General features: G+C 36.3%; 1 protein-coding gene and 1 pseudogene across 1 annotated transcript in view; both read left to right on the top strand.

The window, feature by feature from the left end:
- The window catches only part of LOC117920527 (chorismate mutase 1, chloroplastic-like), a 19,245-nt gene extending 6,469 nt beyond the window's left edge, over nt 1-12,776 (top strand). Inside the window, exons 2-6 of the mRNA XM_034838126.1 lie at nt 220-442; nt 542-628; nt 12,031-12,174; nt 12,356-12,448; nt 12,537-12,776. Coding sequence (XP_034694017.1) covers nt 220-442; nt 542-628; nt 12,031-12,174; nt 12,356-12,448; nt 12,537-12,776 — 787 coding nt within the window. The remainder of the gene's footprint in view (nt 1-219; nt 443-541; nt 629-12,030; nt 12,175-12,355; nt 12,449-12,536) is intronic.
- Nucleotides 12,777-22,112: 9,336 nt separating this feature from the next.
- LOC117920536 lies at nt 22,113-50,079 on the top strand (annotated as a pseudogene).
- Nucleotides 50,080-72,089: the final 22,010 nt, after the last annotated feature.

Here is a 72,089-nt window from a genome sequence, read left to right on the forward strand (position 1 = left end):
TGCTTAAAACATGACAATAATTTGGTTGATAAACTGGAAAACCATCCCACAGTGCATGCAGGTAGCTAGGAATTCGTCCACATTTATTTGTTCCATTGCAAGGACATGGTTGCTCAAACTTAAAAACTCTACATTATGCACATTGTAACTATTTAGTAGGGAAAGGTTTATGTGGGCATCTTTCGACATTCAAGTGTTTTTTTTCCTATTTTGGTACAGCTATCCGCATAAGAAAAGGGTGGATGCCAGTGAGAGCTACACATTAGACAGTATAAGACACTTTTTAATCAGGCAAGAGGATAGCATCATATTTAGCCTCTTGGAGAGGGCTCAATATTGTTACAATGCAGACACATATGACCATCATGCCTTCTCCAAAGATGGGTTTCATGGCTCTTTGGTTGAGTTCATGGTCAAAGAAACTGAAAAACTTCATGCCCAGGTTTTTTAGTTTCTAGCTAATGTAAAAAGAGCTAAAAAAAATGTTGATATCTCAATTTTTATTTTTATTTTTTCTGATTGGCCTTTTTTTGCAAGTCAGATGGGTAGATACGATAGTCCAAATGAGCATCCTTTCTTCCCGGCTCAATTACCTAAGCCGATGCTTCCTCCTTTGAAATATCCTCAGGTAACTACTAATATAGGAAAAAGACGATAATCCTCATTTATGTAACTTCCCAATTACTTGTTGATGTTTCATGGAATTGATCTATTTTGTAGCATGCTTTCTCTTGAAATGATGTGAATATATTTTGTTTTCTCTGATAGTTTGGTATATTTTCTATTTCACGGGCCAAATAAGTATTTTGTGACTACATTTGAACAATGGTTTGGTGTTGTATTATGGAGAGTGGAGAAATTACCGTAGCAATAAATAAAGTGGAAATGAAAAGACTTCTTGTTTGTCAAACATGTTGACGTGTGCCAAAATTTTCAATATATATATAGATGTTGTAGATCAATAGATATATAATAGTGTTGGTTCAGTGCATGCAACTAGTTGGAAAATTGGAATCCTAGGTGAAATCTAAAGCATTTTGACAACTCAATTAAGAAAGGCTTAGTAACTTGTAATATGTGATTGAATCCTAAATTGAAGTTATAATCAGTTATCTCCGATTCATATCTCTTGCTTGGTGTTTTTTTTTTTTTTTTTAAGCAAATGAAACTTGCTTATATAATTGAAAACATAAATAAAATCCCATCTTGTTTGGTACAATAAGTTGGTATTTAACTCAAATTATTATTATTCTTATTATTATTATTATTATTATTATTATTATTATTATTATTATTTTTGGACAGTCAAAATATGTAACATTTGTATTTGAGTCTATTACATTATTTATTTTGACAATGATTAGGAAACTGTTAGTTTAGGTTTAACTCATAGAACTCTATACATATAAGGTTTTGCATAACATTTTAAAAGAAAGTATAAAAAAAGTGAGCAAAGGCTGAACAGGATAGATCAAAGGTGTATTGAATTTTGGATAGAGAGAGGTCGTGAGACTTTGAGTTTGGATATTTGAAATTTATTAATAAATTTGATTTCCCTCTCTAGTGAATTTAGGCAATTAGGATAAACCATGTAAATATTTTGCCTGGTATAATTTACTTTATTTTTCCTGTTGTGTTGGATTGTTGTGATTTTCCTAATAAGTAATATCAAAGCTTCCATTCCTAACACAAGTGGTATTAGAACTTTTATTTTTACAACAAATGATATTAAAGACATGGTGTAAAGATGTGGGAAAATTATTTTGAAGATGATGGTTGACATTAAATATGATATTGAGTCCTTTGATAGAAAGAATAATTTCATTATCTGACAAAAGTGTTGTTAAGGATGTTTTGTTACAACAAGAACTTCTCAAACATTACAAATCAAGAAACTAGAGATCATGACAGATGAAGAATATGAAGAATTAGAAGAGTGGTGAGTACTATTCATTTAAATCTAGCTCTTAAAATAAATTACAGTATTTTAAACAAGAAATCTCCTTTTGATTTATAAAAAGAGTTAGAAAAAATTTAAATGTCAAAATCCCTAACAAATAGACTACATTTGAAGAAACAACTATTTAAGTTGAAGATGGATAAAGGAACATGATATCCTTTTTGTCGCAGTCAATGAAATTTTTGTTAACTCTTAGATTTTGACTTTGGACATTCTTTTTATGGATGCCAATATAAGGAGTGATTTGATACACTTTGATGCTATTGTTATTCTAATGGAAAATGATTAAAGCTCCAAAGCCATTAAGATTAGTACTATGAAAGTGAAGATGTTTGATGGTATTGTAAAGACACTAAGTAATGGTAAGCATGTTCCTAACTTGAGAAAGAGTTTAATCTCTTTGGGAGATTTGGACATTTTTGGGCTATGATTTTTTTGTAAAGAACGATATTATGAATATTATCAAAGGTGTTTTGATAGCTATGAAAATTGGGAACATAATTTTAGCTAAGTGTCACAGGATGCTTCAAATGAGCCTCCCCATAGGTTTATATAGACTCTAGGAAGCTTCTAGAGACTTCTACACTTAGCCATTGGAGATAAGAGTGTGGAAGGTTTTAGAGATGCCTAGAGATGCCCACACATCTCTACACTATGGTGGAAGGCATGAGAGGAGTCCAAGGCTTTCTAGAGAATTCTAGAGATCTCTTGTATATTCTTGTACATAGGCTTATATATAGAATTCTGTAGGGTGTTCTAGAATATTCATGATTTGTAAGGAACCTTCCAAGATTCTAGAGAGTTCCATTGGTGCCTATAAATAGGTGAGGGCCTCATTTGGCCAAGGCACTAAGCAAGTGAGTTCAAAAGCACTTGTAAAAGCTTCATTTGAGCAATAAAAGCTTTCATTCTTTAAGAGTTTCCTACTAGGCCTTCTAAAGCTTCCAAGTCGTGAACATCTTAGCTTAGCAAGCTAAGCATTGGGAGTAAGGCTGATTAGCAAGATCAAGGGTTTGGCTTATCTAAGTGCTGCACGAGCTTAGGAAAAGACTAAGTCTGTGATAATTGGTATCAGAGTCAGGTTATGAAGCGGGCATAGTAAAGAAAGCATGTCGGGCTCCAACGTAAAGGAGACTAGTGAGCAAACCCATGGAAGGGAGATCGAGCCTACTACACAGAGCAGGGGCATGAAGGATAAATCTCGTGATGCTATAGCTAACATGGAGGCAAGGCTAGCCAAGATGGAGCTAGCCATGGTAGACACTCGGGAAGGGGTGGAATTGATTGAACAAGGCATGGAGAAAGGCTTAGAAGATCTAAGAGATTAGATCCAAGACCTTTGTGAGGGGGTGCTAGGCTCACAAGTTCAGCCGATATCACACGAGGAGTTCATGTCCTTCCGAGATAAGGTCATGAGCATGTTTGCTAGCATGGAGTCAAGAGTGGAGGCCTTGGATTCACACATGGAGGCCCTAGACCAAGAGGTTCAACAAGAGCTGGCCATCTATAAGATTGTTGTATCAGTACAAGTCATGGCCACTCATGAGGCACTAAGGGTGGAGGTGCCCAAGCCACACACGTTTAGTGGCAAGAGGGATACTAAGGAGTTGGACAACTTCTTGTGGCACATGGAGCGCTACTTTGAGGCTATTGCACTGACAGATGAAACCACTAAGGTACGCACCGCGACCCTCTACCTCACCGACAATGCTACTTTATGGTGGCGTCAGAGGTTTGCCGGTATAGAAAAAGGGACGTGCACCATAGACACATGGGATGCCTTTAAGCGAGAGATCAAAAGGCAATTCTACCCTAAGGATGTGGCTTACCTAGCAAGGAAAAATATGAAACGTCTCAAGCACACAAGCTCTGTCCGTGAGTATGTCAAAGAGTTCTCTACACTTATGCTTGAGATACCCAACATGTCTGAGGAGGAGCTACTATTCAACTTCATGGACAACTTGCAAAGCTGGACCGAGCAAGAGTTGAGGAAACGTGGTGTCTAAGACCTAGCCACGACTATGGTAGTAGTAGAGTCCTTGGTGGAATACAAAATGGGAGACTCCTCCAAGCCCAAGCCACAATCCAAGGGTAATCATGCCAAAGGTGGGGGAGATAAGGGATCAAGGGGGTACACTCCTAAGGAAGGATTAAACAAGACCTCTGGTGGCAAGATGGTAAGGACAAGGACAAACGAAAGGAGTTCACGCCCAGGACCAATTGCTTCCTATGTGATGGTCCACATTGGGCACGGGACTGCCCCAAAAGAAAAGCCCTAAATGCCATGATCGAGGAAAATATGAAAAAGGGTGATGCTCATATGGGATCATTACAACTCCTAAATTCCCTCAAGACCAAGCCGGTGCTTAAGACATCTCAAAGCAAGGGGCTAATGCATGTAAAGGCCCTTGTAAATGGGAGGGCACCAAGTCCCTGGTGGACACTGGTGCCACTCATAACTTTGTCTTAGAGGATGAGGAAAAAAGGCTAAAGCTTCAAGCATCCAAGGAAGAAGGTTGGCTCAAGGCAGTTAATTCAGCTTCCAAGCCATCACACAGAGTAGCTCGCTGGGTGGCTATGCACATTAGCTCATGAGAAGGAATGGTCGACTTCACAGTGGCACCCATGGACGACTTCAAGATGGTACTGGGGATGGACTTCCTACAGAAGGTCAAGGTCATGCCACTACCCTTCCAATGCTCAATCGTTATCGTAGAATATGAGAAGCCATGCATGGTCCCTATGGTTATCGAAGATTCTCCCAAGACCCCTATGTTATCGGCTATGCAAGTAAAGAAGGGGTTAAAGAGGAAAGAGGTGACCTACCTTGCCACCCTTAAGGAAGAAAAAGATGATGGGTCGAGGAAGCCTATGCCTATGGAAATCAAGTGAGTCCTTGATGAGTTCAAGAACGTGATGACACCCAAGTTGCCTAAGAGACTCCCTTTTATGAGGGAGGAAGATCATAAGATCAAGTTGGAGCTGGGAGCTAAGCCCCCTTCTATGGGGCCATATAGGATGGCAATGCCCGAGCTAGACGAGTTAAGAAGACAACTTAAGGAGTTATTGGATGCAAGGTTCATCCAACCATCCAAGGCTTCCTATGGCATGTCAGTCTTATTTCAAAAGAAGCATGATGAGTCCTTACGGATGTGCATCGACTACCGAGCACTCAATAAGGTAATGGTAAAGAAGAAGTACCATATTCCACTCATTGCTGACTTGTTCGATCAACTTGGTAGGGCGAGATACTTCACAAAGCTAGACTTGAGGTCAGGCTACTACCAAGTAAGGATTATAGAGGGGGACGAGTCGAAGACTACATGTGTGACTAGGTATGGCTTATACGAGTTTTTAGTGATGCCTTTCGACTTCACCAATGCTCCAGCAATGTTCTGCACACTCATGAATAAGATCTTCCACCCATATTTAGACAAGTTCGTGGTGGTGTACTTGGATGACATAGTCATCTACAGTAACACCCTAAAGGAGCACGTTGAGCATTTAAGGAAGGTCTTCAAGATCCTAAGGCAGAACAAGTTATATGTAAAGAAGGATAAGTGCTCCTTTGCTAAGGAAGAAGTGAGCTTCCTAAGGCATTGCATTAAAGATGGTAAGCTAATGATGGATGACAGCAAGGTGAAGGCCATCCAGGAATGGGATTCACCTACTAAAGTGCCTCAACTAAGGTCTTTCCTTGGCTTGGTTAACTATTACCGGAGGTTCATAAAGGGTTATTCTACGAGGGCAGCTTCACTCACTGATCTTCTCAAGAAGAACAGGGCATGAGAGTGGGAAAAAAAGTGCCAACAATCCTTTGAAGATCTAAAGAAGGCTATGACTCAGGAGCCGGTGTTGGCACTACCCAACCACACCAAGGTTTTTGAGACACACAAAGATGCCTCATACTTCACTATTGGGGGAGTTCTGATGCAAGATAAACATTTGATTGTCTTCAAGAGTCGCAAGCTAAAAGACACAAAGAGGCACTACACGGTATAAGAAAAGAAGATGAACGTCATCGTCCATTGCTTGCACACCTGGAGGCACTATCTTCTAGGGTCTCACTTCATAGTGAAGACCGACAATGTTGCCACTAGCTACTTCTAAACACAAAAAGCTAAGTCCTAAACAAGCTAGGTGGCAAGACTTCCTAGTCGAGTTCGACTATACACTGGAGTATAAGCCAAGAAGCGCTAATCATGTGGTTGACGCCCTAAGCGGCAAGGTAGAGCTAGCCTCCATAACGAGCCAACCCCACTGGGACATAATGGGTCTTCTAAGGGAGGGGCTGCAACATGATCCAATGGCTAAGAGCCTCATCGTCCTGGATCATGAAGGGAAAACTAAGCGATTTTGGGTGGAAAATGACTTACTCTACACTAAGGGGAGATGACTCTACATGCCTAAGTGGGGGAACATAAGGCGGAATCTGATTAACGAGTGCCATGACACCAAGAGGGTTGGGCACCTTGGGCAATGACACATGAGGGCACTACTCGAGTCAGCTTACTACTGGCCTCAACTATGGGATGAAGTTGAGGCCTATGTGAGAACTTGTCTTATGTGCCAACAAGATAAAGTGGAACAACAACAGCCTAGAGGCATGTTGGAGCCACTACCTATAGCGAAGCGTCCATACTTCCAAACACAAAAAGCTAAGACCTAAACAAGCTAGGTGGCAAGACTTCCTGGCCGAGTTCGACTATATGCTGGAGTATAAGCCAAGAAACGCTAATCATGTGGTCATCGCCCTAAGCCACAAGGCAAAGCTAGCCTCCATAACGAGCCAACCCTAATAGGACATAATGGGTCTTTTAAGAAAGGGGTTGCAACATGATCCAATAGTTAAGAGCCTCATCGACTTGGCTCATGAAGGGAAAACTAAGCAGTTTTGGGTGGAGGACGACTTACTCTATACTAAAGGGAGGCGACTCTACATGCCTAAGTGGGGGAACATAAGGTGGAATCTGATTAAAGAGTGCCATGACACCAAGTGGGTTGGGCACCTTAGGCAATGACACACGATGTCACTACTCGAGTCGGCTTACTACTGGCCTCAAATACGGGATGAAGTTGAGGCCTATGTAAGGACTTTTCTTGTGTGCCAACAAGACAAAATGGAACAATAACAACCTAGAGGCCTGTTGGAGCCACTACCTATAGCGAAGCGTCCATGGGAGAGTGTCACTATGGACTTCATCATCGGGCTACCTAAGTCGGAGGGCTATGGTTCGATCATAGTGGTAGTGGACAAGTTCTCTAAGTATGTGACCTTCATAGCAACCCCTACTGACTGTACTACAGAGGAGACAACAAGGCTATTCTTGAAACATGTGGCCAAATATTGGGGGTTGCCTAAGTACATTATCAGTGATCGCGATCCGCGTTTCACTGGAAAGTTTTGGACGAAGCTCTTCAAGCTTATGGGTTTGGAGCTTCACTTCTCCATAAGCTTTCACCCGCAGACATATGGGTAGATTGAGAGGGTGAACGCCTTACTAGAGCTATACTTAAGGCACTTCGTGAATGCCAACCAAAAGGATTGGGCTAAGTTGTTAGATATAGTCCAATTCTTATACAACTTGCAAAGAAGTGAGGCAACCAATAAGAGCCAGTTCGAGCTAGCCATGGGACAACAACCATTGACTCCTCACACACTAGCAATAGGCTATACAGGAAGAAGTCCAACGACTTTCAAGTTCGCTAAGGGATGGCATGAGCAAGTTGACATAGCACACTCATACTTGGACAGGGCCGCTAGGAAGAGGAAGAAGTGGGCTAACAAGAAGTGACATCACACAAAGTACAAGGTTAGAGACATGGTGTTTTTCAAGCTCCTTCCTTAACAATTCAAGTCGCTAAGGCCTTGTAAGGAGGTATGAAGGACTTTTGCCCATACTTGGGAAGGTCGGAAAGATGTCCTATAGAGTTAAGTTACCATCGAGGTTGAAGATTCATCTTGTCTTCCAAGTAAGTTACTTGAAACCATATCATGAAGACGAGGATGATCCAAGTCGAAGGTTTTCTAAGAGGGCACCTACAACGGTTGTGACTTCCTATGACAAGAAGGTAGAAAACATCATTACAGACCGAGTCATCAATAAATGTGGTGTGCCTCCTACTACAAAGAACTTAGTGAAATGGAAGGGACTACCAGAGAGTGAGGCTAGTTGGAGCTAGCAGATACACTATGGCAGTTCTAGGAAAAGATTGAGTGGTTATGGACGGAAGACGCGACAAGGACATTTGTAGCTTAGGTTGGGGAAAGTGTCACATGATGCTTCAAATGAGCCTCCTCATAGGTTTATATAGAGCCTAGGAAGCTTCTGGAGACTCCTACACTTAGCCATTAGAGAAAAGAGTGTGGAAGGTTCTAGAGATTCCTAGAGAAGCCCACACATCTCTACACTATGGTGGAAGACATGAGAAGATTCCAAGGCTTTCTAGAGATTTCTTGTATATTCTTGTTCATAGGCTTGTATATAGAATTGTGTAGGGTGTTCTAGAATATTCATGATTTTTAAGGAACCCTCCAAGGTTCCAGAGAGTTCCATTGGTGCCTAGAAATAGGTGAGGGCCTCATTTGGCCAAGGCACCAAGCAAGTGAATTCAAAAGCACTTGTAAAAGCTTCTATTCTTTAAGAGTTTCCTACTACGCCTTCTAAAGTTTCCAAGTCGTGAGCATCTTAGCCTAGCAAGCTAAGCATTGGAAGTAAGGCTAACTTAGCAAGATCAAGGGTTTGGCTTGTCTAAGTGTCGCATAAGCTTAGGAAAAGACTAAGTCCGTGACATAAAGCTATGAATGTGAAGTCATACTATGAGGAGTATTTTGCTAGTGTTAAGTAAGTTTTCGGAGTAGAAGAGCACACCAAGATAATCCAGATTCCCTTTTCAACTAAGAGTACTCATTAACATAAAGATAAAACTAATTGTAAAAGTGATGAAGTTATGAAAAAGACAAAAGATGATTTCTCCAATCAAGTTCGGTGAAAATTTGAACTTGACATGTGTTTATTCTTACTAATTGTTATGATTGAGAGAATTTGAGTCGATGTGAAGATTTTTGGTATTTGACTAAAATTATTTATTTTTTATTTTAGTAGTCAATATTTGTAAAGTTTGTATTGTAGTACATTACATTTTTTTGAGTTTGACTAGGATTAGGAAGCCATTTGTTAAGGGTTAGCTCAATATTGTTAAAATGCAGACACATATGACCATAATGCATTCTCTATGGGGTTTCATGGCTCTTTGGTTGAGTTCATGATCAAGAAAACTAAAAAGCTTCATGCCTAGGTTTTTTAGTTTCTAGCTAATGTAAAAAGAGCAGTAGAATGTTGATATCTCATTTTATTTTCTTTTTTTATTGCCTTTTCTTTGCACGAAAGGTGGGTAGATACAATAATCTAGATGAGCATCCTTTCTTCTCGGCTCAATTACTTGAGTCAATGCTTCCTTTTTTGCAATACCCTTAGGTAGTTACTAATATAGAAAAGACATTATAATCCTCATTTATGTAACGTCCCTATTACTTGTTTATGTTTCATGGAATTGACCTATTTTGTAGCATGTTCTCTCTTGAGATGAAGTGAATATTTTGGTTTTCTTTGACAGTTTGGTCTATTTTGTATTTCATTAGGTAAATAGGTATTTGATGATTGCCTTTGAGCAATAGATTGGTGTGTATTATGGAGAGTGGAGAAATCACCATAGCAATAAATAAAGTGGAAATGGAAATGAAACGCCTTTTTTGAAATCTTAAAATGCACATATTTGTTGAAGTACTGCGGAAAAAATGTTTGGAGTTACAAATGAAAATATGATAGGAGTTAGTTAAAGGCTCCAATGAAATAATATTATGTATAAGAATGTCATTATTCAAATTTCACTTCAGCATCAATGTCTGAAGTTGTTTGTTGAACATGTTGACAATTGATGTGTGCCAAAACTTTTAATATATATATGTTGTAGCTCAATAAAGTGTTGTTTCAGTTGCAACTAATTGGAAAATTGAAATAGTGGATGAAAACTGAAGCATTCCGACCACTCAATCAAGATAGGCTTAGAAACTTGCAATATGTGGTTGAATCCTAAATTGAACTTATGATCAATGATCTCTACTACATGTCTCTTCCTTGAGGCTTTTCTTTAAGCAAATGAATCTTGCCCTTTTTTCTTAATTGAAAATTGTAAATAAAAGTTCATCTTGTTTGGTATAATATATTGGTATTTGACTCAAATTATTTACTTCTTTATTTTTAGGAGAGTTAATATATGTCGAACTTGTATTTGAGTAAACTACATTCTTTATTTTGATTAGGATTAGGAAACTGCCAGTTTAGGGTTAGCTATAGAACTCTATAAAATGTAGGGGTTTTACATGGGATTTCTAGAGAAAAGCATAAAAAAGCGAGCAAAGACTACAAAGACAGACAAAGGTTATGAAGTTTTGAGTAGAGAAAGGTTAAGAGACTTAGAGTTTGGATTTTCGAAGTTTGTTAGTAAATTTTATTGACACACCAAAATTAGATGACTAAGCTTTTAATTGGAAAGGCAACATTGACTATGGATGAGAAGTCAAATGTTCATCTAAAAACAAAATATTAAGCACCCAAGTAGTTTGTCTTATATTGGTCAAACCCTTGTGACGAATTTTGAATCATGTCATGGTAAGAATAAGTCACAAAGGAAATATTGTGATAGCAAAGATGATCATTCCCAATCACACTTTTGGAGGGATGTGAAGCGTTACTATTGCCATAAAAAAGGACATACCAAAAGGTATTGTGAAGAATTGACAAAGTACCTATAAATAAGGAAAAATCTTGAATCCTAAGATACTTCAAATTTTACTAATATTATTGATGAAGAATTTGATAAGAAATAAGATTTTCTTTCTATTATAGTTGATGAAAATTTGGTTGACTCTTAGATTTAAACTTTAGATGTTCTTTTCATATGTGCCCATGTAAGGAGTGACTTGACACCTATAATGAATGTGATGCTAGTGTTGTTGTAATGGGTAATGATTCAAGCTCTAAAGCTATTGAGATTGGTACTATGAAGGTGAAGATGTTTGATGGTGTTGTAAGGGCATTGAGTAATGGTAAGCATGTTCCTAAATTGAGAAGTTTAATCTCTTTGGAAGCTTTGGACATTTTGAGTTATGATTTTTCTACAAAAAATGGTATTATGGATATTAATAAAGGTGTTTTGATAGCTATGAAGAGGAAAAAGGTGAAAATTTTATATACTTTGATTTGAAAAACAATTTTAGGTACAACTATGAAGGTGAAGACATGTCATGAAAAGTCTTCACGCCAAAATGATCAAAACTCCATTTTGAACTAAAAGCACTCATTGGCACAAAGATGAGACTAATTGTAAAAGTAATGAAAGTATAAAGAAAACAAAGATGATTTTTCGAGTCAAGTTTGACAAGAGTTTATATTTGACATATGTTTATTCTTATTAATTATGCAGAATTGAAAGAGTATGAGTCAATATGAAAGTTGTTCGTATTTAACTCAATCTATTTGTTTTTTTTTTTTAGTATTTGTAGAGTTTGTGTTTGAGTACATTACTTTTTTTAGTTTGATTAGGATTAGGAAACTATTGGTTAAGGGTTATTAGCTCATAGAACTCTAGAAATATATGGTTTTACATAGAATTTTTAGAGAAAAAAAGTGTGAAAAATGAGCAAAGAGTAACGAGAGATACGTAAAGGGTATTGAGTTTTGTGTAGAGAAAGGTTGAGGAAATTTTAGTCCGTATTTTTTAAGTTTATTAATTAGTAAATTTTATGTGGGGCATAGGCAGTTAGACCAAACCACATGAATCTTGTTTTATTCAATCTATTTTATTTTTCTTTGTATACTTGGGTATTGTAATTTTTCCAACAAGTGATAGGAGAGCTTCGTTTTTCTCAACAAGTGGTATGTCAGCTTTCGTTTCCAAACACAATAAACCTTCCTATCTCGGAAGAGCTTAAGATGACAATATTTATTGACATTTGTGCCGAGTTATTGGTTCATTAACTGATTCCAATTTTTCTGATTTGCAAATAGGTCCTGCATCCTTGTGCTGATTCAGTCAATCTAAACAATAAGGTTTGGAATATATATTTCAAAAATCTCCTTCCAAGGTTGGTTAAAGCCGGTGATGATGGTAATCATGGATCAGCTGCTGTGTGCGACACAAACTGCTTGCAAGTATACGGTTCAACTAATTCTATCCCATTACATAAAACCATTCACATGTGCATTTGCTGTGAGGCTATGCCTTCAGTGAACTAATTTATTTGTACTAGTTTTTTTAACACATGGAAGGTTTTTGTGCCCTTTACCGTTTATACATGTCAGACTTCCATTTCTTCCTCATTTTTGTCTGTAGGCTCTCTCAAAGAGGATCCATTACGGAAAATTTGTAGCAGAGACTAAATTTCTAGAATCCTCGGATGTGTATGAGGCTGCCATTAGAGAGCAAGTATAACTCCGATGTGCCTTTTATGGTTCATTTATCTTTCTCTCTGCCATGGCACCACTGGAATATCCATTTGTTCTTGGTGTGACAGGATAGGGATAAGCTCATGGCATTGCTGACCTATGAGGCAGTGGAAGCAGCAATCAAGAAGAGAGTAGAAGCGAAGGCCAAAGCATTTGGGCAGGAGGTGAGAAACATGGGAGAGGGAGATGATGGGGATGATCCAGCATATAAGATCAAGCCAAGGTTAGTTGCCAATCTGTACGGAGACTGGATCATGCCACTTACCAAGGAAGTTCAGGTTGAATACCTGTTGAGAAGGTTGGATTAAACAAAATTAAGAGAAGAAAAAAGTTTGGCTGTTCGGATGTTAATGAACGTGATGAAACATTTTAATTCAATATGTAGCAGCTTTGGAACATATTTAAAAGTCTTCCCATCCCAACATGTGCATGTTGCCTCCTGATGCATGGGGCATCTCAAATTTCAGGCATAATTGGCACGCTGATTGCAAGCTGACTTACCAGGTCTCAAATCACTGCAAAGTCCAAGTCATGTTTTTCACTGATCAAATTTTTATTAGGAGGTCCAATTTTTTTCTTCTTATTAGTTCCTTGTAATAAAATTAAAATTATAGAAAAAAAAACCCCATTTAGGTGATTTATTGGAATTACATTCAATCAAATTCTGTTTTTAATTCATTTATATTGAAGTTGAATTTATTTTAAAATAAAATCCTTTAGTTTAAATTATAATAATATAATAAAATTAGAGTTCTAAATAAACTCTATTTAATTGGTTAATAAAAATTAAAAATTAAAAATTTATTTATTTAAGTAATTTTGATAAAAAAAAATTAAAAATCATGATGAAATACACTATTCCTATTTAGGTTATATAATATTTTTTTTTCTCTTTTATTTCAATATTTTACTCCATAATTTATCTTCATTGATTTTATTATTACATATTATTTTATAAAAACTAAATTTAGATACTATAGAGTTTGATAAAAGAAAAATCAATAAGAAAAAAAAATAGAAGGAAAGAAAATGATGAAAAATCTTCCATATACAAATACACTTTCTCAAACTTCCCTTATTCCTTTTATAAATATATATATATATATATATATATATATATATATATTCAAGCTAATATTTAAAAAAATTTCATAGTTTCTTAACTTATTCTCCATGTTATATATCCAAATAGAAAAGAATGATTTTTCTTAGTTTTTCCCTTTTCTAGCATTTCACTTAACATACCATAAATAGTTTTCATTAACTAATTATGAGATATTTAATGAGTAAAGTATTTTTTACCAATGAAATAATTTAAATTAAATTTAGGAGGTGTTTATATATATATATATATATATATATATATATATATATATATATATATATATATATATATATATATATATATATATATATATATATTTATTATTTAAAAATAGTAGTATAACAATAAATTATTTGTTTTAAATAAGCTATAAATAACTTAAAATTAATTAAAATAACATATAAAATGATAAATTAAAAATATTGATATTAATTAATATACAATATTTATAAATAGATAAATCAAATTTATTATATTTATAGATAATATATTGAATATATTATAATAATATAAGATTATCCTTTATGTTTCTTTAAATTATTAATATTTTTGTAATTACGTGATTAACTTAGTTTTTATATTTATATTATAAGTCATATTTTTTTTTTTTTAAATCATCTTAGTTTTTATCACTATTTTATTTAAAGAATTAAAATTAAAATTATTATAATAATTCTAGAGATGCAGATGATCAATAATTTAAAATTTTAAAATTTAAATTTTTAATAAATTGCAATTATTTGTATCATGTCCTTCATATTATAAAATTTATTTTTAATATTTAGGAATGATATCATGTCATATCATTAAAATAATCAGAAAATTTTAATATTAGATATTTTAAAATTTATTAAAATAATATATGCATATACAAAATGACCTAAATAACTCTCATCGCAATTATCTTTCTTCTTTCCTTTCCTTTTTTTCAAATAATTAAATAAGAATAAAGATAATTGATGATAAATATGCTAAAATAAATTTGAAATTTGATTATTTATAAAATAATGTGAGTCATTAAATTCAATACAATTCTCAATAATAAATATAAAATAATCCGCAATCAAATCAAATACAATTATGAATATAATACAATTATCACTCCTTATACTAAATTAATTCATAAAAAAAATAACATCAAAACTCAATACTTGATGAGAGTGAGGAAAAAAAAAAGACAAAGATTAAGCAATAAAAAATTAGTAACAATCAGCAATCAATACTATCAATACCAAAAAAAGAAGGAAAGAGAAAAAACATGGATTTGACGTTAGCATGTTGTAGAGAGGTATCTTATCGAAAAGAGAAGAACATAAATTCAATGTTAGCATGTTGCACAGATGTATCATACATTAAACCAAATAGAATCAATGAAAAAGTGAAGTTTTCCAAGATCGAAGGAAAAATGCTTTTTAAATCCATAAATATATATCTAAAAGTAGAAAACATCACTCTATATATATATATAGGTGGTGCTAAGATGGGAATGAATCCGTGTCAAAGGAGATGAATGCATGAGAAGTGTCAAGAGGGGGTGAATGGGAGAATTAATTAGTCAAGAGATGTATCAATCTCAAGAAGAGGAATGAATGTATCAAGAGAAGGAATTAACCAAAATGAATGACAAGGTCATTATGAGTTATAAACATAAAAGTTATTTTGCATGGAAAAATGGATAATGTTGGTGTTAAGCCAATTGGAGTCAGGTTCGTCCAGCTTCACTGAAGTCATGCAGACTTCTTCCCTTTTTTGTGCTTCTTGAGGAGTCTGTCCAGCTTCACTGGAGTCAGACAGACTTTTTCCCTACACAGAAGGATGTTTGAATAGGTGGTTCAGGCACGCTCCTCCGAAGCTTAAGTCAGATGAGAATAACTCTAACTATTTTTGTGGGAGAGAATGAGCATATGTACCTTGTTCGTGCTTTTTGAGGGATTTATATAGAGCTAATGGCACCATCCTTATCTTGTAATGATGATTGTGCGGTGGAAATCGAGCCTTGATAGGACAGTCAACGTCGTTATTATGGTGTAGATTGGGCAATCACATCAAGTAAGGGCGGTTGACTGGTGCCATTTGCTGACTATCGTGCTAAAATCTCGGACCGTGTAGTTGACTATCCATTTAGCCTGCCAATGTCTGGGATAGTGTGTAACAATTAATTGACATTGACTTTTGGGTGTAAGTGGCGTATAGTTCGCCACTCAGATGTCAGGCATCTAGGTCGTCGCTCAGACATCAAGTATCTAGTCCGCCGCTTAGACATCGGGTGTCTAGTCTGCAGCTTAAACACCAGGCGTCTAGTCGTCACTCAGATATCAATCATCTAGTCCGATGCTCAGACATTAGGGTCTAGGTAGGCGCTCAGACATCAAGTGTGGTAGACCACGTATGCCAGAAATCCGGAGGACTTGACTGGATGGATTTGCCCGTCTGATAGGTTCAGTCAGCTTGGTTTGTCCATTATGTCTGGCATTGTAGGCCTGTCTGAAAGGTCAATCGGTTTGGTCTGTCCATTCCGTCTAGCATTGTGGAAAAAGGAAAGTTTCATTTCTGGTGCTAGGCAAAGCTCATCTTGGTCCAAACGGAGTGATCCTAGGCAGGTTATATGTTTGCCTTGGACGACTAAAGGGTCTTGAGTCTATGAAGGACACATGGAGGGAAGCCCCCCACAATGCCCCCTAATCCATCTGCCTTTATTCGGTAGGGTAGCTGTTAGGTTGAGGTATGATAGATTATTCGTTTTCAAGTTTTTTGGATGACAAAGGGCAACTTTTGAGACAACAGAAATGGTAGGTCGTCTCCCATTTTTTCGCTTATTTTTCCTTAGTCTCAAGTTTTATAACGATTTCTCTGTTGTCCCCTAGTGGTAGTTAGAGTTTGATACCTTATGTGGTAGGGCACTCACTTTTTCCACCGGCTAGAAGCAGCCAAGACCATGAGGGTATAGGTTGCCCATAATGTGGATAGGAATGAGGATCTTCTTGCCAACTTGGAGACGACAAAGAGTGAGGTTGTTGTTGCCCAAGAGTTGGTTGAAGAAAGTGTCAGTTTGCTAAGGATGACCAAGGAAGAGAATGAGAAGTCTCAAGCTGAAGCTTGTCAACTGGCTAAGGAAAAGATGGCTATGGCGGCCGAGAAAGAGAAGACTAAAGAAGAAGTTGTCCGGCTGAGGCTAGAACTGTAAGATCCCTAGGCAGGGTTTGATTCTTTGTATTTTTTTACTCTGGTTGGCTGAAGCCTAGTCTTCTATACTTGGAATAAGCAATTTTACTAATAATTTTGCTTTAGGTTAGTTACATTCCATGGGCGGAGCAGGGGTACTCCGTCTAGAGTTTGGAGATAGTATGCCCCCGAGTCTCCTATCTTAGTTACAACATATAGCCCTTCTTAATTAGATTGCAACTTTCCGACTCCTACTTCAGCTGTATTCTCGAAAACACTTCTAAGGACTAAATATCCTGGCCTGAAAAACCATGGTCATGCATTTTTTTTTGTACTGAGCAATTGCTCTCTGATGGTATGAAGTTATCCGGATAGCTGTGTCTCCTTGCAATTCGTCTGCCCAATCCAGTTGTCTTATGAGTTCTTCATCATTGTCCATTTGGTCTTGCACGGTTGTTTTGGCAGTAAGCATGCCAATCTCAGTTGAAATAATGGTCTCCATCCTATAAGCAAGGGTGAAAGGAGTGGCCCTTGTTGGCCATCTGGATGTTGTTCGGTAAGCCCATAAAACTTCGGGTAGCTAGTCCACCCACTTTCCTTTTGCCCCTTCCAACATTTTCTCAATGCATTCAATAGGGTTTTTTTTATCGCCTCTGTTTGTTCGTTGCTTTGTGGATAGAGAGGTGTTGAGTATAGGTTCTTGATGTTTAACTCCGAGCAGAATGTTCGGAAGACAATATTATCAAACTGTGGCCCATTTGATACGTTCCCAATTGGTGTCTCAGCTGATTCATGTCCTCTTAATGGTCCCTGACAGTGGTACCATTTGATTCGTGTCCAGCTGGTGTCTCTTGATTGTGGTCCTCAGAAGGGAGTAATTAACAAAATTTATAACCTATTACACCATGTACTAGGATAGCCTCAGCTAGCATAGCATAGTGGCTCTAGGGTCGTTCACTGGGATGGGTTTTCACTTCACAATTGATATTAATTCAAAGCTGAATTGGTGCCTTTTCATTTCAAGGTTAGCTTTAAAAGAAAACATAAAGATGTTTGAAAAATGATTGGTTTTAAGCTAACAAAAAATAATAGTAACTGATTTTAATTACAAAGAAAAGTGTTTCTTGGAGTTTAGATCACTAGGCTCAGGTTCCTCATACAAAAAAGGAGAGTTCCAGTCACTTGTTTCTTTTCCTCGCATTGGTGTGGTACAGATGCTTCCCCTTAATGGGTTCAAACACTAAATCCCTCTCACTAATGCATCTTGCAATGGCTCATGCCTCTCACCTAGCATTTGCCATTCAAGGTGATCCTTAAGCTTGGATTACCCGTCAAAAGCTCGCAAGAGATAACTAATGGATGTCTCTGTGGAGTCCAAAAGCTTACCAAGTGTTGGCTATTCTAGAAAATCCTACCTTCAAACCACCTCCCAAAGGCTCACAAGAGATAAACTAGTACATCTCAATGGATGGAGATCACTTGCCTTACCAAGTGTTGGCCCAGGTGATTTAAAGGCATTTTAAGTTAACTAAAAAGATAAAAACCATTAACGAGTCACACTTTCTCTTCATTAAAAACTAAAACAACGAAACTTCCAATTTATGCATGAGGAAACTTACCCGGCTTTCTTCATTCCAAGAGACAAAGAGCCTAGCCACTCATCCTCTGAGGAAAAATCCTCAGAGTTTGATTGGCTAGAAATAAAAAGTAAATAATATACAATACAATCAAAACGAGAAGGTAAAGCAGAGCAAAGGCTTTGTATTTTACTTCCTTGCAAAACTGTACAAAGGATACGTCTGAGAACAAGCTCCCGACTCGATTATTCTTATGTAAAGAAAATTACAAACTATATATAAGAGGTTATTCACCCTTTGTTCTTACTTAAAGACTAAGGAATCCTATGATAGGTGGGTTGCAAGGAGAGTTTGGGGATTTAGACATCAAATATCTAAAGCAAAATATCTCAAAATGTCGGTCGCAAATATCGGGAAGCTTCAGGAGAAATTCAGCTGCAAGAGGGCTGCGAAATTTCGCAGCAAAAAGGACACCATTTCGCAGCCCAAGGCTGATTTCGCAGCCGTGCGAAATTTGCCTTCAGCTTGGAATGATCGGCTTCCAATGGCTGTAACTCCTTCATTTCAACTCTGAATCATGCACCGTTTGAATCATTGGATTGCTAACTTCCCGAGCTTCGAAACGACATATAGTATGCATAAATTGAGCTACAGAAAGTGCTCCAAAAGTGACTGACAGTGACTGTCCTCAGGTATGCTTCATGGTAGATTTCTCTTTGCTTCCCCTCCTTGCATTCCGGATTTGCTTATGGCAAAGGAATTTAAAGCTTCAAAGCTTTGGTTCTTCATGTTTCTGAGATTTCCATTGCTTTGCCATGGATTCCAAAGAACTCTCCTCAATCTCGGATTGCTTTGGTGATCAAATTACTAACAAAAACACCAAAACTTACACAATTTGATTAGAAATGATTGCAAAGGTCCTTAATATGTTAATTGGGTTAAAAGGTAATAACTACTACTCAAAAGTGTTTAAAAGAGTTAATTAAAAGCTATAAAATAGCACTTTTTGAGTAGTAATCACCATTATCCGTCATAATCACTCGTGGAACTCCGAATTGGCATACTATGTTTTTCCAGACAAACTTGGAGACAATTTTTATCTTTGATGCTAGCATAGGCTTCTACCTCCACCCACTTGCTGAAGTAGTCATTTGCAATGAGCAAAAACTTCTTTTGTGTTGCTGCAATGGGCAGAGGCTCGACTATGTCCATCACTCACTATGAAAATGGCCAAGGACTTATGACCGGGTTGAGAGCTTCAGAAGGTACACTGGGAATGGGAGCGTATATTTGACATCGATCACACCTCTTAACATAATTTTCAGCATTCCACTTCATAGTGAGCCAGTAGTACCCTTATGTGTAAGCATGATGTGTTAAAGTTCGTCCGCCTGGGTGATTTCCATATACGCCTTCATGGAGTTCGAATAGAACATATTTAGCATTTGGCTCGCCCAAACATTTTAGGTATGGACCTCCAAATGACCTTCTATGCAGTTGGTCATTAATTAGAGTGAAACATGTTGCTTGTATGTGGAGTTTGTGTGTTTGCTTCTCATCTCCTAGTACCTCCCCTGTTCGAAGGTATTTCACGATGTTAAGCATCCAACCTGAGTCCATTTGACTGGTGTTGCACACTAGCTTGGGTGTGATTGAGGGGGTAGCTTTGAAGTAAACAGGTAGCATCACCATCTTTTTTATGGGAAGAGTGGCAGCTATTCCGGCTAGTGTGTCTGCCTTCCCATTCTCCTCATGTGGCACCCATCTAATGACCCACTCATCTAGCTTTTCCAGGCGACTTTTCACCATGGCGAGGTAGCAAGCCATGCGTTCATCCTTTACTTCATACTCTCGTTGAATCTGCCCGAAAATTAGTTGAGAGTCACTCCTGATTTCCAACTTGTTTGCTGCTAATGCTAGGGCATGATCTAGTCTGGCTATGATTGCTTCATATTCTGCTTCATTATTTGAGGTAAATCAGTTCCCCAATTGGTGATTGTAGGATCAAACCTACTCCATATCCAGACACTCTAGAAGCTCCGTCTACATGAAGTGTCCATCATTGATCTCCAGGGCGATTAACCGGATGTGCTTGTTTTTTAGGGAGTTTAGCTATAAAGTTGGCCATAACTTGTCCCTTCAATGATAACCTTGGCTGATACTTGATTCTGTACTTACTCAACTCAATAGCCCATTTCAACATTTGTCCGGATAGATCCGATTTGTGAAGTGTAGCTCAGAGTGGTTGCTTTGTGAGTACGATTACTTGACGAGCTTGGAAGTATGGGCGGAGCTTCTGAACAACATTCTTTAGGGTTAAAGCCATCTACTCCATTCTAGAGTACCGAGTCTTAGCATCTATCATTGCTTTGCTCACATAGTAGACAGACCTCTGTTCTTTGTTTTTTATGTGCCGAAACAGGATGACACTAACAACATAGTCGGATACAGTTAAATACATGTAAAGTTGTTTGTCGGACTTGGGGTTGCTTAGACTGGGTGGTTCAGTTAGATAGCGATTGATTGCTTCAAATGCCTATCTACATTCATCCGTCCAGCCTAACGTGCTTGCTCCCCTGAGCGTTAGGAAGAAAAGTCTCACCTTGTCCATGAAACGAGCTATGAAACGCCCCAAAGCTGCTAGACAACCTTTGAGGCGTTGCAACTCATTTTTGTTGCTTAGGATGGGTGTTTCAATGACAATTTTTATTTGAGCCGAATTAACTTCAATTCCTCTTTGGGTTACCATAAACCTTAGAAACTTTCCTACACTAACGCCAAAGGTGCACTTAGTTAAATTGAGCTTTATGTTATATGCCCACATCAGACGAAATGTTTTTTCCAGGTGCTGGATGTGCTCAACTCAGGTTTGGTTTTTTACAACAATGTCGTCAATGTAAACTTCTATGGTTTGATCAATTAGGAGCTTTAAGATCTTTATCATTAGTTTTTGATAAGTAGCACCAACATTCTTAAGCCCGAATGACATGACTTTGTATTCGTACAACCCATGTGGTGTAACAAAGGTTCTCTTCTCCTTATCCGACTGGAACATAGGGATCTGATGATATCCGAAGAAAGCGTTTAGGAAGGAGAACATCCCATGCCCGGCAATGGAATCGACTAACTGATCTATCTAGGGTAAGAAAAAGTTATATTTTGGGTAGGCATAATTCAGGTTGGTATAATAAACACAAACTCGCTACTTCCCATCATTCTTTGGAACGACCACCATGTTTTCCAACCAGTCCGGATATTTGACTTCTCAAATAAATTTGACTACCAACAGTTTGTCCATTTCCATTTGGATGATTTTTTGTCTGTCCAGATGAAAACATCGAACCTTTTTTCTGACAGGACATGAGGAGGGCGTGACATTAAGTTTATAGGAAGCCACAAATGGATGAATTCCCGACATATCTGAGTGAGTCTAGGCCAAGATGTCCTTATTTCGCTGAAACATACTTCCTAGCAGTTCCAATTCATCATGCATAAGCAGGGAGCTGGTATAAGTGATTTGATCTGTGCCATGTGAGAGACACAGTGGCTGGAGTGGATCAACTATTGATGGATCTTTCTCCATCGAGCTCAGTAACTGTTATTTCTTCCTTGTATTTGATGATTCCGGACATGCCTTCTCGCTGACTGGATATTCGAAGTCTAGCACCACCTGATAGCATTGGCGTGCGACTAGTTAGTTGCCAAGGAGATCGACTTGTCCCTCTTCCGTGAGGTAGCTCACCATATAATGGTACATAAAGGGAATGACTTTCATTTTGTGAAGCCATGTACGTCCCATAATGACATTGTATGGGGACAAATCGTCGACCACTGAGAATTGCACGTTCAGGGTGATTGGGCCAGCTTGGATGAGCAGCACAATGTCACCCGGAGAAGTCATCGTAGCTCCATTGAATTCGGACAGCAAATGCCCTAGGTTCTTTAAGGTAGATGGTGAGTAGCCCATCTGCTTGAAGACTAACATTTGCAAGAGGTTAGCTGAGTTACCCGGATTAACTAGGACACTTCTCACGTTGAATCAGCCTACCCTAGTGTCAAGACTAGGGCATCTTCATACGATTGTAATACTTGGTTAGCACATACTAGAGAGAATGTAACTATGCCGTCAATGAGGAGCACACTCCCTTCCGAAAAGTTACGTTGAACGGAGTTAACCCACTCTCTTATAGAGGCTGCACAGAGCAACATTCCTTTTTGCTGCTTAGAATTGTATCTATCGTCTACAGGGCCTCCATGTATGTAGTTGATGACAACTTTGGAAGCTGTTGGAGATGTAGAAGCTTGGACGGTTGCCTCTTGCATTGTCTTTCTTTGCCTGCTAGTTGTGAGAACATACAGTTTTAGGTGTCTGGCTTTGATTAGTTTCTCCACCAAATATTGGAGACTATTGTATTGCTCGGTGGTATGGTTATGATCCTTATGAAATGAGCACCTTTTATTCCAATCCTATCTAGCTGGATCTGTTTTGATCGACTCTAGCCATCTAAAGTTGGACAGATCACGGATCATCGGGAGGAGTCTCTCATATGAGATATTGAGGGGGGTTAGTCTCACCTGATTCTGTTATTGTTGGCCAGCCTACCCTTTGCTAGTTTGCCTCAATTGGTTCAAGGGCTTAGAACTTCCTACCTCGTCATCCTTGGTCGGACAAATGGTGACCAAGACCTATTGAGTAACTGCCCGGACATCGTTTTCGAGCATGGAGTATTTGTTTGCTCGCCTGAACAGGTCATCCATCGTTGTAGGCAACTTCTTTGCGAGAGACTCAAAAAATGGCGTGTTCGAGCCAATGTTTCGCATGAAGATCTACATGATGACATCCATACTGCAGGATTCCACTTGGAGCACAACTTGCCTGAACCGCTTCGTAAAGTCTTTGAGCAACTCGTTCTCCTGCAGCTTGATGTTCTGCAGGATTCTTATATTCTGCTTATGGCAAGCAGAACATAAGTAGTAGCCACATAGGCTTCCAATATATCCCGAAAAGTGTTCATGAAATTCAACGGGAGACGGTGGAACCAAGAAAGAGCTTGGTCATGTAGGCTGGCGGAAAAGACCTTGCACATTAGTGTATTATTCCCTATATCAAGGGTCATGAGCTACCTGAAGTGCAAGGTGTGATTGAATGGATCACTTATTATATCGTACATCATGAATTTTAGCATTATGAACCCCCTAGATGACTCATAGTTAATAATATGAGGGTCGAATGGCGTGGAGAGCATGTCATCCAACCGTCGACTAATAGAGCTGAACGAAGCTCGGATAGTCGATGCCCTAGCTTGCTATTGCCTTGATGGCTGAGAGGGTCATTTCGACATAACTACTGCGGTTAGAGGATCTAGATGGGCCTTCAGGGTTTCTGATATGCATGGTTGCCCTTCCATGTCTGGTGTCTGAGGTCCCAATCGGGCTTGCATCGCATCTAACAAACGTGACCTTCTAACGCGTCTTCTCTTCATTGATGTCTAGGTAGAGTCGATGCCTTCATCCAGCTACGAGCTGGCGAAAGCTCTTTCCCAAACCGTGTCGTGCAATTTCCATAGGAGAACTCTGTGTTCCGGAGAAAAAATGCCTCATCAGTCCGTCTTGAGGTTGTTTGTTGGCTTTGAGGGTGTCGACTTTGAGAAAGGTTCAATGCTAACATTTGTGCCCACAAATCTTCATTCTCTTGTTTGAGTCACTTCGTTTGGCAGAGTAGAGACTATATCTACCGATTATTCTCTCGTTAGCGTCTCTCCATCTTTTCAGGCCAAGCAAAGTAGTCTTCGCCACCCATAGCTAACGATCGACTTCTAGAGGGTGTTGACATCCTTAGTCATTTCCATAAACGACGTTAATGTTGGTGTCGAGCCAATTAAAGTCGAGTCCGTCCAGCTTCACTAGAGTTAGGTGGACTTCTTCCCTTGTTCGTGTTTCTTGAGGATTCCATCCAGCTTCACTGGAGTCAGACAAACTTCTTCCTTGTATAGAAGGATGTCCGGACGGGTGGTTCGGGCACACCCCAGATGAAGATAGCTCTAACTATTTTTATGAGAGAGAATGAGCGTATGTACTTTGTTTGTGTTTTTTAAGGGGTTTATATAGAGCTAATGGGACCCTCCTTATCTTATAATGATGATTGCGCAAGGGAAATCGAGTCTTGATAGGACAATCAACGTCGTTATTGCGGCACGGACTGGGCAATCACATCAAGTAAGGACAACTAACTAGTGTCATTTGCTGACTATCGTGCCAAAATCTCGGACCGTGTAGCTGACTGTCCATTTAGCTTGCCAATGTCTAGGATTATGTGTAACAATTAATTGACATTGACTTTTGGGTGTAAATGACGTCTAGTCCGCCCCTTAGACATCAGGTGTCTAGGTCGTCACTCGAACATCAAGCGTTTACTCTGCCGCTCAAATGTCAGGCGGTCCACAAAATGTGTAAAATTCAGTTCAAAGGTTAACAAATATTTATAATTGAGTTGAAGGATGTGATTTTATCATAATGCCAAAAATATTTAAAGGATATGGAAATCTTATAAAATAAATTTATACTATGTGACTATGTTGTATCATTTACAATACATCCTATTTTTTATTTTTTTTTCATTAGGCTTTTAATTCTATAGTGATTTATTTTTTAAAATGATAAAAATAAATAAATTAAACCCAACATGTAAAGTAAAATCTTTATTGGAAAAATTTATTTCAATATATAACTTTAAATTATTTTTCAAAATACAATTTAAAATGACAATACTAAAATTATTTTTTAAATGATTTCAATATAATAACAATATAAATCCTATGAAACTTCTAAAATATATAAAAATTATTGCTCTCTTTCAAATGTATGAAAATTATATTTAAAAAATGCTATTATTAATATTAAATTTTAATGAAAGTTTTATTAATTACTTTCAACAATGTTACTAAATGTTATATTATTAATAACGAAATAAAAAATAAAAATAAAAATAAAACTAAAAATAAATTTAAATTATATAAAATATTTGTTTTTACTTAAAATTTAATTTACTCAATTATAAAATATAAAAATTAAATTAAATTTAAAAAAATTTAAAATTAAAAAGATAAAACTAAAATTTATTAATATGTCTATTTTGCTTTCCTTTTTCAATTTTTTTTAATAAAAAATGAACTGATAAAAATATTAATTTAGAAAAGAAATTAAAAAGGTGAAATAAATATGACACTTGAAGATCAAAATGGGAGAGTAAAAAAGTAAGAGTACAGGGAAAGAGAAATAATATATTTTCATATGGAAACTACGTCCTCGTCATCCACAGTTGTCGGCAATGGTGGGAGAGCAAATATGCAGATTAACTCCACATGTTTAGTAAGCACCCCATCGTGCACCTGGAAAAAGCCAACGCCACATAATTCTTTCCTTATGCCCATGTCGACCTCATTTCACATGGTTTCTCTCATGACCTAAATTCCGAGCAACCTAAAATTTGGCCCATGACTCCAGGTCAAAGGTTTGACCTTAAGGGTTCCTCTTAATCCACGTCGACAGTCAACCAAAATGCTCTGAATTTTTTTTTTCTAAACATAAATCACACTAGAGCTTCCTTCAACTAACATTCCAATTTATCAATATACTAACCATTACTTAAGAACAACAAGATATAATAATTATCATTAAAGTGTAGAAATAAGAGTTCACAGTTTAGCAAATTAATGATAATAAAGTCTCATTACAAATATATAGTTTCAATGTTTGCTAATACAAGTTTCAAAATAAACCAACATAACAAATACACTACAATCCACTAGGCTGATCCAAAATCTCTTGGGCATCCCGAAGCCCTCTCTATCTCATTTGCTGATCAACATGAGCTACATCTACATCTAAAAAGATTTAAAAAAGAAAGGGTGAGCATTCCACATTGCTCAGTAGAGTGCCTTATACCCAAGAGGTTAATTGGGATTACTAAGGTTCAAGTGAATACAAAATAAACATTCCACCATAATTGATCAACCCAAACATTTTAATTTCTATAATTATAAAAATTAAATAAAATACATGTGGATATGTGACACACAATCATACAATGCACTGTCATTCTCGGGCTTTCACCGAATGATACACATCCATACCCAAATACACTCCCCATTTGGAGTCTTTTCGGGGTAGATTTTTAGGTCTTTCACTCTAGGGATCTCACTCCCTTCTTAATTCACCTTGCAAGAGCCTTTACTTTTCATTACTATTTTATTTATTTATTTATTTTCCATTTCATGCATTTTTCATAGTTTTTATTTTCCTTCACACAACCATGATACAAATGAAATGCAATTAGGCTAATTATCCTCATTCACAAATATCACAAACATCAAATAAAATTCCAACTAGTCCAAATATCATTAAAATTACAAGTATACCAAAATTCCATAATTTTCCAACAACCCCAATAATGCCAATAATCAAATATAATTATTTCTCCACAATAAAATCACCAAAAACAATCAAATAAATTTCCAATAATTCAAATATTAATTAAGAATAATTTCCACCAACATTCCCTTATTTCTCAACAATCCTAATAATTCCAACAATCAAACACAATTATTTTCCACAATCAAGTAGAACTTTTCCTCAAAATTTCACGCAAAAAAGAGCTCGTTGGCTATTGAAACGGTTGACCAAAGGTAGATGACGCTTTTTCTCTTTCACAATCGCCAACACTCTCCACCATTCTGTAACTTTTCTCCTTCTATTCTTTTTATTTCTTTTATTCTTTTAAAAGACCACCGCACAGTGCACTCCACTTATACATACACACATACACACACACACACACACACACACACACACACACACACACACATATATATATTAATTTAGTTTTTTTCTTTTCTCAATTTTCTTAATTCATTTTTTTAAACAACACACAAAATAAATTATCAAACACCAACCCAAAAATTTTAATTTTCTCTAATTTATTATTAAGCAAATTAATTTAATTTTTAATTAATTAGTTCTAATTAATTTTAATTATTTCATTCTTCATTTTTTTCATTTTTTGTTTTTTTTTTTTTCACTTTTCATATTTAGAAAATTTCAATTTCTATGATCCTAAGAAATTTTCTACCACAAAGCTGACGTGGCACAAAAAATTCAACTCGCTTAATTGACTAATAAAATATTTTGAATTTCGCCAATCCAAAATTGACACGTGTTCTCCAATCATTTTTTTTTTTTTTTACTTTTCAACAACCGTCTAATAGAAGACTTTTCAAACTTGAAATTCTAACGTGCCCTAAAATACCCAGTTATTACATCCTACCCCTAAAAGAAATTTCATCTCAAAATTTAAACGAGCTTACCTAAAAAATTATAGAAGAGTTGCAGATATTTTTGTCTCATTTCTTCTTCGGGTTCCCAAGTGGCTTCTTCCATCTCATTGTGTTGCCACCACACTTTGACTGCAGGAATCACCTTGTTCCTAAATCTATGCTATGCAACTTCCAAAATTTGCAAATGTTTCTCCAAATAAGAAGTATCTTCGCTAATCTAAACATCTTGCAAGTCAACTACCCAAATTGGATTTGGAGGCCTTAACATCGACACATGGAAGACATCATGTGCGTGGGACAACTGTTGAGGCAATATTAACTTGTATGCCACTGGGCCAACTCTCTTATTGATTTGAAATGGTTCCACAAATCTAGGGGCTAACTTTCTTTTTTTCCTAAATCGAAATATGCCTCTTCAAGGACACTTTTATAAATACCCTATCCTCTTCCTCAAACTCCAAGGGCCTTCTCCTTTGGTCTGCATGGCTTTTCTGTCTATCTTGAGCAGTCTTAAGCTTTTCCTTGATGAGTTGTATCTTTTCTATAGTCTCTTGGACAATCTCAGGTCCTAACAAATGACTCTCACCTAACTCTGTCCAACACAAGGGCGATCTACAAGGTGTCCCATAAAGTGTTTCATAAGGTGTCATGCCAATGCTAGATTGGTAACTGTTGTTATAAGCAAACTCTGTCAAAGGTAAGTAGTATGCCCAATTCCCTCTAAAGTCCAAAACACAAGCCCTTAACATGTTTTCTAAAATCTGGATCACACTTTCTGACTGACCATTTGTTTGAGGGTGAAAATGGTGCTAAAATTCAATTGGGTGACCATAACCCTTTATAAACTCTGCCAAAACTGAGAAGTAAACCTAGGGTCCCTATCAAACACTATAGACAAAGGTATCCAATGCAATCTCACAATCCCCTATATATACAACTTAGCCAGAGAGTTCATGGAGCTAGTAGTCTTCATGGTTAGAAAATGAGTTGACTTAGTAAGACGATCCACAATCTCCCAAACTCCATTTTTCTTGATTCTAGCTCTTGGAAACTCTATGATTACTACTCAAAACATGCTATTTTGTAGCTTGTAATTAGCTCTTTTAAACACCCTTGAGTAGTAATTATTACCTTTTAACTCAATTGACATGTTAAGGACCCTTGCAATCGTTTCTAATCAAATTGTGTTAAGTTTTGGTGTTTTTGATAGCTTTTAGCTACACCAAAGCAATCCAAGAATGAGGGAGAGCTGTATATAGTTCATGGCAAAGCTTTTGGAAGCTCAAATTCATGAAGAACCATCTTGCGAAATTTCGCAAGGTGGATTTAGGCACCTTGCGAAAATGCCTTTGAAATCCCCTGTTTTGAGACGCTGTTGATGATATTCCACTGTCGGTTCTCCAAGATATTTTGCTTGATTTTTAGCTTTGTAAATACCTATTTTACCCTTGTAATCAACCAATGAAAAGGTTGCTTTTGTAATAGCTCTTGTAATTTAGCTTGTTATTGTCTTTAAATAAAGGTGAAGAGCCTTAGACAAACATCATCTTGTAACCTATAACCTTATAAGTTATAAGAGCACTTTTGTTCATACGCTTCTTTTCTCTTTTCTTTCTCATTTTCTTAGTAGCCAAACATCCTTGGTGGATGAAATCCCCAAGGATGAGAGGCTAAAACCTTTTAAGTTTCTCAAAGTATGGATGTTATGTGATGGCTTGGATACAATCCCATGGAAATTTCTCGCACCTGGAAGGTAAGGTAGTCGTTTTTCATTAATGGTTCATTAATGCAAAGTTTGGTTTTTATTTCCTTTGGACAACTTCCAACGGCCAATACTTGATAAGCTTTTGAATTTCTATCCATTAGTTATCTCCTACAAGCTATTGGAAGGTGAGGTTTTCAATTCCAAGTTTTGCATTAATCCGTTAGAACCAATTTCAATGGCCATTGAAAGGTGAGTTTATCACCTGGAATGACTTTGAGTTGCCAATATTTGGTAAGCTTTTAGCTTTAGACTATTAGTTATCTCTTACGAGCCATTCAAAGGAAGTCTAAGGTGAATAACCATTGATGAAATTCACTACCATCTGTTTTGCCATTTGAAAGGATTAAAACTTGATTTGCTAAATCCATACCGGTTCGGGAAGCAAGCATCACCATAGTTGCAACCCCAACGCGAGGAGCCTATCCTGAGATTTCCAATTTGCATAAGAGCCAGAGCATAGCTATCCTATCTTTGAGAAACTTGTTTTTACACCCTTTCATTTTATTCTTTAATGTTAGCTTAAATTAGTTTAAATCTCTCTAAAACATTTACATCTTCTTTTAAAGCTAACATCCATAAGAAAATCACCTATTTTCTTAATTTGAATATCACTTGTGTTTGCGAAAACCCTTCCCAGTGAACGATCCTAGAACCACTATGCTATAGTAGCTTGGCTACTTTAGTAATAGTATTTAAGGTATAAATTTTGTTGATACGCCTTTAAAGCTAAGCTACCAAGAGTCCATCACTCTATCACAAAGTCCATAGTGATATGATCCCACTTCCACTCAGGTATAGGTAAAGGTTGCAACAACCCTCCAGGCCTCTGATGTTCAACCTTCACTTATTGACAAGTCTGACAGTTGGCTACATACTGAGCAATATCTCTCTTCATCCCATTCCACTAGAATTGTCTCTTTAAGTCTTGATACATTTCTAGATTGTAAAGAATTGTGTTTGAATGCATTACATTTTTTAGTTTGACTATGATTAGTAAACCATTTGTTAAGGGTTAGCTCAATATTGTTACAATGCATACACATTTGACCATGATGTGTTCTCCTCAAATGGGTTTCATGGCTCTTTGGTTGAGTTCATGGTCAAGGAAACTGAAAGGCTTCATGCTTAGGTTTTTTAGTTTCTTCCTAATGTCAAAAGTGCTATAGAAATGTTGATATCTCAATTTTTATTTTTATTTTTTCTAATTGGCTTTTCTTTGCAAGTTAGATGGGTAGATATAATAGTTTAGATGACCATCCTTTCTTCTTAGCTGAATTATCTAAGCCAATGTTTCATCCTTTGCAATACCCTTAGGTAGCTACTAATACAAGAAAGACACTATAATCCTCATTTATGTAACATTCCCATTACTTGCTTATGTTTCATGGAATTGACCTATTATGTAGCATGCTTTCTCTTGAGATGAAGTGAATATTTTGGTTTTCTTTGATAGTTTGGTATATTCTATATTTCATGGGTAAATAGGTATTTGGTGATTGTCTTTGAACAACAGTTTGGTGTTGTATTATGGAGAGTGGAGAAACCACCGTAACAATAAATAAAGTAGAAATGCAAAGCTTTTTTTTTTTTTTTAAATCTTGAAATGCACATATTTGTTGAAGTATTGCATAAAAATGCTTAGAGTTGCAAATCAAAATATGATGGGAGTCAGTTGAGGGCTCCTATGAAATAATATGATAAGCCATGATGATCCGGGAGCGGCCATAAGCCGAATCCCAAATATTTGGGTTGAGCCTGTACATGAAAGATCGTTGCATGCAACGTAGCAGGCCGTAGACAAAACCATTTAAGCATGTGGAAAGTGGAGAGCATGATTGGGCCTTCAATTGTGAATGGGTCTTCAATAGTTGCATGATGGGTCTTTAGTAGTTGTGTTATTTACGTCACTTTTATTTCATGCAGTTATGTTCTGTTTTATGTGTATTTGCACGAGTTGTTTTATGTGTGTTTGCATCCAGTTGTTGGTTTCTCGTTTCCTTTTATTTCGGTTTATTTGTGCGTGGTTTTGCTTAATTAAGCAGCCAAAGTTTATCAATTGAAGAAAGTAATAAATTGTTATTAAAAGCTTGTGGTCCTTTCTCACCCGAAGAGAAAACAATTCACTTTATCGTTTGAATATTTGTTGGGACCTATCATTGGTATTAGAGCCAGGCTATTATAGGAACCAATAAAGAGTGTATTGAACAGTTGGAGACTGGGCTCAGTGAAGTGCAAGATGGGCTACACCAGATGGAGCTTAGCATGGTGACAGGCTACGACATTTGGAAGAAACTCTCAACCATCTCTTTGATGTACTCCTTGCAAACCAGGAGCCTCCAAACCATGGTAATCCAAATCATGAAGGCCACAATATGGGACAACTTGTTGTATCCTCCAAAATGGCAAAACTGGAGTTTCCTCAATTCTCCAGAGATGAGCCGACAAAGTGTTTCAATCATGTCAACCAATTTTTTGAATTTCATAATACTCTCGAAGCTTAAAAAGTTTCTTTGGCCTCTTACCACTTGGAAGGAGAGACTAACCAGTGGTGGTAATGGATCCGCATGACATTCAAAGAGGAAGGACGAGTCATCTCATGGGTAGATTTTGAAAATGAACTAGGGACACGCTTTGGGCATTCGGATTGCAAAGATTTTGACGAAGCTCTTTCACGAATCAGGCAGACGGGCTCCCTACGTGAATACCAATGGGAATTTGAACAATTAGGCAATCAGGTCAGAGGCTGGACACAAAAGGCTCTTGTGGGAACATTCATGGGTGGTTTAAGGATGGAGATATCAGACGGGATTAACATGTTTCAACCGTAGACATTAAAAAATGTTATCCGCTTCTCAATGATGAGAGATGACCAACTAGTGAGACAAAGGAGGTTCACACGACCTACACCACCAATGCGAGCTCCCCTAGTTCTTCCACTAGCAAGTCGAGTAGCAGTTATAACACCTGTTGCCCCGGTTCGGCGACTGAGTTGGGAGAAAATGCAGCAGCAATATCTCCAAAGTTAATGTTTTAATTGTAATGAACGTTTTACCGCAGGACATAAATGTCAAGGGCCTTGGATACTCATGTTAGAGGGACACGAGGATGGAAACTAACATTATCTACGACGACGTCACCAAAGAACAACATGCGGAAGAAAACCAGGAGGAGTTTCACGAACTAGAGATTACATTGTATGCATTAACGGGATGGTCCGCGCCCAAGACCATGCAAGTAGTTGCTTGAATCGGTGCCCACTACGTCATTATATTGATCAATAGCGGGTCAACTCATAATTTTATTAATGAGTATCTGGCCAACCTGTTGCGATTACCGATGGTGCCAACGGAAACCCTAACCGTTCGAGTTGCCAATGGAGAACATCTCAGATGCCAATGGCAGTTTAAGGAGGTACAAATGGATCTTCAAGGCACTTCTTTTTCCTTAACTCTTTACTTCTTACCTCTCACAGGGTTGGACATAGTGTTGGGGATTCAATGGCTCGAGTTACTTGGCTCTATGGTTTGCAATTGGAAACATTTGACCATGGAATTTTTGTGGGAAAACCAGACTAGGAGATTGCTTGGTATAGACGGGCAAGACATTCGAGCAGCATCATTAAAAGAGTTATCCAAGGAAATTCGCCCAAACCAAGTGTTGTTTGCATTATGCTTCCAGGTCGCTCAAACGAAACTATAAGGAAATATTCATCCAAGCATGCATGAAATATTGTAGGAATTTTTTTATCTATTCACAGAGCCCATGAGCTTACCACCAACACAAAAGGTTGACCATGACATCACTCTTAAAGAAAAAACTGAGCCGATTAATGTTCGACCTTAGAGACACGCACATTATCAAAAGAACGAGATAGAGAAGCAAATCTAAGATATGTTGAGGTCAGGGCTTCTTCGACCTAGCACTAGCCTTTTTTCATCACCCGTTTTGCTGTTGAAAAAAATAAAAAAACAGGAACTGACGTTTTTGCGCAGATTACCACGCACTCAATGCCACAACCATTAAAGACCGATTTCTAATCCCCAAAGTTGAGGATATGTTGGACGAACTCTACAATGCTTCCTACTTTACTAAGCTAGATCTGAGGGTAGGGTACCATCAAGTACGAGTAAATCCACGTGATGTCCATAAAACTACTTTCCGAACACATAATAGGCATTATGAATACTTGGTTATGCCATTTGGCTTATGTAATGCACTCTCTACATTTCAAGCTATCATGAACTCTATCTTCCGTCATCATCTCCTCAAATTTATATTAGTTTTATTTTATGACATTTTGATCTATAGTTCCAATTGGGACACGCATTTAGTACATGTAAAACAGACCTTTGAAATATTGAGGCATCACAAATTCTTTGTCAAATCTAGCAAGTGTGCATTTAGGCAACAAGAACTGGAATATCTGGGGCACACGTCAAGGTGGACGAAAGTAGGATTGCTACTATGGTAACTTGGTCTCGGCCTACTATCATTTCAGAACTACGTGGGTTTTTAGGTTTGACAGAGTATTACCGAAAGTTCGTCCAGAACTATGGCATTATAGCTCGACCACTCACCAATCTTCTCAAAAAAGGTCATTTTGGATGGCATGAGGAAGCTGAAGACACCTTTCTTGCTCTCAAACAAGCCATGATGACCACTCCTACATTGGCCATGCCTAACTTCAACGAGGCCTTTACTATCGAAATGGATGCGTCTGGGGAAGGAATTGGAGCGATCCTAACCCAACAAGGAAAACCAGTGGTGTACATGAGTCGAGCGCTTGGAGTGACCAAGAAATCTTGGTCGACATATGCTAAAGAGGTGTTAGCTATCGTCGAAGCCATACGCATGTGGCGGTCGTACCTGCTAGGTAAAAAATTCTATATTCAAACTAACCAATGTAGTCTCAAGTATTTTTTGGAACAGAGAATAGCAACCCCGAAGCAACAAAAATGGGTTGCTAAGCTCTTGGGCTACGACTAAAAAATTATTTACCGACCGGGCCATGAAAACTCTACAGTCGATGTTTTCTCACGCAAGCAAGGTAGCCCCATTCTTCACCATATTTTCTTTCTACAGGTTAGTTTATGGGAAGAAATTAAATAAGCTTCAAAGAAGGACTAATACATTCAGTCAATGGGTCGTGTGGACACAGAGCAACCTAATATATATGGTGTTAAGGGCTACTACTATACAAGGGGAGGGTCATCGTTCCAAACGATGAACTCTTAAGGGCTAAGCTGCTACACAAAATGCATGACACCAAGGTGGGGGGTCATTTGGGCGTCTTACATACATTCAACAAGCTGGGACAACAGTTGTATTGGCCTGGGATGCATAGAGCAATGCAAAACTATGTCAAGGGGTGTGACATTTGCTAGAAGATAAAGACCAAGACATTGGCTCCAACTGGGCTTCTTCAGCCACTGTCAATTCCATGCCAAGTATGAGACGACATCACCTTAGATTTTATTGAAGGATTATCGGTCTTGTAAGGAAGGGATACCATCATGGTGGTTGTCGACATATTTAGTAAGTCCGCACATTTTCTTACTTTAAGTCATCCTTTTACTGCAAAAAATGTGGCAAAAAAATTTGTGGAAGGCATTATCAAGCTCCACGAGATGCCCAAGTCCATTATTGGCGATCAAGACTTGATCTTCATTAGCAACTTCTAGCAAGAATTTTTCAATATGTCGGGCACCAAAATGTTGATCAGTTCTACATACCACCCGCAGATGGATGGCCAAACGGAAGTCATCAATCATTGCGTTGAACAGTATCTATGGTGTTTCATTCATCAATGGCCACCAAAATGGTGTTCCTACTTACCTTAGGCCGAATATTGGTATAACACAACATACCATATTTCGATAGGGATGACCCATTTTCAAGCATTGTATGGAAGGTTACCACCCTCCATTCCTACGTACAATGTTGGTCTTTCACCAATACACGAAGTCGACCAACAACTCATGAGTCGAGATGAACTACTACGATAATTGAAGGCCAACTTAGAAAGATCAGTGAACCGAATGAAGCAGTTGGCAGATCAAAAGAGAAGGGACATTGCGTTCAACATTGGTGACTGGGTGCTTTTGAAGCTACATCCATATCGTCAGCAAACGGTCTTCAAACGAGTCCACCAGAAACTTGTTAGCCGTTTTTATGAACCCTACCAGATTCTCGAGAAATTCGGATCTATCGTATACAAATTACAGCTACCAAAAGAGGCACGCATTTATCCAGTGTTTCATGTATCAACACTTAAACAATACCAGGTCAACGGGGAGATGGTTGAGACCAAATGAGTCGAGTTACCACCATCCACCGATGAAGGGGTATTCATTTTAGAGCTACAAACTATTTTAGACTACCACAAGATCAAGCAAATGATTACTACTCAAAAAGTGTTATTTTATAGTTTGTAATTAACTCTTTTAAACACTTTTGAGTAGTAGTTATTACATTTTAACTCAATTGACATGTTAAGGACCCTTGCAATCGTTTCTAATCAAATTGTGTTAAGTTTTAGTGTTTTTGATAGCTTTTTTATCACCAAAGCAATCCAAGATTGAGGGAGAGCTTTGTATAGTCCATGGCAAAGCAAATGGAAGCTCATTTACATGAAGAAACTAAGTTTTGAAGCTTCGTAGTCCTTTTCCAAAGTTAATCAAGAATGCAAGGAGGAAAAATAGAGAGAGAAATCTAACATGAAGAAATTCAAGAGGAGAGCAGCTTAGGACACATTTTGAGCACTTTCTGGAGTCCATTTTATACATACTATATATCGTTTCGAAGCCTAGGAAGTCAGGAGTCCAACGCTTCAAACAGTGTGCAAATCAAAGCTGAAATGAAGAAGTTATGGCCATTGGAAGACAACCGCACCAAGCTGAAAAACAATTTCTCAAGTTGCGAAATCACAAATTCAACTTGCGAAATCAAAGTTCAACTTGCGAAATGGACCATTTCAACTTGCGAAATTTTCGCAAGTCATGTTTCAACTTGCAAAATCCACCTGTGTAATCCTAGATATTTGCAACCAACTCTGTTAGATTTTTTCTTCAGATATTTTTTGTTTAAATCCCTATTTTCTCCTTGTAATCCACCAATCATAGGATTTCTTAGTTAGGAAGTAAGAAGGAAGGGTGAATAACCTTTCTGTATAATCTATTGTAGTTTCATTTTAAAAGAGCTCTCGGGAGTTTTTCTCAGAGACTAACTTTTGTATAGTTTTGAAGAAAGTAATACACAGAGCTTTGCTCTGCCTTACCTACTCATTTTGATTGTATTTTTCTCACTAGCCAAACAAACTCTAAGGATGTTTTCTTAGAGGATGAGTGGCTAGGCTTTTTGTTTCTTGGAGTGAAGGAAGCTGGGTAAGGTTCCGAATGAAAAAATGGAAGTTTTGTTGTTTCAGCTTTTAATGAAGAGGAAGTATGACTCATTAATGGTTTTTATCTTTTTAGTTAACTTAAAATGCCTTAAAATCACCTGGGCCAACACTTGGTAAGGCAAGTGGTCTCCGTCCATTGAGATACACTAGTTTATCTCTTGAGAGCCTTTGGGAGATGGTTTAAATGTAGGATTTTCTAGAATAGCCAACACTTGGTAAGCTTTTGGACCCCAAGGAGACATCCATTAGTTATCTCTTGTGAGCTTTTGACGGGTAATCCAAGGTTAAGGATCACCTTGAATGGCCAATACTAGGTGAAAGGTATGAACCATTGCAAGATGATTCAGTGACAGAGAATTAGTGTTTGAATCCATTAAGGGGAAACATCTGTATTACACCGGTTTGGGAAATAACTATATGTTAAATCCCCAATGCGAGGAAAAGATTCAAGTGACTAGAACTCCCTTTTTGTATAAGGAACCTGAGCCTAGTGATCTAAAAACTCCAAGAAGCACTTTTCTTTGTAAGTAATTTCCATTACTTTACTATTGGTTTCACTTAAAAACCAATCTTTTCAAACATCTTTATGTTTTCTTTTAAAGCTAACCTTGAAAAGAAAAAACACCAATTTAGTTTTGAACTAATATTAGTTGTAATTTGAAATCCCATCCCAGTTAACAATCCTAAAGCCACTATGCTATGCTAGCTAATGCTACCCTAGTACATGGTGAAATAGGTTTATAAATTTTGTTGATTACTCCCGTCTGAGGACCGAAATCAAGGCACACTAGTTGATTGAACACCAATCAACAGGACATACACCAGTTGGGCATGAATCAGCAAACAACACTGCTTATCAAAGAAAGTTTAGTAAAATGGAAACATCTTCTAGCCGAGGAAGCGACATGGGAGCCAACAGGCACGCTACAGGAGATGTTTCTGAGTCTGGACCTTGAGGACAAGGATCCGCTTGTTGGGGGAGGTATTGATAAGCCACGACGATCTGGGAGAGGTCATAATTCGAATCCCAAATATTTGGGTTGAGCCTGTATGTGAAAGATCGTTGCATGCAGCATGCATGCAACGTAGCAGGCAATAAACGTAACCATTTAATCATGTGGAAAGTGGAGAGTAGGATTGGGTCTTCAATTGCGAATGGGTCTTCAGTAGTTGTGTAATGGGTTTTCAGTAGTTTCATTATTTATGTCACTTTTATTTCATGCAGTTATGTTCTGTTTTACGTGTATTTACACGAGTTGTTTTATGTGTGTTTGCATCCAGTTGTTGGTTTCTTGTTTCCTTTTATTTCGGTTTATTTGTACGTGGCTTTGCTTATTTAAGCATTTGAAGTTTATCAATTGAAGAAGGTAATCATTTGTTATCAAAAGCTTGTGGTACTTTCTCACATGAAGAGAAAACAATTCACTTTATCGTTTGAATATTTGCTAGAACCTATCATTATATTATGTACAAGAGAGTCATTATTCAAATTTCGCTTTAGCATTAATGTTTGAAGTTGTTTGTTGAACATGTTGACAATTGTTGTGTGCCAAAATTTCAATATATATGTTGTTGTAGCTCAATTGATATATAATAGAATATTGGTTCAATGCATGCGACTAATTGGAAAATTCAAATATGGGTGAAATCTGTAGCATTTCGATAACGCAATTAAGATAGGCTTAGTACCTTGTAATATGTGATTGAAACCTAAATTGAAGTTATGACCAGTTATCTCTAGTTCATGTCTCTTGCTTTTGGCTTTTCTTTAAGCAAATGAAACTTGCCCATATATTTTTAACTGAAAACTGTAAATAAAATTTCATCTTGTTCAATACAATATGTTGGTATTTGACTCAAATTATTTAATTCTTTTTTTAGGAGAGTCAATACATGTAGAATTTGTATTTGAGTAAATTACATTATTTATTTTGATTAAGATTAAGAAACTATAAGTTTAGGGTTAGGTATAAAACTCTATAAATGTAAGGGTTTTACATGGGATTTCTAAAGAAAATCATAAAAAATAATAGTAATAAGCAACGACTACACAAAGAGACAAGTGTAGAGGGTTTTAGGTAGAGAGAGGTTAAGAAACTTGGAGTTTGGATTTATGAAATTTATTAATAAATTTTATTGGCATCCCCACCAAAATCAAGTGACTATGCTTTTAGTTGAAAAGAAGACATTGATTATAGATTATGTGTCCAGTGCTCATCTCCAGACAAAATATTAAGCACCCAAGTAGTTCATCTTATATTGGACAAACTCTTGTGATGAATTTTGAATCACATCATGATAGGAGTAAATCACAAAGGAGATATTGTAATAATAGATATGGTTGTTCCCAATCACATTTCTAGAAAGATGTGAAATGTTACTACTACCACAAAAAGGGATGTATCAGAAGGTATTATGAAGAATTGACAAAGTACCTAGAAACAAAGAAAAATCTTTAATTCTAAGACAAATTCTACTAACATTATTGATGAAGAATTTAATAAGGAAGAAGATTTTCTTTCTATTATAGTTGATGAAAAATTTGTTGACTCTTGGATTTGGAGTTTGGATGTTATTTTCATATATGCCCATGTAAGGAGTGACTTGATACCTATAAAGAATGTGATGCTAGTATTTTTCTAATGGGTAATGATTCAAGCTCTAAAGCCATTGAGATTAGTACCGTGAAGGTGAAAGTGAAGATATTTAATGGCATTGTAAGGACATTGAGTAATGGTAAACATGTTCCTAAATTGAGGAGTTCAATCTCTTTGAGAGCTTTGGACATTTTGAGCTATGATTTTTCTACAAAAAAAAAAAAAATTGGTATTATGAATATTAATAAAGGTGCTTTGATAGCTATGAAGAAGAAAAAGTTGGAAATTTTATATACCTTGATTAGGAAGACAATTTTAGGTAAAGTTATGAAGTTGGAAAGTCATGAAGAGTCTTCACACCAAAATTATCAAGACTTTGTTATCAGTTAATTAAAGTACTCCTTAACACAAAGATGAGACTAATTGAAAAAGTAATAAAGTTATGAAGAAGGCAAAGATGGCTTCTTGAGTCAAGTTCGACAAGAGGTTGTATTTGACATAAGTTTATTCTTATTAATTGCATAAAATTGAGAGAATTTTAGTCAAGATAAAAGTTGTTGGTATTTAACTCAAACTATATATTTATTTTTTATTTTTAGTATCGTTAGAGTTTGTGTTTGGGTACATTACATTTTTAGTTTGACTAGGATTAGAAAACTAATGATTAAGGGTTAGCTCATAGAACTCTATAAATATATGGTTTTACACAGAATTTTTAGAAAAATGTAAAAAAAAAAAGCAAAGAGTGAAGAGAGATACATATAGGGTATTGAGTTTTAGGTTGAGAAAGGTTGAGAAAGATTGAGTTTGTATTTTTTAAATTTATTAATTAGTAAATTAGATGGAACCATGTACTTGTTTTATTCAATTTACTTTATTTTTCTTAGTGTGTTTGGTATTGTAATTTTTCCAACAAGTGATACTAGAGCTTCGGTTTTCTCAACAAGTGGTATGTCAGCTTTCGTTTCCAAACACAATAAACCTTCCTATCTCGGAAGAGCTTAAGATGAAAAATTTTATTGACATTTGTGCCTAGTTATTGGTTCATTAACTGATTGTAATTTTTCTGATTTGCAAAAAGTTCCTGCATTCTTGTGCTGATTCAGTCAATCTAAACAATAAGGTTTGGAATATGTATTTCAAAAATCTCCTTCCAAGGTTGGTTAAAGCTAGAGATGATGGTAATCATGGATCAGCTGCTGTGTGCGACACAAATTGCCTATAAGTATACGGTTCAACTAATTCTTTCCCATTACATAAAACCATTCACATGTGCATGTGCTGTGAGGCTATGCCTTCAGTGAACTAATTTATTTGTAGTAGTTTTTTACCACATGGAAGGTTTTTGTGCCCCTTACAGTTTATACATATGTCAAACTCCCATTTCTTCCTCATTTTTGGCTGTAGGCCCTCTCAAAGAGGATTCACTACGAAAAATTTATAGGAGAGGTTAAATTAATAGAATCCTCGAATGTGTATGAGGTTGCCATCAGAGAGCAAGTATAACTCCTATGTGTCTTTTGTGGTCTCATTTATCTTTCTTTCTGCCATGGCACCACTGTATTTTCTGACTACAATATCCATTTGTTCTTGGTGTGACAGGATAGGGATAAACTCATGGCATTGTTGACCTATGAAGCAGTGGAAGCAGCAATCAAGAAGAGGGTAGAAGAGAAGGCCAAAGCATTTGGGCAGGAGGTGAGAAGCATAGGAGAGGGAGATGATGGGTCTGATCTAGCATATAAGAGAAAACCAAGGTTAGTTGCCAATCTGTACGGAGACTGGATCATGCCACTTACCAAGGAAGTTCAGGTTGAATACCTGTTGAGAAGGTTGGTGTGGACCCCGTATTTTCAGCTCATGCGTTTTCCACTCGATGGCGAGCTCGATTTTTATTTTATTTGAAAAATGATTTTTATTGGTTAAGAAAATGACTTGGAGTCGCCACTTATTTTTTTTTATTTTTAAAGGGTAAACAAAATAAGAAAGAAAAACCTTAAGTGTGACTCCTTATTTTTGGAAAAGGTAGTCTATGAAAAACTGAATCGGGATCGGGGGTCAGGTTACTTGTTGGGAAGGTACGGTAAAGACCATAGCACCCCTCTAAGTCCCTAGAAATGGGTCCCTGCTAATAAAATGGAGCTGATGTGGCAATTGATGAGGAAAATAATGAATACCTGGAACTATCATGCACATATGAGAATCAAAACATGTATATAGAAAGACCAGAATGGGAATAGATACGTACCTGGGCGACGAGCCACAATAAGCTTATCAAAAAGTGAGGTTAATGCACAATTAAGAAATAATTTCGAGCATGTCATAGAGCAGAATAACATCAATCATGCATGCCAATTAAATCAATCAAACAATCAATCAATTATAAATTCACTTATGTTGGGCCCCCACCAAAACCCGTTTATTTTGCATGACTTAATGTCATAGATCCCATTATTCCAGAATTATGAAAAATTCATTCATGCTTATTGAAATCAAGAGGAGCAGAAGATTGTTTGAAAACCAGAATGGAATTAAAACCATTTGAGAGAAAATCGGATTTTTTGAAATTTATTTGAAAAATTGAAGTCTTGAAGGTTACTTAAAATTTGGAGTTTTAGAGTTTATTTGAAGATCAGACTTTCAGATATTTAATGTGAGAATAAGAATTTTTAGAAATTAAATTTGAACGCGATTGGAAACTTGAAAATGATTTGAGAGTTCGGGATTTCAAATGAGAGGATAAGCGGGTGAGTGAATAAGTAAAGGAATGGAATAATAAGGATGGTGAAATAATAAAAATTAGGTAAATAATTGTGAAATATGGAATTTTAGAGATTGAAGATGTGAATTTAGTGATTGAAAACATAAGAATTTATTTAGAGATGAGATCTTTGGTATATAAATAACTGAATAAGTAAGTGAATAGGATAACATTAATAACGAGAATTATCATTAAACGGCGGAATACGAATGGTGGAGCTTTTGAGATGGGGAATTAGATTTGGAAGTCGAGTTTTGAAGAATTAAACTTTAATGATTAGAATAAATAGATAAATATGGAATAATAATGCTACTTAACGAAAAAAATATTTTAAACGAATAGAAAATGAATAGTAGGATTTTTAAGATGGAAAATTAAATTTGGATTTTTGAAGAATTGGACCTTAAATAAATATGGGATAATGATTCTAATTGATGAAAATAAAATTTAAACGAATTGTAGAAGTTTTAGGATTGAAAATTTAAATTAAGACGTGAGATTTTTGAAGGATTAGACTTTAAATAACTAGATAAATATGGGATGATAATTCTAATTGATGAAAGTAAGATTTAAACGAATCATTGAAAAATTAAATTAAGACATGGGATTTTTTAAGGATTAGACTTTAAATAACTAGATAAATACGGGATAATAATTCTAATTGACGAAAATAAGATTTAAACGAATTGTAGAATTTTTAGGATTGAAAAATTAAATTAAGACATGGGATTTTTTAAGGATTAGACTTTAAATAAATAGATGAATATGGGATGATGATTCTAATTGATGAAAATAAGATTTAAATGAATTGTAGAATTTTTAGGATTGGAAAAAATTAAATTAAGACATGAGATTTTTGAAGGATTAGACTTTAAATAAATAGATGAATATGAGATAATAATTCTAATTGAAGAAAATAAGATTTGAATGAATTGTAGAATTTTTAAGATTGAAAAATTAAATTAAAACATGGGATTCTTGAAGGATTAGACTTTAAATAATTAGATAAATATGGGATGATAATTCTAATTGATGAAAGCAAGATTTAAACGAATTGTAGAATTTTTTCTTCTTTTTTTTAGGATTGAAAAATTAAATTAAAACATGGGATTTTTGAAGGATTGCTTAAGGACCTAGGTTTTGAAAATGGGATTTTAAAGTTTAGAATGTAGTAAGTTCATCGAGACCAACATAAGTTAATTATAAAAAATTTCATATATGGTGATTAGACTTAACTCAAGAAAGGGAGATAAGATACGGATTGTTTTAAGTCTTGAAAAGGAAATTCAACCTTAATGATTTGTCTTTTAATTGTCTTTAAGTTGAGCTAACTAAATTGGTGAAAATAAAACAAGATAAAAAAAATAAAAATGAATGAATAAGTTAATAATTTACTAAGATTAGAGATTTAAAACTTATTTAGAAATGAAGTAGCCAAATGGGCTAACTCAACATAGACTTGGGCCATGAGGGTGGCTAGCATAGGGGGCATGAGGCCCTCCACCAACATGCTTGGACCTGGGCTCTTACTCAGGCCCAAAGTCCTTACCATGGGCAAGCCCAAGGCATCCATCTTTATCACCAACTTGGGCTTGGTGCTCCAACTTAAGCCCAAATCCAATACCATCATAGACAAACCCAAAACCCAAACTCCATCACAAACTTGGGCCTAGTGCCCCAACTTAAGCCCAAATCCATTTCACTATCTTCTTGGGCCTTTCATCCGGGTCCAACCACTCTAACAGATCCTTCCTTCAACCCCATTCCCTGGAGACCCTCTTATGTTGATGGAGAGTGCACTAAAGATGCCTCATGTGTAGGGAGAGACACGGTTTTTTCGGGTATGTGAGTAATGGGCATGCATGAGAGAGCATGGAGAGTGGAATGGATGCATGGCGTGGTGTAGAGATAGAAAATGAGGTAATGGGTATGTGAAGGTTTAGAGAGAGAAATAGTGGTGATGGGTATGTGGATATTTAAAGAGACCATATGCATGGATGGTTAGGATGGGTGGGGTGGTAAGAAAACGGGTATGGAGGGTGGAGGGTTGGAGATGGATGTGGTGTGGTGAACATTTGCATGGGAATGAAGATGAGGGTTATGGGTAGTGGGATGAGTGGTAGAAGGTAAAGAGAGAAAAGATGGTGGGGGCATGTGAAGGTTTAGAGAGAGAAATTGTGGTGATGGGTATGTGGATATTTAAAGAAAGCATATGCATGGATGGTTAGGATGGGTGAGGTGGTGAGAAAACGGGTATGAAGGGTGGAGGGTTGGAGATGGATGTGGTGTGGTGAACATTTGCATGGGAATGAAGATGAGGGTTATGGGTATAGGAATGATGGCCAGGTTTACATGAGAATGGGGACATGAATCATGAAATGGAGAGATGAACATGTGGGAGTATGAAGATATAGAGAGAGAAACGAGATGTGAGGATTAGTATGGCCATGCATGGCATGTGGAGAGGTGATGAGATGGTGCGGTATGGACGATGGGCACGAGTAGGAAATGGGCATGGCGGGCATAACGTGGCCATGCATGGTCATGCATGGCAAATAGGCTTAGTGGGTATGGAAAATGGGTGTGATTGGTGGGTTTGAAAGGCATGTGGTGTAGAAAGAGAAAGTGAGAGAGAGAGAGAGAGAGAGAGAGAGAGAGAGAGAGACCTTCAAGATGAAAGGCTGCATACATATATGGTCCTCAAATATCGGAGCATCTTGAAGTTTCTCAAGCAGGGCAGCCCAAAACGAAAAACTCCAGAGATACATTAGTTGCGACAAGCTCCAAGGAGTGAGAGAAAGGGATTCGGGACAGAGAATGATGCATAAAAAAAAGCGAACAATCCAAAACAAGCACCGTTGAGCTTGAAAACCAAGTGGTGGCATCAAAATAGACCCGAGGACAACACTAACAAATGCAAAGCTTCCACCAAAAATCTCATATCCAAGCCAAACAAACAATAACCAGAAATAATAATAATAAATGCAATAACATAAAATAAAAAAATAAAAAAAGTCCACGAAATCATACCTGAGAGCGTTTCCTTTGCCTCCCTGCAACTCTATCTTCCTCTCTAGTAACCTCCCTCAAACTATCTCTCCTTGCTCCTTCGGTAACTCCCTCTCTCTCGTAATCTCTCCAACCAAAAACAAACCTTAGAAAAAATAATCCCCCCCAAAAATATCTCCCTCCAACCCACTCTCCTTTTCCCTCATCAGCAAGTATAGGAGACCCTAACCACTTTCATGGCCAGCCTTGCCTTCGGCCAGTTGCATGTGCGGCTTGTCTCGTGCATGGAGGTCCCCCCCCCCCCCCCCCCCCCCCCTTTCTTCCACAAATGCCGTGAAAATGAGAAAAAAGTTCTCCCGAGCCCCCCTCACTTCAAAAGGGGTCTACAATTGGATTAAACAAAATTAAGAGAAGAAAAAGGTTTGGCTGTTTGGATGTTAATGAACGTGATGAAACATTTTAATTCAATATGTAGCAGCTTTGAAACATATTTAGAAGTCTTCCCATCCCAACATGTGCATGTTGCTTCCTGGTAAAGGTTATTAATGCATGGGCCATCTCAAATTTCAGGCATAATTGGCACGCTGATTTCTAGCTGACTTACCAGGTCTCAAATCACTGTCAAGTCCAAATCATGTTTTTCACTGATCAAATTTTTATTGGAAGTTCCAATAGATTAAAATTTTTATTATTAGTTCCTTCTTGTAATAAAATTAATCTTTAAAAAAAAAAAAAAAACTCATATGGTTTATTTATTGGAATTACATTCATCAGATTCTATTTTTAATTAATTTATATTGAAATTAAATTTTTTTCCTTTTTCATTATTTATTATAATAAAATTAGAATTCTAAATAAACTCCATTTAATTGGTTAATAAAAATAAAAAATAAAAATTTATTTATTTAAATAATTTTGATAAAAAAAATCATGATGAAATACATTATTCTTAATATTTATCATGAGCTATTTAGGTCCTATTTTTCAAAATTGTTCTGAAAAATAGTTTTTAAAAATTGTTCTCTAATGTTTTGTAGAACAAAAGTTTGTTTGGAAACCTGAAATGTTTTTAACCTACTTTTAATATTTTTAAAAATATTTTTTGTATCTAGTATTTTATTTTCATTCATTTTACATCCTTATATAATTATTTTCTAAAACAGTCTTTAAAAAACAAGTGAAAATAATAGAAAACAACTAAAATATGTTTTCTGAAAACACTCTATTATATGTTCTTAAGAACATAAAACAAAAAGTAGTTTCTAATTACCAAATAATGTTTTCTTGTTTTTTTTTTTTTTAGAGAATAGAAAATTGTTCTTGAAAACCATTGTCAAAAAGGTCCTTAGGTTATATAAGATTTTTTTTCTCTTTTATTTCAGTATTTTACTCCACAATTTATCTTCATTGATTTTCTTATTCCATATTATTTATAAAAATTTAATTTAGATATTATAAGGTTTAATAGAAATTTGGGTTTTGACTTACTAATTTAATATATAAATATATATATATATATATATATATATATATATAGAAAAAAGAACTTAACTTTTATAAATTAGTTATACCTATGTCCATTTAAAAATATTTTAATATATATATACTTTTTTCCAAAGTCAGATAATTATTTCCTAAAATACTGTTTTACTGGATAATATTAAATAAATTATCAAAAAAAAAATAATTTATCGTTTTAATTTGATAAAAATATCTTATAAATTAATATATTATAATTTTTTATTATATAATATGAGATACAAATTATTGTGGAAGAAGTCTCGAACATCCTTAAGTAATAAAAAAATACTTATAATTCTCTAATTAATAATGATTTTATATCCTATATTATATAAATTCACCCATCTTCTCATTTTTTTTTAAATAAAATTGAATAAAAATTTTTTTAATTGACATCAATAATAAAAATAAGAAAATCTAAAAATTAAAATAAAATACTTAAAAATTAAATACAATTAAAAATAAAAAAAATTAAAATTTAAAAAATAAAATTAACTCCTATCATATTTCCAACTCTTTCTCTACATCTATAAAAAAAATAAAACTTTTTGAAGTCTTTTTATAAATGTCGAGAAAGAGTTGGAACGATAGGAGTCAATTTTATTTTTTTGAAAAAAAGTTTTTTTTATAGATATCGAGAAAGAGTTGAAAATATGAGAAGAGTAAATTTTATTTTTTTAATTTTTTATTTATAATTGTATTTAATTTTTATGTTTTTTGGTTTTAATTGTATTGAATTTTTAAGTATTTTAGTTTTAATTTTAAACTTTATTATTTTATCATTGATGTCAACTAACAAAAATTTTTATTCAATTTTATTGAAAACAAATGAGAAAATGAGTGAATTTATATAATATAGGATATAAAATCATTATTAACTATGGAATTATAAAGATTTTTATTTATCACTTGAGGATATTAGAGAATTTATTTCAGGAGATAATTATTTGACTTATAAAAAAAATATGGATGAAGATTAACCTTATTAATAAAATTTGATGTTCCTTTTTCTATATTTTTGTTTAAAGCAACGAGTCAAAACCCACTTTTTCCAAATATTAACTTTAACTTTTTGAAATTTTCCATAGTATTTTGTTTTTTTTTTTCTTTTTATCTTATTTTCCATGTCTTCCAACTAAGAATGTTTTTTTTTAATTTTTTTTCCTTTTTAGCATTTTACTCAACATGCCATAAATAGTTTTCATTAACTAATTATGAGATATTTTTAAGGTAAAGGTAATTTATTTTTAATCATAAATCCACATATAATTATTTAATAATTATAATTAAATTATGTTAATTAATATAAAATAGTAATAAAATGGGTAGATTTTGGAGAAGTATACTAAATCCCTTTTTATTATATAAAATAAAATTAGAATTATAAATCAAAATTTAATTTAATTAATTTTAATCTTATACTTAATATTTTAAATTTAAACAAAGTATAGAGTGAAAGTTTAACACCAAATCTTTCCTTAATAAAAAATACTACCTATGGACATGCGTTTTTCACGTGCGTTCCTACTCGACGGTGTGACTCGCTTTTTTATTTTATTTGGTGAAAATTTGATTTTTTTTTTTTTTAAATGACTTGGAGTCGCCACTTATCTTTGTTTTATTTTTTTTTTTTAAGGAAAAACAAAATAAGAAAGAAAACCCTAAGTGTGACTGCTTATTTGGAAAAAACAATATGTGAAAAACCAAAGTCGGGTCCAGGGGTCAGGTAACCTATTGGAAAGGTACGGTGGTGAGCCGTAGCACCCCTCTAAGCCCTATAATAAGGTCTCTACTAAATAAGATGAGGCAAGTGTGACAATTGATAAGGAAATCAATGGATACCAATGAAATGATCAAATAAATAAACAAATCGAGCATGAGAACGAATAAATATATGAAGTAGGAGTAGGAGCGTACCTTAGCAGCAAATAAGAACGTGTTATCATGGAAATAAGGTGCTACATAATGACAAATGTAAAATATCTCACACAAAACTAGTCAAGATCAAACAATATCAATCATGCACTTCACTTGAATTATTTTCAAAGAAAATATTATGGATGTTGGGCCCCCACCAAATCCCAAATTACTTTTGCATGAATTAATCCCACAAATTCCATTATTTTGGAATTATGAAAAATTCATTCATGCTTATTAAAAATCGAGAAAATCGAAAATTATTTAAAGATTAAAGAAAATTTGTGAAGGTGCTTACCTAGAAGAAAACAACAACAAGTTTATTATAAAAAACAGGATTTTTTGTGACCCTGATCCTTAAGAAGGGAAGGGAAATTGAGGACTTAAAATTATTTAAAAAAAAAAAAAAACGGGGTAGTGTGAAAAATACTTTGAAAACCGGAGTGCAATTAAAATTATTTGAAAATTAGAGTTTTGAAAATTATTTGAAAATTGGAGTTTTGAAAATTATTTTCCGATTAAAGTTTTGAAAATTAAATCTAGAAATTGAAAATTGGAATTTTGAAAATTAAATTTAGAAATTGAAGTTTTAAAAATTATTTAAAAATTGAAGTTTTGAAAATTATTTGAAAATTGAAGTTTCGAAGATTAAATCTGAAAATTGAAGTTTGGAAAATTGGAATTTTGAAAATTAAATTTAGAAATTGAAGTTTTGAAGATTAAATTTGGAAATTGAAGATTTGAAAATTAAATCTGGAAATTGAAGTTTTGAAAACTAGAATTTTGAAAATTAGATTTAGAAATTGAAGTTTTGAAAAATATTAGAAAATTGAAATTTTGAAGATTAATTGGAAATTGATGTTTTGAAAATTATTTGAAAATTGAAGTTTTGAAGATTAAATTTGGAAATTGAAGTTTTGAAAATTATTTGAAAATTGAAATTTTGAAGAATTATTTTATAATGGAATTTTTAAAAATTAAATTTGAAAATTGGAATTTTGGAAAATTATTTGAAAATGGAAATTTTGAAAATTAAATTTTTAAGATCAAAAGATGAAGAATTGAGAAGACTGACACTTGGCTTTTTGGGGTGGTACACTAGGGGTGGCCATGCATGGCCATGTAGAAGTGGGGCTTGGGGGTTGAGAGGAGCTTCACTGATTGTAGCCATACATGCTAGCGGTTACATAAGCAAGTGGGGTCCTTTTTGCTCTTACAAATTCACCTTTGCTAGGCATGACCACAAGTAAACCATCTTTTGTAGCCCTCCAAACTGATAGCTGCTACACACGAGGATGAGGATATGTTCCAGTGTTTTCATGCACGTGAGTTGGTGCCAATGGCAGTGAAGAAGTGATCTGGATAGGCTGGAGCTAGGGACTGAAGATGCCCAGCTTTTGCATGACCCCACTGATCTCGTTCACATGTCGTTGCCCATGCAAGAGTGTTCTCAGTCGTTGGTTTGATAGTTACCAAAAGAAACAAATCTATATTGGTTACACCCTCTTCTGCATAGGCACATGGAATCTGCACACCTTCATCTTGTCTGCATGTAGAATATCCACTTAACCACAGACTCCATTTTACAGGTTCAACAACCAAGGTCCTTCTAAATCAATCTACCAGCTGCCCTAAAGTCTTACGTAGACAGTGTCTTTTGTCTTCACCGGAGGAGACTCGCCAAGCTTGACAATGTCACCAACATTCCGACAGTCTCTGTCAGAAGAATGATCAACAACATCATGATTTAGATAAATTTTGATCGGTTATTTCACATCCTCTTGCTCCTCCGAAAAATTAGAAATGCTAAACAATACCCTCCCTTTTGCTATGAAGGGGTTTTGAGATACCAGATTCCTTGTAAACTTGTGGGGTAATAGAATACACTTTGTGAGCTAGTCGTCTCTTTTGTTCCAGTATCTGGTAATGGATACAGGAATGAGACACAACATTTCTACTTCTTTTTTCCACACCTGGCGCTTGTAGTTGGTATTCTTAGGATTTTGCATTAGCATCTTCAAACCATGTCAATACCAATACAAGCTCGAAAACAATAGCGAATCGGAGCCTACTCTAAAACTTCGTCCTCGAAGAAACGACACATGAACTACACCGAAACTTTACCTTCATGAAATAATGTGCTTGACGAGAACACAAATGATACTAACTTCATCAAAATGCCGACGATTTTCCACTCGGCTCCAAGACCTAGAAAAATCACAGGCTGTTCTCTAAGCCATTCAGATGTGTCCCTGGTGATAGTGAATGACCCATCAGCTTGGGATTCCCATACACACTGCTCATCATCGTTGCGCTTGGTGGTGACAATGACCTTCTCGGCAACCAAGTAGGCAGAGTGAAACCCAACACCAAATTGCCTAATCTTACTCACATCAGCACCAGTAACTAAAGATTACATGAACTCCTTGGTCTTAGACCTTACAATGGTACCAAGATTGTTCACCAGGTCAACCTTAGTCATTCAAAATCCACTGTCAATGATACTGAGTGGGTTGTTGGTCCTTTTTGGGAGAGGGTGATTATAAGAAGGCTTTCGGGAGTGTCTTGATGACTGAAAATAGGATCATAACCCATGTCTTGGCCCATTATTTTCCTTCTTCATCACCTCATTGCAGATAGATGAATTGGGTTGTAGCTGTTTGCGATCCCAGCTAGTGTTTTTTATCCAATTATTGATGATATAGTTGATTGCCCAAATGAGAACATGATTTGCATAGCAATCAACAAGGATGGTCCATTAAGTTCACTTCCCCCATAGTCTCACTCCTCCAGTCCCAGCAGCTTGGCCATTGATGATATCATCCCACCATCAACAAGAAACAAAGCAAGAAACAAAGAGGAATAAAAAAAAAAAAACGTAAAAACAAAGCATGAACTTAGCTCTATGTCATGGACCGTCAAAGAGCTAGGAGCATGTGGAATTTAGAGAAAATAAGAGCATGATCTTAGTGTATCTAGTTTAGGGAAGGAGTGATGCATCGGATATTTCCAAGAGAAAACAAAAAATACCTCATAATAAACCAAAACAGAGCATGCATGTATAGAATCAAACCCAACAAGGCAAATGAGTGGCCCTTGATGTCCACTCCAATCAACAAAGCAATGCTCAGAATAGTTGGTGGAAATGGGAACGAATCAATACAAAAATTAGAGACAAGAAGCTTGAGGTGGCTTTACTTGGAATGCTCACTCATATACCCTAGAGTTGTCTCGCTTCTAGCTCTCTTTTCTCCTTCCTCCATCCGCCAGATATCTCCCACATTTTTTATTTTCTTTTTTGCTTTTTCTTTCAAGCCTCCACCCATTCTACTTCTTCCCGCAACGTTCTCCACTAGTTTCACTACTCCCGGTTCAGCAAAAAAAAAATTAAAAAAAAAAAGTCTCCATCCCCCAACCACCACCATGGCAAGGTGGTCATGGCTTTGCCACATGTCCCATGCATGCAGCTCATATAGAAATCGTTCCCCACTTCCTTCTATAGAGATGCCCAACTCTCCCAAGGTGCTTAAAAAAATCCCTTAGTCCACAAGAGGGGTCTACAAATATACCCTTCTTTGGTAGAGTTCATGAGTATAAGGAATATGAATACTAAAGTGAAAATAAAGAGTGAATAATGAATAGAACGAAGTGAACTCTATCAAAGAAAAAGAAAGACCCCTAAAGGTACACAGTAGAATACAAACTTGCTCAAACCAACAAATGAACAAAAAGGGCTCTAAAATCCTAAGAGAAGTGTAGTTCTCATAATACCTCTAAAGTTGCGCTATGGATCTAGATTCCTTCTAAGATGTCTCCAAAAGTGACTTGAAAATCGATGCCAAAGTTGAGTAGCAATTGAACCACCTAAGAGCATAGGGACGAACATATATAAAAAGAAAACTATGCGTGCACCATACAAAAGCACGAAGTAAGGGACACCAATGATACAATCAAAACACAAGCTATAACCTCAAATGACCATATCACACACAATGGAGGAGGACAAACCCTAGAAAAACACGACTTCGAATGCCTGAAATGTGGCTCTGAACGTTAAGATTGAGATGAATGATTTTGAACAACCAAACTATAGCTCTGAATGCCTGTAGGAGGAATGGCTCTAAGGCCTATGGCTTTAAATTCCAATGAAGGAAATAACCCCGCGTCTATGAAAATAGTGACTCTGAACGCCTAAAACTACAACTCTGAACGCTTATGGCTCTGAATGCCTATGATAGAAATTGGTGGCTCTGAACGCCTGTGGGGGGGAATGGCTCTGAACACTTAAACTATGGCTCTGAACGCCAAATTGAGAAATGGTTTTAAATGCTTAGGTGAGGAAGGTGGCTTTGAACGCCTAAGATGATAAAGGTGGCTTTGAAAGCCTAAACTAAAGAAGGTGACTCTAAACACCTAGATTGAAGAATGTGGCTCTGAATGCTTGAAGGGAGAAAATGGCTCTGAATGCCTATGAAAGAAAGTGGTGGCTTTGAACACCCATGAAAATGATGGCTCTAAACGCCTAAACTAAAAGAAGGTGTCTCTGAACACCTAAGACAAGGAAGGTGGATCTGAATGCCTAAAACTAAAGAAGGTGGCTCTGAATGCCTAACCATGACCAACGACTCTGAATGCTGAACTGAGGAAATGAGGTGGCTCTAAACGCCAAACTGAAAACCAACAGATCTGAATGCTAGCAACACGACTCTAAATGCCTAACTGTAAACTAATAGCTCTAAATGCTAGGAATGTGGCTCTGAACGCCGAAAAGGTGGCTCTAAATGCCCAACTAGGGAAATATGATAGCTCTAAATGCCAAACTAAAAACTGATAGCTTTAAACACTAAGAATGTGGCTTTGAACGCCTAAGCTAAGGAAAATGGCTCTGAACGCCCAACTGAAGAAGGTGGCTTTGAACGCCTAACCATGAGCAACTGCTTTGAATGCTGATATATTCCCAATTGGTGTCTCAGCTGATTCATGTCCTCTCAATGGTCCTTGATAATGGTGCCATTGATTCGTGTCCAGCTAGTGTCCCTTGATTGTGGTCCTCAGAAGGGAGTAATCAACAAAATTTATAACCTATTACACCATGTACTAGGATAGCCTTAGCTAGCATAGCATAGTGGCTCTAGGGTCGTTCACTGGGATGGGTTTTCACTCCACAATTGATATTACTTCAAAGATGAATTGGTGCTTTTTCATTTCAAGGTTAGCTTTAAAAGAAAACATAATCTTTGGTGGAAAAGGTTGGTTTTAAGCTAACCAAAAATAATAAATGATTTTAATTACAAAGAAAAGTGTTTCTTAGAGTTTAGATCACTAGGCTCAGGTTCCTCATACAAAAAGGAGAGTTTCGATCACTTGTTTCTTTTCCTCGCATTAGAGAATTGACATATAGTTAATTCTCTAACCGGTGTGGTACAGATGCTTCCCTTTAATGGGTTCAAACACTAAATCCCTCTCACTGATGCATCTTGTAATGGCTCATACCTCTCACCTAGCACTTGCCATTCAAGGTGATCTTTAACCTTGGATTACCCGTCAAAAGCTCGCAAGAAATAACTAATGGATGTCTCCTTAGAGTCCAAAAGCTTACCAAGTGTTGGCTATTCTAGAAAATCCTACCTTCAAACCACCTCCCAAAGCTCGCAAGAGATAAACTAGTGCATCTCCATGGACGGAGATCACTTGCCTTACCAAGTGTTGACTCAGGTGAATTGAAGGCGTTTTAAGTTAACTAAAAAGATAAAAACCATTAACGGGTCACACTTTCTTTTCATTAAAAACTAAAACAACAAAACTTCCAATTTTGCATTCGGAAACTTACCCGGCTTTCTTCACTCCAAGAGACGAAGAGCCTAGCCTCTCATCCTCTGAGGAAAAATCCTCAGATTTTGATTTGCTATAAATAAAAATAACGAGAAAACAAAAAAATATATATGAAAAGCAGAGCAAGTACTCTGTAATATATTTTTCTTCTTCCCGCCGATTACATGATGATTTTGTGTAAAGGAAATTAAAAACTATATATAAGAAGTTATTCACCCTTTGTTCTTACTTAAAGACTAAGGAATCCTATGATATGTGGGTTACAAGGAGAGTTTGGGCATTTAGACATCAAATATCTAAAGCAAAAAATCTCAAAATGTAGGTCGCAAATATCAGAAAGCTTCAGGAGAAATTCCACTGTAAGAGGGCTGCAAAATTTCGCAGCAAAAGGACAACATTTTCACAGCCCAAGGCTGATTTCGCAGCCGTGTGAAATTTTCCTTCAGCTTGGAGTGATCGGCTTCCAATGGCTGTAACTCCTTCATTTCAACTCCGAATTGTGCACCGTTTGAAGAATTGGATTGTTGACTTCCTGAGATTCGAAACGACATATAGCATGTATAAATTGAACTTCAGGAAGTGCTCCAAAGTGGCTGAACGGACTGTATCAAGAATGCTTCATGGCAGATTTCTCTTTGCTTTCCCTCCTTGCATTCCGGATTTGCTTATGGCAAAGGACTTTAAAGCTTCGGTTCTTCATGTTTCTGAGCATTCCATTGCTTTGCCATGGATTCCAAAGAACTCTCCTCAATCTTGGATTGATTTGGAGATCAAATTACTAACAAAAACACCAAAACTTACACACTTTGATTAGAAATGATTGCAAAGGTCCTTAATATGTTTATTGGTTAAAAAGGTAATAACTACTATTCAAAAGTGTTTAAAAGAGTTAATTACAAGCTATGAAATAGAACTTTTTGAGTAGTAATCAAATGCCAAACTAATGAAAAGGTGGCTCTAAACACCTATCTGAGACGGCGACTTTGAACGCTTGCAGCTCTGAACGCCTATCAAGGAAATGGTGGCTCTGAATGACTAATTGAAGAAGGTGGCTCTAAACCCCTAAACCGTGGCTCTAAATGTCGAACTAAAAATGGGTGGCTCTGAACGCCTAACCGAGGAATGTGGCTCTGAACGCCTAAACTGGAGAAGATGGCTCTGTACACCTAAACTAAGGAAAATGGGACTGAGCAAAGTGGATTTGAATGCCTAAACTGAAGAAGACAGCTTTGAACGCCTAAACTAAGGAAAGTGGCTCTGAAAGCTTAATGGGATACGGTGGCTCTGAATGCCTAAGCTGGAGAAGTGGCTCTGAACGCTTGAGCTGGAGAAGATGACTCTGAATGCTCGACTAAGGAAAGATGATGGCTCTAAATGCCAAACTAAAAATTGATAGCTCAAAACACCTTAGTTAAGGAAAGTGGCTTTGAACGCCAAACTGAGGTAGGTGGCTCTGAACACCTAAATTGGAGGAAGGTGGCTCTAAATGCCTAAGTTAAGCAAAATGGCTCTAAATACCTAAGCTGAGGAAGTTGGCTTTGAACACCTAAACTGAAGAAATATGGTGGCTCTAAATGCCAAGCTGACCAATGGCTCTGAATGCCAAACTATGAACAACGACTCTGAATACCAAACTGTGAACGAGAACGACGGCTCTGAATGCCAAATTGATGAATGTAGCTCTGAATGCCTAAAACTGTGAACGGCAACTCTAAACGCCAAACTGACCAATGGCACTGAATGTCAAACTAAAGAACAAGAATAACGACTCTGAACGCCACAACTGTGAAAAGATGGTGGCTCTGAATGCCAAGCTGTGAGAAAATGATGAAGGGAAATACGCCCCAGTGTGGCGTGTCATCGTAACTCTCGATCCACAGAAAGGGTAACCCATCTGACTAAATCACGAGGTCGAATAAAGCATCATGATAATCTGGATGCCTCTAACTTGAAAGACCCTACTAGAGGAATCTGTTGTCATCTCAAAGGAACGATCCACTGAAGAGTCTTAAGAGAACTATTCCACTAAGGAAACTATCATCACCTTAACATAATGATTTGTTGATGAGTTAGAGGTACTAGAATGGTCAAAAATCAAAAGTCATGCTCTCTTGAAGACTCGTCTCGATAAAATCATCAAAACTATGACCAAAAAATAAGACCATAAAAGCTAAGTGTGAAATCAATCCTCTCAACAACAGAAATATGGAATATGCCCCTGTATAGCAACTGGTGCATCCTGGCATGCAGGTAACCAAATGGCTCAAGCTAATCGCCATTGTATCAAAGAGTCAAACTATCCACGACTTAGAAAGTATAGGCATACCGGTCTATCCTGGTGACTCGACAGGAACCCAATGATGACCAAGATTATCAAACTGCACTATCTCACTGAAAATCAATGTGTAGGAACCTACCCATCACTGGCTCGAAAGTGTTCCACCAAGGAAAAAGAATGTGAGTTTGCCTATCAATGGCTCAACAACGACCCACTAAGGAAGCCTATTTGTCAATAGCTTAAAAATGATCCACTAATGTAACTAATGAGAGAGTTTGTCATCAACCCAAATGCTCCATTAAGGATGACGTAAGTAAGCGAGTTTGTCAACAACTTGAAAATGATCAGCTAGGGAATGAATGAGGAATCTTTCATCGACTCAAGGATATTCCAATAAGGATGTCTAGGAAGTCTGACATGTGCTCCACTGAAATGATGACATGAGAGACTATGTGCCTAAAATAACTCCATCAGAGAATCATGACAATATCATAAAGTATGAGTCTAACTGAATGACTCAAGAAAGGCTCCACTAGAGAATCAAGATAAAATAAAAACAGATCATCAGCTCGGCATGTATCTTGTAAATGGGGATGATCAAGCAAATCAATAGAGATCTACAAATCTCAACCAAAAGGGAAATATTCCTTGGTATGAAACTAGATGTGTGGTAGGTTAGAAAATCAAACGACATGAAATCGTCCATCACCAAATGTGTACTCCTAGTCATCCACGTCCATAGCTAAATCAAATCCAAAAATCAAAGAGACGTCTCCCAGAAGAAGAAGCATGATAGCATCTAAATATCGAAAAGTGTAAGCCTGACTGAATGGCCCAAGAGAGACTCCACTGGGGGATCATGATAAGATAACAATAGACCATCAACTCAACATGCATCTCGTAAGTGATGAGGATCATGCGACTCCATGAAGATCGTTAAATCTCAACCGAAAGGGAAATATGCCCCAGTATGGCCTCAAATGTGTGATAGGTTGGAAAATTAGACAACATCAAATCATCCATAATCAAATGTGTAATCCCAATCATCCATATCCACAACTGCATCGGATCCAACACCAAAAAAGGTGTCTCCCAAAAGAAGAAGCATGATGATATCTAAATATTAACCAAATCTCAAATACCTGTCCAAGTAGGGGTTGTTGAAGACAACATCTGATCCCATGGCCTCAAGGTAGTCTTAAGGCACATGACATAATGTAGGCTAGGGTAATAGAAATGAAAGGAAACTAAGCCCAAATACCCAATGATCAAAACGCATGTCCTCATGTACAAAATGTAATATGTATAGAAAAGCTTGTGAGCCATGGACCTAAGGATGCTCGATATGAATATAAAAACAGTAATGAGGCAATGAAGAAAATCGAACTGATAATGAGATGGTAAGAATGATGCAAAGAAAGTATCAAACCTGGAATAGGTCAGTGTAAGAAAAAAACAAAGGGGTAAAGTGAAGGAGATAAATCAAAAGCAATGACGAGGATGATAGTGAAACAATGAATATATAGAGAGGAATGATGATCAACTCAAATCAAAATATGAAGTGAAGTCACATCAACAATGAATGTAATGATGGAAGGAACAATGACCCAAAGCCCCTAAGAGTAGGTCACTCATCTCACTCTCTAACAAAAGATGCCATGAAGTGAATCCAAAGAAAAAAATTTTCTCGAAAAGCTCACCTACAAACTCCTAACAACAAACATATTCGATAAAGTGACCCTCAAATATCGACATACACGCTCAATGATGGAGAATACTATACACATACACACATGTGCTTATTTTTCTTTTTTCTTTTTTCATTTCATCATTTTTTTTTACATATATACAAATACACATACCCTGAACATGAAAAAAATAACCTCAAAATATGATATCAATAATGGATAGACACATTCTTAAGTGTTAAAGTAACATAAACTTTCTCCAATGAGATGACCTTCTCAAACTAAGGGTCTTCGGATCAATGTCTGTGGTATAGATAATGGAAATGATGTGACCATCCTCCATGTAATGAATTGAGGAGGATCACTACTCAGGGTGGAGAAAAGATAAATCATAACAACTAGCAAATAAGACAAAAAAGAGATGAAGAACACAACCAATGAGATATGATGGAATGCAATAGTGTGATGGTAAGAAAAAATAATGAGAAAAAAATTTGTCCGTAGGCCCAAGGCTCATGAAACCCCTAAATGAAGCATGTATACACCAAAGGGCCCATATCTCGGTGTAGAAATGTAAGCAAGGTAATAAGAAAGAAAGTCTCTGATGCACATGCGAGGCTCAATGGGCTAGCAACGATCTGTATGTAAAAAAAGTGGGATAATAAGGTATATGGCTAATCAAAATGACGGCCACCCATCCTGCGACCATGGTCTCAAACATAATACTTCTTTAGTTGATCTACATTAGTTGGCTCCAAGAATCGGTTTCAATCTAGATCCATCAACCATGCAGTGCCCTCTAGGGTCAACTCCTTAATGAAATAAGGTCTACTCCAATTGGGTCAGAACTTCCCTCTAGGATCTCTAATCAATCCTCTGATAGGCATGTGATTCGTCCCCAACAACGACGCCATTTGATTCTTGCGCTAGACGGGTGTTATCAACAAAATTTATAAAACCTAAATCACCTTACACTAGGATAGCATGGCTACTATAGTATAGTGGCTCTAGGATCGTCCACGGGAATGGGTTTTCTTCGTACAAGTGACTTTAGTGAAGATAATGAAATGGTGTTTTTCCTTATGAAAATTAGATTTTAAAGAAAATGGAATTGTGGTTGAAATAGTTGATTTTAAGTTAAGCAAAAATAGCAATTGAAGTTAACTACAAAGAGAATGTCTCTTGGAGCTTTAGGTCACTAGGATCGGGTTCCTTAGGCAAAGGGAGAGATTCCGGATCTTCTCCTCGCATTGAGGACAATAACATAAAGGATGGTTATCTCCCGAACCGGTTTTATATTTAGCAATTAAGATTTGATCCAAAGGGTTCATGAAAAATGGTAGTTGCTTCCCATTAATGGATTTAAACACTAAAGACCCTCGCCTTGAACCACCTTCCAATGGCTCGTACTTGATAACTAATGAACATCCATGGATCTAGCAATAAGCATCCATAGAATCCGGAAAGCTTACCAAGTATTGGCTATTCAAGGTGATTCTCACCTTGAACCACCTTCCAATGCCTCATACTTGATAACTAATGGGCATCCATGGATCTAGCAATAAGCATCCATAGAATCCGGAAAGCTTACCAAGTATTGGCCATTCAAGGTGATTCTAAGGGAGTTAAAGCTGAGCCTTGAAATAAAAACCATTAATGGTTAACAACTACTTTCATTTAAAGGAAGAAAAACTCCCACATTTGCATCTGGGTCCTTCACCTAGTTTCCATCACTCCAAGAAACGTAAAACTTAGCCACTCATCCCCTGAGAAATCATCCTCAGAGGTTGTTTGGCTAGAAAAAAAATGAAAACAAAATGAGAAGGAAAGGCAGAACAAGGGCTCTGTATATTTCTTCCTACGGGAATTACAAGTGTCGTCTGTTTGATATATCTAAAATTATACAAAAGGATCTTCTTATATAAAGAGGTCTTTCCAACCCCCTCTCTCCCCCTTTATAGTTCCTAACCAAGAAATCCTATCATTGGTTGATTACAAAGAGAAAATAGTAATTTACATAAAAATCTTGAGATAAAAATCTAACAGAGTCGATGCACAGGAAGATTTCACAGACCATGCGAAATTTCGCATGGTGTGGTTTCACAAGGTGTGAAAAATTGTCCTTTACTCAATCCTGCAGCTGCTCCCCTCTTGATTTCGCATGCTATGCGAAATTGCTACATGTTGGATTTCTTCCTTTGGTTTTCTTCTTTGCATCTTTGATTGGCTTGGCAACCTATTCCCAAGCTTGGCAAAGGACTATGAAGTGCTCTAAAACTCGGATTTTTCATGTATTTGAGCTTCAACTTGCATTGCTATGGATTGCACAAAATTCTCTCTCATTCTTTGCTTGTTTCAATGATAAAAAAGCTACCAAAAACACCAAAACTAGCCAAAAACTGATTAATAACCCTTGCTAAGTTCCTTTTAGTAGTAATCACTCCCCCCAACCGACACATTGCTAGTCCCTTAGCAATGAAGGAGAGATAAAGAAAAATAGATAGTAAAATAATTTATAAAATCATGCTAATCACTCCAAAAAAATTTCAAGTGGCATGATGCGGATCATACTCTCTCATGGAACATCAAAGAAGCAAAACCCAACCTTCAACAAGAGTCATCAAATATCTTGCTTAATCTCAATTTATAAAGAGTAGGCATTATGCAAATTTAAGCATCAAAAGAATTTCCACTCCCAAAGGTCCAATCCTTACTCTTCCACAAAAATCTAAGTGTTAAGCTTATTAGTTTCCGATTATAGTATGTTGAACTATTCTCTCCCCCCAACCTAGTTCTTTCTCAAACCTTAGCAAACTGACCAACCTCCAATAGGCTAAGAACGCACCTCTTTTATTTCACAATTTTTGTCATGGTATGAGTACAATGCTAAAGGTATTTTTTTCTAAAGTGTCCATGTAACGAGGATCCATCGATGACTCCCAACCAATCAAGGTTTAGGGCATCAATCTTTAAGGATCTTTCGACCACTAACTCCTCAGATTTCACCCCGGATTTTTTAGATTGAAATTCAATACCCAAGCACCTACAATATGTTAAACTCCACCTATTCACCCTTGTAACGAGCATTGAGGTCGGTGACTCCTAACCAATAAAGGCTTAGGGCACCGGGTTTTAAAGACTTTCGCCATATACCCCTCGGACCTTGCTCAAGTTTCAAGGCAAGTGAAATACTTTGTTCTTTTTTTTTTTTTTTTTAAGGCTCATTGGCCTTTTATAAGGTGTCCCAATACTATTAAAACGAGGTCAAAGGTACCAAGTCGAAATTTTCCTAAGTTTAAGGGGTGAGATAGTTTTTCATCTTATAACCGGAACCTAATGTGCACAGTGTGTGGTAAGATTAAAGTGGAAGAAATAAGGTTGAATTTAATAGGAGTTTCAATAATTCATCAACCTCAATAAGCATAATACAAACTCTAAGATTCAAGAACTCAATTTCTCTCATTTCATTCTGAGAATTTTTCCTTAATAACCATGGAGAGTAGAGTAAAAACTTTTAAAATTAAGCAAAAAGTAACTAAATTAACAAATTAACCTAGCATTATTAACAATACTTCCTTCCTCAACTCTCTCCCCAACCAAGATCAACATTGCCCTCAATGTGTCAAGAGCAATTGAAAATAGAGGGAGGAAGTGGTACCTCCTGAGTGAAATAGAGTCTGAGTCGTATAGGAGAAACCACATGAGTAAAAAAAAAAAAAAAACCAAAAAAGTAATGAGTAGAGGAATTAGAAAAATGCCAAGTATAATAAAAAAAAAATGATGTCTTATTAATATGAGAAAGTACGATATGAGATATCATCAGGTAATACATCAAATCCCATAATATAAAGCATCAAAACAAGGAACAATCTCTGTAGACCCTCTATTTTGTCCTACTAGCACATGTTCTATTACGTGTCCGTTTGATACTTTATAATAATTCTCTGATGACCCATTGGGCACCACCTTAGGCCCCACTTTTGTACCCTAGGCCCATTTAGATACACCTGGCCCGATAGGTACACTCCTAAGTCACTTAGCACGTTTTTTTTATCACTTGGACACCTCCTTGGTTTAGTTTCCACCTAATTCACCTGGGCACTTTCCACTTAGGTCACCTAGGTCACTTAGATTATTATTATTATTATTATTATTATTATTATTATTATTATTATTATTTGTAAGCTTAATTGTCTAAGATTAGTTTCTTGATTGATGAATTTTTTAGACTAGGTGAGTATTTAGCTTGATAATTCTTTATTATTTTATTTGGATTGCCTGAGATGAGTTTTCGATGTTTAATTGTATCAGCTTGATGTTCTATTTTTATTTTCATTTTATCTTATTTTTTTCTTTGGTGTTTTAGTTTAATATTTAGATTATTGTTATGTGTGTGTGGTATTTATTTATTTTTCCTGCTTTATTTGTTCATGGATCCACTTATTTATTTTCAGAAAATTGCAAGTGACTAGGGATCTTATATTATTATTATTAGTACCAGTATTATTAGTTGTTTTTATTATTATCAATATTATTATTATTATTATTATTATCATTTTTTTTTATCATTACCTTGTTATTCTTAGTACCATTATTATTTATTATATTATGCTTTACTGTGTCATTTTTTTTCATTTTTTTATTGTATTATGTTTTTATTGCTTTATTTACTTTGTTTTTATTATATAAAATAAATAAATAATAGAAAAGGAGAGTCGGTCGACTACATAAGAAGAAGAAGAAGAAAAAAAAAAGATGTTTTATGGAAAAGTTAAAAGTCAAAATTGATACTTAGGAAGCCAGCAAGAAGCATGGGGATTAAAAGTTGTTATTTTTAAAACAAAGAAAGGAAGAGTAGAAAAAGGATTTATTGGAGAGAAAGGAAAAGGGGGGGGGGGGGGGGGGGGGGTGGGGTTTTTCCAGAAAAGGCTGTGGGAAATTGAGCTACATGGGAAGCTGTAAGGGAAGTCTTAAGGGTGAAGTCTGAAAATGGAGAGGAAAGGGTTTTGAACAAAAGCATTCAGATTTAAAGAAGGAAAAAACAGAGAAAAAAAAAAAAGGAGATTGGAGGAGGAGAAAATAGAGAGACGAGAGTAGGAGAAAGGCAAAGAGAGACAACACAGGAAGGAAGAAATGACTAACATGGGGAAGAGATTTTCTGATCTTTTTGGTAGAAAGAGAGGTTCCGATAAAGTGGGTTTTGAGAAGTAAAACAAGGAAGAAGCAAAACAGAGGAGAAGTAGAATCAAAGGAGCACCTTGAGAGTGTGCATCAGGTGGTTTACCACCATGCGTTTTTTCTGGATACAATGCCTCGGGTATGAGTGTGTTTGGATGATTTTGGTGGAAATACTTTCTGTTAATGAAGGAATGATTTTTTGGAAAGTGGCAGCCGCGTGTTCTCGTGTTTGAATGCGATAGAGAAATAGAATGATTTGATAGTGTTGATTTACTAGAAACCATGCATGTAGGTTAGTAGATTTTTTTATTTTTTCATGGCTGAAATTGGTGGCACATTGAGTTAATATTTTAATGGAGGATGCAATTGTTTTCATGTGGAGATCTAAAAGAGAATACAACCACTTTCATGTGAACCCGCTTTGCTGCGCTAATGGAGGAAATAAATACAAGTGAAATTGGTTATTATGTGGGTGAAATTCATGTCGTGTTGTTGTTTGAGTGGAGATCATGCTAGTGGCTTTGATATTTAATGCTTTTTAAAAATGAAACAATGGGGATATGGTGGTCATGTATAGAGTGTTCTTCTCACAACTGAATTATGGAACATTGTGGTTGTTAGTTTTGTGGTGGTGAATGGAGTATTTTTATGAGAATCCATAAAGAATTCATGAATGTGTAGTGGTTTTGGTTATTACATTTTTTTATGGTGAATGCATGAAATAATTCATGGATGCGTAGCGATTCTTTCTGTTAAATCTCCATGGCTGAATTTTTGTGGAGAATCACACATATAATAGTCGTGTGTTAGTGAATAAATTCTGTGGAGAAACAAGTTGCAGACGTGCTGCTCCATTTTGCCGCATTGGTGTGGTTTTGATGCTTGATTTTTGGAGGAATTTCAGCCACTTTAGTACATGTTTTCATGACTGTGTTGAGGTTAGCAAAGCTTTGATGTTATTTGTTTTTTTTTTTCCTTTTTAAATCGATGAAATGGATTGAAAATATATGTCGATGGTGAGATGATGTAATGCTTGCTTTGAATTTTACAAATCAATAGATGAATTGGAGGTAGTGTACAACCAGTTAATGGAGTTGTTAGTGCTTTGATGTGTTAGGTTTTTAAATTTTGAATAAATCAAAGGAATATAAACGTGTGGCTGCATGCATGAGTTAGTGCTTTGATGTTTTAGGTTTTTAAATTTTGAATAAATCAAAGGAATATAAATGTGTGGTTGTGAGCATGAGTTAGTGCTTTGATGTTTTAGGTTTTTTAAATCTTAAATAACCAAAGGAATATGATTGTTTGGTCGTGTGCATGAGTTGTAGTGCATTGATGTTTCTATTTTTTCTTAAATTGATAAATCAAGGAGAATACAATATATGGCCAGCCATGAGATGTTTCAAGTATGTTAGTGGTTTGTTTCATTAATTAAAAATCAAAGTGGAAATGGTCGGTCATGGTGTTTTTGGTTTGTATTGTTTTAAATTTAAAATGAAACAAATGAAAACTAATATCCATGTAGCTTTATAATATTCGTGAAATGTTGTTTGTTTTTATTTTATTTTATTTTAATTTTTCAATATTATTATTATTATTATTAGTATTTTTTTTTTCATTTTCATAAAATCATTTGTTGTTAATTTTTAAATATCTACGTTAATTTATATTGCTCCTTAAATTTTTATTCTTATTTTTGATCGATCCGGGTTAATTTGCATTGTCATTAAAATTATTAGTTATTATTTTTGGTTGATCCATGTTAATTTTTTGTAGTCCTTTGGATTTTTTAGTTTTTAATTTGATGGCCTATGATAATTTGTATATACCTAGGAGTTTTTAATTGTTGATTTTAATAACTCATGTTAGTATATATTGCTTCTTGAATTTTTGGTTTGGGTTGATCCATGTTGATATATATTGCTCTTTGAATTATTAATCGATATTTCAGTTGATCCATTGTTGTTCAATAATTTTCTTTAAATCTTAAGGTTTTAGTTTTTATTTGCTTCTTATTAGTTTGGGATTTGAATATCCTTAGATGTTAGTTTTTATTATTTTCCAATTATTCATTCTAATTGAACCAAAATTATTTCATGTTTTTATTATCGCTAGCATTAGTTTGGTTGTTCCTCATTAATTTAGGTTTTTAATATCCCTAGTTGTCAATTTATTTTAATGTCTCATGTTAGTATATATTCTTAATAATTTTAGGGTTAGTTTCCCTTAATTAATTTTCTTATGTTCTAATATTCCAGTTGTCAGTTTTCAATACTTCATGTGTAAATAGTATTAAAGTATGTAAGGTTGAGATCGATCTATTATTATTATTATTATTATCATTATTATGTTATAAGATGTTCCATCTCAGGCCAACACTTTGCGTGACCACCATTAGCATGCAAATCCCACCGACTACGTACTATCCTTTTTTTTTTTTTTTTTTTTTTATTCTCGTGCGTCAAAATATAATTTTCAAAATTCCGATCTTCACGTTTCGATTTTCAAAAATAATTTTCCAAAATTCCAATTTTCCAAAAATTTCTATTTTCAAAATAATCTTCCAAATTTTCATTTTTTAAGTTTTATTTTTCGAAATTCTATTCTCGAAATCCCAATTTTCCAAATTTCCAATTTTTAAATTTAATTTTCCAAATTTCCAATTTTTAAATTTAATTTTCCGAAATTTCATTTTTCAAAAATAATCCTTCCAAATTTTCAATTTTTTAATTTAATTTTTCAAAATTCCATTCTCGAAATTCCCATTTTCCAAAATTCAAAATTTATTTATTTATTCATTTTTATTTAATTTTATTTTTAATTATTTTTTTATTTATTTATTTTGAAATACCATTCTCAAAGAGATTTCCAAAATTTTCAAACTTATTTTTTTATTATTATTTTTTAAAAATAAAATAAAATTCCACACTTCCGAAATTTCAAATTTAATTTTCAAAATTCCTCTTTTAAAATTTTTTTATATAAAAATGAATAAGTTTTCATAATTCCAAAATGATGGAATTTATGAGAATTAATTCATAGAAAAAATTAATTGGGCTTTGGTGGGGGCCCGACATTCATAACATTTTTTTCGAAAATAATTCAAGTAAGTTGTGCTCTCCATTTTGTTTGATTTTGATTTAGTTTTGTATGAGATTTTTTTTACACTTGTCATTGTACACTAACCTTATTTTCATGACAGCGCTTTATTACCTGCTACTAAGGTACACTCTCACTCTCACTTCGTTTATCATTTCGTCATCATGACTTATTTTTGAACTATGATCATTTTGGTATCCATTGATCATATTTTTCTAAAAATCATATTTTTCACCCAAATAACGAAAAACGAGTCTCGCCGATCGAGTGGGAATGCATCATTAAAAATGCGGGGTCCACAATCTCCACTAATATAATATGTAAATACAATAAGATAAAGAGATGTCCTATGATCAAGTAGTGGGAGCCTCAGGTGGAGATGATGCATCCTCAGGTGTAGATGTGACTGTGTCAACTGTCTGAGGCTCATCTTAAGGATCAACTGAAGTAATGGCATCTGTGGTGGCCTCCTGAGGTAGCAGGATCTGAACCTCTGATGTGGTAGTGTCCTCAGTTGGAATAGTATCCTCAACTGGAGCTAAAGGCTCTGATGATGCATGAAGGTCGGGCTAAGGTGGAGGCAGAAGACCCAAGTGCTGCTGGATCTGGCAAAGTATAGCAGTCTGCTGGTTCTGCTGGGAATGCATCTCAGCCATCTGTTGAGAGAGAGCGGCATGTGTGGTGGACAATGTCTGTAAAGTAGCTACAAAGCCGCGAAACTCCGAAGCAAAGATGGTGATGGAAGGCTCAGATGTAGTAGGAGCAATGGAATGGTGTCTGCCCTCTAAAGCTTCTTCTTATGGACCTTCTCCTCAAAGTGGACGAGGGATGCCATGATCAAGTGGTGGGGGCCAAAGTAGAAGCCCTCATATATGCGGAACAAAGCATCTAAGATAGTTCATCGCCTCTGTACTGAATGTTATAAGGGAAAGAGGTTGGAGCGTAGCACCACATCTACGAGGAGCATCCCATGTGGAAGCTCCTTCCGAAGAAGGATCGAATCTGTAGAGGTCCCCCTGGATAAAATGCAGACCATGTCCCTCTAAGATATTGGGGACCACTGGTGGAAAACAAATGGATCAACTGGCTCAAAAGGAATCTGTAGAGCCTCTGCAATATCTTTGGCCTCGAGGATACCATGACATCCATTTATGATGAAGTGAATCGAGGTAGGACTCGGGACGCCATGAGTAGTCATGGACTGGTAAAAGTCTAATGCTACTCTGGGATAAAAGAACTCACGAGCAGTCATAAGCTGCTTAAGTTAGTACCTCTGTAGTAGGCCATAAGAGTCCCGGAGCTCAGGCTTCTGTCAAAAGGCCTCCTGATCAAAATAGAACTCCGAGTGGAAATGTCTCAATCTGCAATCTGAATTGCCCTCAATGGGCGGTGCTGTGAGCATCGGGCGTCTGATAATAGACCCCGGTGACATGTTGGAAGGAAGCTCATAATCTAAAGGAGCTCGAGCATGTGTAGCAACAGGAGGCTCAGGCTGTGAAACTTTGGATGACTCGCCTGGGCCTAAAGTCCTAGCCCTCTTGGCAGGAGGGTGCCTCACTGAACTCTGAGGGCGCGAAGCAGTCGCCCTTTATGTAGAAGTTGGTCTCTTAATCTCATACCTGCGCTGAGGAGCAGAAGAAGCGAGACTAGTGGGCGCTCTACCCTCAGAAGGGGGAATTTGCGGGGCCTTTGTGGTGGACTCTAGAGGTGGCGAATCACGAGGTACCCGAGCAAAGGAGGCTTTCTGCCTTGGAGTGTGACTCTACGAAGGGGGCACCAAGGGCCCCTCGGGTTTGTGCTCCAAGGGGGTGTCGAATGGGAGAGGGACTGAGGAGTGAGATGCGAGGGGGGGTGTGTGAACAGAGGGTGGAACCAGAACAAAGGCACAGGGTGACACTATGAAGAGGCTGCAAGGTGGCAGAGAGACTCGCAATGGGAAGGTGCTTTTGAAATAGGGGAAAAATGGGAGAGTTAGGGTTCGGGGGTATTTAAAAATAAATTCGTAAGGATGTTTCGCATAGTGTTGGGTGTGCGAAATGGATTTTCGAACAGTGATTCAAAACTCACAGACCCCTTAGATTTTCGCACAGTGTGAGAATTGGTGTTGGGTGTGCCAAATGGAATTTAAAGGGCTCAAAACTAGCAGTAGCTCACCTTACTATTTGAGAAGGGTTTCGCATACCCTGCGAAATTTTCGCAAGGGTGTGCGAAATGCCTTGGTGAATTTTTTTCTTTAGGGTTTTTCTTCTGCCAAGAATCTTTAAGGACATGCCCAACTACTTTGAAGTCCCCCTTGAAATTGATCATCAAAAACCTAAGTTAAATCAAACCAAAATGAAATTAAAGCGAGAAATCAAAATTAAAACAAGTTACAATACAAGAAAACCCTCAAATAAAAAATAAAACAAAAAGATATGGACTTGATAGTCTTTAGAAAGACTAAGTCCATCCAAAAACTGGTCTTGTCAAGCTTGATGTGGATTAAGGAGGATGAATTCCTCCTTGTCACGAGAAAAAGGCTCCACAGAGGGCTTGAGACGGTGGCCATTCACTTTGAAGCTACTAGTGCTGTTGGAGTTAAGTAGTTGCACTACTCCATTTGAATGCACTTGGTGAATGGTAAAAGGACCTATCCACCTTGATTTCAGCTTGCCCGGAAAGATTTGAAGCTTAGAGTCATAGAGCAAGACTCTTTATCCCTTTTGAAAATCTTTACGGGAAACCAATTGATCATGCCACCTCTTTAATCTCTTTTTTGCAATTTTTGAATTGATGTAAGCATCATTTCTCAGTTCCTCCAACTCATTGAGGTTTAAAAACCTCTTCATCCCAGCTCTACTCAAATCCATGTTGAGCTTCTTGATTGCCCACCAAGCCTTATATTCCAATTCCACAGGGAGATGGCATGCTTTGCCATAGACTAGGAGATAAGGAGACATCCCCAAAATGGTCTTGTAAGTTGTTCTATATGCCCATAGTGAATCAATGAGCTTGACATACCAATATTTTCTGTTCATGTTCACCACCTTCATCAATATGTTTTTAATTTCCCGGTTTGTTAACTCATCTTGGCTACTAGTTTGAGTCAATATACCTCGTCTTGAGCTATAAGTTGTCTACTCCGCTATCTACCCATCTCCTGTCAAAGATTGGTCAAGGCCTCTTGAATGGAAGCCATGACAGCTATGAATTAGTCAACTATGATAGACTACTGATCCATGTTTGATCTCACGAGAGTGCGAACCAATCTACCCTCTACTCTAACCCAAGATGGTAAATCTACACTGAGAATGAAGAACCAATCCTACAAAGCATGAAGTACGAGATAAGGTATGGCACGAGGAAAGCACGGAAGAAATGCTAATCTAAATTGGAATAAACAAGTCAACACAAAGTAGAAGGGTGGTCCAACTGTAACTCAAATTCGTACTGATCTCTAAGCACTCTCAACCGGAGACCAAATGAGGAAGTACTGGATCCGAACTGTAACTAAAGAGGCTCTGAAGGCTCTCAGATGCACCCATGTGTAATAAAGAAGTCTTAGTCGAAGGATCTAAGGCTCAACCTACAAGGTCAAGGTGGCTCTAAAAGGGGAAGGATGGACTTTAAAAGATCCCTAGCAGAAGCAATCATACCATCCAATGGTATGCAACCCTCTGCACGCCTTCGAATAAACAAGGCCCTTCCATGCAAAGTGGTCATCACCTCCACACATGCACTACCTCAACATCCCAGGGGGTTTCCTATAGTGAAAGTTTTTGCAACTCTCAGTACTCAGTGGTAATCTCTAAGGTGCACAATGAACGATGTGAGTGCATTCAAAAATCTTATGAAGCTAAAATAGAAAATGAAACACACTGGTTACACAAATATCCATGAAACCTAGCTCTGGGCTATACAGGTCTTCAAAGATCGAACTCCAATCAGCATCAATATGTCAACCTCCTTCAGAATGCTCCCAAACATCAATATAGTCTGTCGCTAGACCCTACTCCTAACCACTAGCTTGGTCATAGAAATGAGCACACACAAGGCCTCACACTTGCAAATATAAGAACTGAAATGAAAGGAATGACCGAAGTTAACGGGTTAGAGGTGAGGGGATAGATGTGCGACCCACATGGACAAGCAACATGCAATCACACAGGAAAAATGTAGTCATGAAACAAGCATTTAAGCAGAACACAGGTATATCATCCATGTCTGAACACAAGCTAAATGAGAATATGACAATCAAGATGAATAACAACAAGGATAACACGCTCAAAGATGATCAAGATAATATACAAGAAAAAAAGTCAACACTAAGACAACAAGATATATAGAAATACGAACATACATGTCCGAGTGAGCAGGATAATCATGGCAAGAGTAGAGTCATTATGCTAAGACAAGTAAGAGAATCTATCAACATAATCAGCATATCAACTTCCCTAATGGATATAACAATCAAACATATAAAATCAACACATCAAAACTCTCAATGTGCTATGATTAGTTAAGCATAGAAAAACACAAAGAGAAGGTATCCATCAACTGACTAATCAAACACAACATTTACCTTAACTTAAATACAAGCTTGACCTTAGTTTCCCCAATAGTGTCGCCATTTTGTGGACCCCATATTTTAGCCGATGCTTTCCCACTTGATAGTGAGACTCGTTTTTTTATTTATATGGTGAAAAATATGATTTTTAGAAAAGACTTGGAGTCACCACTTATTTTTGTTTTATTTTTAAAGGAAAAAACAAAATAAGAAAGAAAACCCTAAGAGGGACTCCTTATTTGGAAAAAACAGTCTGTGGAAAACCAAAATTGGGTTCGGAAGTCAGGTTACCTATTGGAAAGGTATGGTAAAAGACCGTAACACCCCTCTAAGTCCCTAAAAATGGGTCTTTACTAAAGAAGGTGAGGCAAGTATGGCAATTGAAAAGGAAATCAATGGATATCAAAGGATAGTCTTACAATGGAAACAAGTCATGCATGGAGAATAAACAAAGTGGGAGTGAGATCGTACCTTAGCAGTAAGTAATAATGCGCTATCTTGAAACGGGGTTAGTGCACAATAATGAATACAAAATACATCACATGTGTCAAAAAACAGAGTAAGATACCATCAATGTCAATTATGCACTTCACTTAAATTATTTTTAAAGAAAATATCTCAGATGTTGGGCCCCCACCAAAGCTCAATTGATTTTGCATGAATTAATCTCACAAATTCCATTGTTTTGGAATTATGAAAATCATATTCATGCTTCCTTAAAATCAAGAGAAACAAAAGATTATTTGAAAATCAAAGAAAATTTGTGAAAGTGCTTACCTAAAGGGAAATGTATCAAGTTTATAAAAAAAAAAAACGAGATTTTTTTTTTTACCTAAAACCCTACGGAATGAAGAA

Source organism: Vitis riparia, chromosome 1 (genome assembly GCF_004353265.1).
Source record: "Vitis riparia cultivar Riparia Gloire de Montpellier isolate 1030 chromosome 1, EGFV_Vit.rip_1.0, whole genome shotgun sequence".
Classification (NCBI taxonomy): domain Eukaryota; kingdom Viridiplantae; phylum Streptophyta; class Magnoliopsida; order Vitales; family Vitaceae; genus Vitis; species Vitis riparia.